At 43.4% G+C, this 72,089-nt stretch overlaps 2 protein-coding genes and 1 pseudogene across 2 annotated transcripts; 1 reads left to right on the top strand and 2 right to left on the bottom strand.

Moving 5' to 3' along the window:
* Positions 1-47,121: 47,121 nt before the first annotated feature.
* On the bottom strand, positions 47,122-49,514 carry LOC136458042 (uncharacterized; annotated as a pseudogene).
* A 1,016-nt stretch (positions 49,515-50,530) lies between these two features.
* Positions 50,531-58,578, top strand: LOC136455909 (anaphase-promoting complex subunit 5). Its single transcript, XM_066455633.1, has 20 exons — positions 50,531-50,901; positions 51,258-51,417; positions 51,532-51,647; positions 51,750-51,987; positions 52,858-52,951; positions 53,071-53,149; positions 53,256-53,341; positions 53,858-53,990; positions 54,100-54,132; positions 54,816-55,070; positions 55,426-55,503; positions 55,612-55,886; positions 56,409-56,476; positions 56,643-56,711; positions 56,837-56,942; positions 57,034-57,175; positions 57,438-57,536; positions 57,630-57,894; positions 58,041-58,108; positions 58,260-58,578. The coding sequence occupies exons 1-20, from the start codon at positions 50,677-50,679 to the stop codon at positions 58,413-58,415; spliced, it is 2,745 nt and encodes a 914-aa protein (XP_066311730.1). The 5' UTR covers positions 50,531-50,676; the 3' UTR covers positions 58,416-58,578.
* Positions 58,579-59,008: 430 nt separating this feature from the next.
* LOC136455908 (probable splicing factor 3A subunit 1) lies at positions 59,009-62,087 on the bottom strand. Its single transcript, XM_066455632.1, has 2 exons — positions 59,859-62,087; positions 59,009-59,513 (listed from the first exon to the last, which is right to left on the bottom strand). Exons 1-2 carry the CDS (start codon positions 61,962-61,964, stop codon positions 59,244-59,246), a joined length of 2,376 nt encoding a protein of 791 aa, XP_066311729.1. The 5' UTR covers positions 61,965-62,087; the 3' UTR covers positions 59,009-59,243.
* Positions 62,088-72,089: the final 10,002 nt, after the last annotated feature.

The raw sequence follows: 72,089 nt of genomic DNA, 5'->3' as shown, positions 1-72,089 counted from the left end.
TCTTCGCATTAGGGAGGTCCCTGCAATCCCCCGCGCTCGACGGCGCAGCGTGGACTAGTATGACCATGTTACGCCAGCCAACTAGGACCCTTGCAGACCTAGCTATGGGACCAATGCTCACCTATGGGCCGCCCGCAACGATGGTTGCACGAACAGAGGTGAAGCAGAGCGGCTCTCCCCAGCGACGGGCGACCTACATCGGTGGTAACCGTGTTTTCGGTGAGCCACAACATGCAATAGATAATAGAAGTGATGGGTAAGCATCAGTGATGCACCATGATCCTACCTAGTAGTGGTGGCCTAGCCAGAGATGCCCCGAGCAAGTCTGGCCTGCATGCGCGCGGCGAGCTCGATGGCGAACCACAACAACACAGCCGTGTCAGCAGCGTGGAGATGGCTATAGGGCTATGACTTGGGTGTGCATGATGAAGAGGGGTTCTAGGTGGGGCTAGTGGTGCGATCAATTCGACGCAAGATGGCGAGGTTGGAGCTAGACACGGTGAGGCGGGCTGGGCCTTAATGGCGCGGTGGTGGGAGCAAAGCTCAAAAATTGGAGCTCAGGCCTGGCCGTAATCAAGGCAGGGTGGGGCGGTTGGAGAGGGGATGTGAGGGCGGAGTTGTGGGTGCATGGAATTGATGGGAGATGACCCCTCATAGGCAGGCATATTGGTGTGGCTCGGTAGCGGTAGTAAAGAGAAGGAAAAAGAGAGAGAGACTGGGTGTGGCCGGTGACTCAATAAGGTGAGCCTTGGCGAGAACGGTTGACTCGATCGAGGGAACTACGTCCAAGCATGAGGGGACAATCATGAGTGTCCATGACCGGCCATGGCCCGTGCGCCACAGCACCATTAATGGTGTGACGACGGCGTGCATAGCCATGTGCGGACGGCACCCAACCAGGCTAGGGAGGGGGCAACATGATGCAGCGAGCAGACGCAAGTATGGGAGTGACATGATGGCAGCGGCTGCAACCGTGATTGTGTCATGATGTGTGACATGGAGGGTAGCAGTAGCATCAGCAGCAGCCGTGGTGGTAGTGGCGGTGTGTCATAGAGAAGGCCGGCGGGGCACAGCGGCCTTTGGCTGGCTACAAGTGGTGCGGCTAGAACAGCCAAGCCACGGCCAGGCCACAACTAGACCAAGGGTAGCCTCGATTGGCCGGTGTGTGGCCATGCATGCATGCGCATGACATAGCCACACAGCAACACAGAATAGCCACATGTGGTGACCACACACCTGAGCCCGGCGGCCTAAGACTGAGTACGCGCATGAATTTTAAAGCGCCCGTAAAAACTAAATGATTCAATTTGGAACCAATCCATCTTCACTACTCTAAAGAGGGCACATTAGGCTATCAATAAGAGCTACAACACAACACCCCTTCTTAACTCAATTTCACAGAATAATTTGCCAAACATAGCTTTGTCACACTGCTGCTCACCTTAGGAATTTTTCTAAGTCTTGAGCTGGATTTGTTTTCAAGTTCTATTTCTAGACTATTAGAAATACTAGCTAGTAACATTATTTTTCTACAGCAAGAGTTGCATTGTTATCAACAAAGTTTATACTTTAAACTTTATTTAAGTGTCACACACATGTTCTATAGTATTTTTGCTTAATAAAAATTGGTTTTAAACCCTACTTGATATACATGAGCTATTGCATCAACATTGATTTAACATTTTTATTGATTATTTTAGGCTACAAGAAATTTATCAACACCTTCTATCACATGCATTATTACACAAACACGATGCTCGTGACATGATTTAGCAGTTGGTTTAGGACGTAACACTGAGTGTGTTACAACTTCTTGATTTAAACATTTAAGTAAAACTCCATCGACTATTTTGTAATACAACTAATCATCTAACAAAACATACTTAGTCAATTTATATCTCCATTTTATGGTAACCTTCTATGATGGATTCTTGAGATAATCGGCTATTTTAACTCTCCAATCATTAGTCATGGTCTCACTACTTAATATTTTTTAGAGCACTCGATAGCCTAACGCATTCTGAGCTAACCGATTGGCTTCTTGATTCTATGCTCTTGGAATATGCTGAAGAGAAGTAAGGGGAAACTCCTCAAGTAACTTTCAACATTCATTATAGTATCCCTTCATAATATCATCTTTACATTCATACAGGCCGATCAATTGATTAATAACTAGCTGTGAATCTCCAAATATTTCAATTCACTCAGCCTTTACTTCCTGAAGAAGTTGAAGTCCCTTAAGAATATCTTCATATTCTGCTTGATTATTGGTGGTCATTGGTTTGGTTTGAAAGGCAAACTCAAAACTTGCCCCCCCCCGAGGTGAAATAATAACAATACCAATGCCACCACCTTACTTGCATGATGATCCATCAAAGAACAATGTCCAAGACATAGGTTCCATATAGCCGCTGCTTGGTTTATGGTGTTGAGTAATAAAATCGACCATCACTTGCCCTTTGACTGCTTTCCCATTGTCTCATTTAATATCGGCATTAACAACATGGGTTTGATCACATCATCTTTAGACACAACTGTACACTCAACCAATAATAAATAATGTTGCAATTTAGTGCAGGAGGGATATAAGCATAAGCATAACTTTTCAATAGGGGAATATCTTGTTTCTGGATCCAAAAGTCTTTTACTTAAATAGAAAACAATCTGTTTCTTTCCTTCAAACTCTTGCATCAGGGCCGATCTAATCATTTGGCTATCGGCCAACACATACAACTTAATAGGCTTGCCATGCTGAGGAGGAACCAACACAGGTGGAGATTTCATATACTCTTTTTATCTCCTCAAACACTTTTTGTTGTACGTCACCCCATTTAAATTCTTTATCATTTTTCAACTTCAACAAAGGAGAAAATGATAGAATCCTTTCTAACATATTAGACATAAACCTTATGATAAAATTAATCTTACCAAGCAGAGATTATAATTCTGTTTTATTAGTTGGAGGTACTGCCTCATCAATTGCTTTTATACTTTTTAGACCAATCTCAATTCCTCTCTCATGGACCATAAAACCCAAAAATTGTCCAGTTAACACTCCAAAGGCACACTTATTAGGATTCATCTTTAAACCATGTTTTCTTGTGCACTCCAAAGTCTCCCGCAGATCAGCCAGATATTCTTTGTACCCTTTGGATTTCACCACCACATCATCAATATAGATTTTAATAATCCTATCAATCAACTTATGAAAAATATAATTCATTGCCCTCTAATAAGTTGCACCAGCATTCTTCAATCCAAAAGTCATCACAACCCATTCAAAAAAGCTGATTGCGCCGAGGCACCGAAAGGCTATTTTTACTATGTCTTCTTCAACCATGAAAATTTGATTATAACCTACATTACCATCCATAAAACTAATTACCTTGTGCCCAGCTACTGCATCTACCAACATATCGGCTATTGGCATCGGATAACCATCCATCGATGTAGCCTTGTTCAAATATCTGAAATCAATATAGACTCTCAACTTCCCATTTTTCGTATACACAGGAACTACACTCGATTTCCACTCTAGCATATTGGCAAGGTCAGATAAATTTGGCTTCTAGTAGTCTTTTAGTCTCCTCTTAATATCATCAAGAACATTTGGACTAAATATCATTGGAGCTTATTTAAATGGCTAATATCTAGGTTTGATTGGCAACCGATGTTCAACAATTGATCGATCTAAGCTAGGCATTTCATAATATTCCCAAGTAAAACAATCTTTAAATTCCTTTAACAAATCTATCAATTCTTGTTTATACTCAGGATCCAATTTAACACTTACATACATTGGCCTAGGACAATCTCTAGGACCAATATCTATTTCTTCTAACTCATCGGCCGACATAAAGCCATGTCCTAGTTTACCATCTGTACCATCTATTGGATTATCCATTAAAACAAACTTTCAGAGCCGACTGCTCGGATCGGCTGTTGGCCTTCATCATTGATTCTAATGAAGCCTCCTTCCCATTGCTTGACAGAAAAATACTCAAAATCTTCTAGTTCCCAATACATTGGATCAGTTGTTGCTATACTCATAGAATCATCAGCATGAACTAGCTCAACATTGTCTTCATGCCACTGAATCAAGCATTGATGCATAGTTGATGGAACATAATAATTAGCATGAATCCAATTATGACCAAGGAGTAAACTATATGAACCCTTTCCATCAATAACAAAGAATGTAGTGAGCAAAGTCTTACTTCCAATTGCCAATTCAACATTTATTGCCCCTCTAGTCTTGGACGCATTACCCCCAAAATCCTTAAGCATCATGCCAGTCTCAATCAGATCTTCTAGCCCTTTACCAAGCTTGTGAAAAGTAGTATAAGGCATTAGATTAATAGAGGCACCTCCATCAACAAACATTTTACTCATCAGCTTCCCATTGATAAAACCTTTCACATATAAAGCCTTTAAATGCCGATGCTTAAGTAGTTTATCAAATATAGCTTGCTGTATCAATGTCAACTAGACTGCCATCTCTTCATACTCTGATTTATCAAAATCCGAATAGACTTCTTGATCTGCTAGAGCTTTAAATTCATATGGTAAAAGAAAAGCCATTTGAATATTAGCCGATTGTTGACCCTTATCGGCTGTTTGTTTAGCACGCCACACTTGTGGTTTACCAGATTTTTTAGCCTGTTCTGATTCTCTGCTCCTTAGGTGTTGTACTCTTCTCTTCTGACTTCTTATTAAACCTCCTGGACACCACTGTCCTTCCTGCCCAACATACTCTTCATCATATTCATCTTCATAATCGGCCCAGTTCTGATCAACACCTCACTTTGCAAGCCAGTTATGATTGCTTCTATTTTTAAGCGTTGATCCACATCATTATATTAATATTCAATTCGATCATGGATAGACCGGTGGTTGACTTTAGATTGCCTAAACTCCCAATATTGTTTGCTATATTCTGGGTAATTATTTCTACTAGGCAATCTCAAACCTTCATTCCAACAATGTCTAAAGAAAAGGCAATTCCAATATGACTCAGTATGTTCTCTTTTATATCTCTCTTCTTCTTATTGACGTTGATATTCCTTCTCTTCTAACCAGCACTGACAATCTTTCTTCTTCTACCATTGTCATTTATTCAATAGAATTTGAGATGCCACACGTGGTCTTATTGCACCATCTCTCAATGTTTCTCCCTGCTCATATCGGCTCTTTTATTGGTCATGATGCCTTTTAATTTCTCTATATTCATCAGCCGATATTTGCATCTATGGATCAACTAGTTCTAATTTCTCTTGCCCTAGCTAATGTCAAAACTTTAGTTTTCTCTTTGAACAACTTAGCATCAACCATGTTCTGATCCTTTGGGAAAGGATTATCATCAACTTTCATTTTCCAAGTTGTATCAAATTTAAGCTTCCCTTGTTGAATAGCCCTCTGAATATGCTATCAAAAAATCCTGCAATCATTAGTAGTATGAGAAGTAGTGTTATGGTACTATGGCAGAACTGCCCGAAATAACATGTCTTCGGAGGTGCTTGTCTTCCACTAGACACTAAGCACCCCTGAAAGTAAGCTATATTGGACAGTTCCATCGAGCATACCCTAAGGGAGAACTCAAACAATCCACATTTTTTAGCTAGGATCCAATAACTGAGAATGAGTTTACATCACTTAGTTCATTTCATACAATAAGAGTTCTCAGAAATACATTATTACAATACCAAGTTCAGAGTGTGGAATTTAAATAGCGGAATTGAAATAAACATCTAACGACAAGATATAAGGATCCGTCTATGCCTACCTGAAGAATCCTCCACACAACAGCCACTCCTCAAGCTATACCTACAATAGGGGTAAATAAACCCTGAGTACACAATGTACTTGCAAGACTTACTTGACTAGTGGGAATAATTTCCCGACTCTATGGATATGATAAGCTTTATGGTTTGCTGGGTTTCCTTTTTTTGTGAAAAGCATTACTAATACTGAATCCTTATGTATGTATTTTATTAGCAGTCATGATTAGTTCATTAGCTAACCATTCTATGTAAGCACCTGTTCTACTTTCAAGCAAGAGTTGAGCAATCAGATCCATTCATCCCCTTTCATCTTCTAGTTTTTACTACGGTGCTAGATCATAGGCAAGTCATACCGTATCACACTGGTGATTCACGAACCAATGTATCCTAGCTGGGTACCTCAAAACATATGCCCCGCTTGTACCCTAGGCACAAGCAAGACCAACCCACCACTCTCCTATCAAGGGGTCTAGGTCCCCATCTAAACTTGGACTCCAAGCTCCCACTACTGAGTCCCAGGACTCAATGTGGTGCTTAGACCTCCACCATCCCCATCTCCTAATCAGTTGGTCTGGAAAGAGCCAGAACTCACTGATAAGAGAATAATGAGCCTTCCCACTCCCATAAGTAAGTATGTGCTTAGGATAATAAGTTTGTGACCAGACTACCATCCATGGCAACGGCCGATCCTTAACCGACATAGATAGGAAAAATAGTGTAACCAAGCTATGCCCCGTTGGCCACTGAGACACAACCTATTACACCCACCAATACCCATACCATATCCCTGTCCGGTCTCCATTTCCTTTCACCATTTTATCATGAGAGTAATAATAATAATCACCTATTATGAGTAACGACAGGTTACTCATGCTACCGATAGCCCAAGCATAGCAGCTACTCGACCTATGCTAGTAGGACTCATAGGTAGGTTATCTATGCATGTAGTTTTAATATAAATCCTATAACGTAAATGCACATCACATATATATATCCAATGATCATTCAAAATAAGGGTTATGCATTGGGGCTTGCCTTGGGCAGGTGGGGTGTCAGCTAAGTCAGTCAGTGATAGCTCTAGGACCTCCTCCTATATGAGAACCTTCTCCTCATACTCCTCGATCACCTCCTCAAACTCCTGCTCTTTGGTGGTCATGAACTCCACCAACTCGTTCTCTACATGCATGTAATGATGATGCAACACTTAGTATTTATGCAACAACAACTCTTAAAATAAGAACACACATGCTAAGCCACTAAGCTAGCTCTAATGACTAAGGTACTAAGCTAACTATCATCTTTACCTAAGCAAAGTGTTGGGTTCAACTAGCAAACACCTAGCTTTACAATTGAAGGATATACCTTTATTTCTACTAATGATTTAATGTATATTTGAAACTAAGGAGCATTTAACAACCTTTATGTTTAGTCTATTCTAAAGCTACAAAATTACAGTGAGCACATAATAATACAATGAAACTACTGTAAATTTTTTAGGGCTAAAGCTATCACCAATTTACCACAAAAATTCCTACAATAATTCTCCTAACAATATTAAATATTTTCAAATGATTTAATAGCTCCTGATATCAACATGTATATATATGAACTAAGTACACTAACAGATAGAGCACAATTTTAGGAACTTAACAAAATTTGTTTCATAATTTTTGGATACCTACATGATTTTATATGATTTACCAAAGATCAACTCAAAAATTATATTAGAAAACTATTTGTAATTCCTCATGAAAAAGAAAAACATATTCTCTCGTGTGGCCCACTGAGACACAGCGTGTGAGCGCCAGCATGCGGTGGCCCACGGTGCGGCCCATGCGGTGCTGGCCCGCGACGGGAAACCCCACGCGCGCTGATGTTTTAGCAAAATAGACCCCACATTTCTCCCAAATTACAACTAAGAACTAACACTATTTCCTCCTATCTCAAACCTTCTCACTTAACCCCCTAGTCTTTCCCTAATTCATGCACATGCATCCCCGGTGACTCCCTGCACAATGGCGTGGCGAGTGGTGGCACTAAGCGCTTACGTCGGCCACCTAGGACCTACACGGGCCCACCTAATAGCTTGATCACCATCTTTGACCTGAGCGGCTATGCTAAGCGACGGTGTAGGGTGGCACGACTGGCTGGGGAAAGCTGTAGTGATGCACGACCATCCACGACAGTGGCGCCACTGTTCTGGTGAGCTGGGGCAGCTATAGGCCTAATTGATTAACTCGTGAGCATCAGGAGGCTACCATGGACTAGCCTGAGGTGACGGTTGGGGTGGAGGATGACGGAGGAAGGCTGGCCATGTGTGGCCAAGCCGTGCGGCCACACACTGCGGTGGCTTGGTAGTGTCAACGATGAAGGGAAGGTGGTAGCGGTTCGATTAAGGCGCACAAGGTGGAGAGGGAGTCAAGGCGATGCTAGTGGTGCAGGTGAATTGGCTCGAGAGGGATGACGGGAGAGTTGCCCACACCCACAATTGGGCGTTGCCTTATCAGTAAGGCGGCGGGGAAACTAAAAAATTGGAGCTCGACCGAGCACCATTCAAGGCAGGGTGGGGACGGGTAGCTAGGCAGCTGTGTGAAAGAGCCAACAACACAACAAATCGACTTGAGGTGATCTCTCCTTCATGAATTTAATGGTGTGGCTCGACGATAGCAGCAGAGAGAGAGAGAGAGAGAAGAGGCACTGATAGGTACGCTTGGCTCACAATTGCCTTGGTAGGACACGGTAGACCAGACCTAAGGTGGCGTCTGGGCACCCGCTACACAACAATGCGGCCAAACCACGTGCGCGCGTGGAGGTAGGTGGGGGCAGTGGCATGCATGGCCTGCCGCACCATTAAGGCAAGGCGACGACGTGGGACAGCTAGGACAGCCCACGTGCGTGCTAGGACAAGGTGAGCGGTAGCATAGCACAACATCATAGTGGCATTGGTAGCAGCAATGTGAGGCAGGGTAGCAGTGCAGGATGCGACGGCGAGGTGATGGCGCTGGTAGTGGCTTCGTCATGGCGTGGGGCAGGGCAGGCGATAGCAGCAGCAGCTCCACGCGGTGAGCTAGCGGTAGCCGAGCTATAATCAGGCCAGAGGTGGCCATGGTCGGTCGCACGCGGCTAGCGTGCATGCATGACCAACAGTAGCGATGCCAAGTGACAGAGCATAGTGATCATGCCCACACAACCAACCAGCCAAACCTATGTCGTGCATGAATTTTAAAGCGACCATAAAAACTTAACTGGTTGCTTCTAGACCTAAACCATGTTCACCATGCTCAAGATAGCATATGAGACTACCAAATCAAGCTATAACACTACACTACTCTTTAACCCAATCTCTCACCATAAATTGCTAAACATAGCAATGTCTAGCTATTGGTAGACTTGAAAATTTCTAAGTTTTTGAGCTGGATTTGTTTTTAAGTTCCGTTTCTAGACTATTAGAAATACCAGCTAGTAACATGATTTTTCTACAGCAAGTATTTCATTGTCATCTATAAAGTTTGCACTTCAAACTTTATTTAAGTGTTATATACATGTTCTGTAGTATTTTTGTTCAATAAAAATTAGTTTCAAACCCTACTTGATATGCATGAGCTATCAAATCAACTTTTGTTTAGCATTTTTATTGATCATTTTGAGTTACGGAAATTTTCTACACACTTTATCACACGCATTATCACAAAAACATGATGCTCATGACATAGTTTAGCAAGTTGTTTAAGCGGTAACACCGAGGGTGTTACAGGTACTTGCAGAACTTCTTATTCTTCAACTGATCGGGAGGTAATATAACACGATTGGCAGGCAGTTTAATCTGTCCCTTCTAAAGCAAGAAATTAAAAAGTTTGTCTACTTTTGTAACGTCAAAATCATAAATTTCTTCAAATTCTTTTCCCCAATGATTTTGAACCATTACTATCTTTTTACCCCAATTCTATTCAGCTACGGTAATTTCCTCTTCTTCTTCATCATCATCATCGACTAAATATGGATTATAAGCTTCAACGATTGCATCATTCTTCTAAAATCAGGTATCTCTATGCATATTCTAGGAATTGGCTATTAAGTGTTGCCGCTCGTTGAGCCAATTGACCTAAATTGTCAAATTCTTGCCCAAGCAGCTTTCTCTCCATGTTGACAACATTCCTTAAACGGCCAACGCAGCTAGCTGATCATCAGTCAAATTCAACGAAAAGCATAAGTTTCTTGTTTCTCGCAACCTCTGAAGGAACTCAACACCCAATTCATTAGCTCTTTGCTTTATAGTTGTCAAATCTGTGATCTTTCTTTCCCCTGTCCCTAGTATAGAAATATGTATAAAATTTCTTTTCAAGATCACTCTAATTAACAATAGAATTAACTGATAGTGATAAAAACCAAGTGAAAGCTAGTCCTGATAGGGACAAAGAGAAGAATCGAACTCGATGTGCTTCTTCAATAGAGGCTTTCACCCAACGGAGTAAGATATCGACTGACATATTCTATTATACCTGTGCTATCTTGACCAGTGAACTTAGCAAATTTTGGAAGCCTGTAGTTTGTAGGAAGAGCCACCAAATCATATCACTCTAGGATATGGACATTTGTACGAAAGGTCTGCTCTTTTGGTTTTAAACCAAACTGATTTTTCATCATTTCGGTTATTATGAGCAACAATTCATCACCATTTGAATTTGAATTTTTTGGCAATTGCTAACCCATCTGCAGATTGAAATTCTGAGTGCCTTGATATCCTAGATTTGGAATTATATTGATGGTATTATAATCTGAACCATAATGATATTCTTGTGGAATATCTATCTGTTGAGCCCTTTGCTGATTTATTATTTGAAATCTCTGATCGAAAACATTAGGATCTCTATCCCTATGAATCCTTTGAACTAATGGTACTATTTTTTGAGCCGACAGTGGTATTTAGCCTAGATGTACCAAAATTAATCATCTGATTCTGAACTTGCCCTATTGGTTGTTGCACATGCTGCACTGATGATCTAAGATTATATTGCATTTGATTAGTAGTAGCACCCTGAATTTGTTCAGAAGAATTTTTGTAACACCTCTGGTATTACGAGCTCGTTTAGCACCGAGATTTAGACCTAACAGGATTTTCGAAATGATTTTTCTCGGATTTTAAAATTAAAAAAATATTTTCTTACGTCCACGGTAGAAATCTGAAATTATATTTAAAAGCGGTGTTGTCCTTGCCACACTGTCGTTCTGGACGTTTGAGTACAGTGGTGTGTCTCCCTTGCTCTGAATAAATCCGTAATGTGAATTATTAACGTCGCATCATGTTGCCGGACCCCGTCGTCGTGTACGCGGGCTCGCTAGATATCATCGATCGAGCAGTACCGTTGTCTCATCGTGTTATTGTCTTCGTCGCAGCATCATTGCCTGCCTTCGCTATATTATGTTATCAACATCAGCAGCATGTTGAGCAGTGACTGCTGCGATTGACATGTCGTCCGCCGTACAAAAATGCAGTGGCTCACGTGAAGTTTTTAGTGCGTACATGCAGTGCTTACCACTCATCAGGCTTAGCAGTACAGACATCTAGCCTTTAGCTACTGCAATGCCTAGTATCTGTCTAGGCACATGACCGAGTTGCACCACGTTACGAGGCTAGTGGTGAACCACACAGCTCCTCGCGCTTGCTTTGTATTGTCCCTGTTCGCTCTCATCCTTGCTGAAAGGTCCTAATGGCTATAGGGGGGTGAATAGCCTATTAAAAATTTCTACAACAACACTTAACAAACCGGTTAGACAATTATGAGGTGAAGCAAGTATTGTGCTAGCCTACTAAAATAGCAAGCCACCTACCTCAATTCTAGTTTATATAGTTTCTAACCACACAATAGCTATGACACTACACTAAGTTAGTGTGCTCTCAAAAGCTAAATAAAGAGCCACACTAACTAAACTAACAAGCTCTCACAACTAGCTACACTAAAGAGTTTGACAACTAGTTTACGGTAAAGTAAAGAGAGTGAGCAATTTATTTATACCGCCGTGTCGAGGAAGGAGCCAATCAATCACAAGAATGAATACCAATAAAGACCAATCACCTTAGAATCAAATGATGAACACAATGATTTTTTACCGAGGTTCACTTGCTTGTCGGCAAGCTACTCCTCATTGTGGCGATTCACTCACTTGGAGGTTCACACGTTAATTGGCATCACACGCCAAACCCTCGATAGGATGCCGCACAACCAATACAAGATGAGGATCACATAAGCCACGAGCAATCCACTAGAGTGCCTTTTGGCTCTTCACTGGGGAAATGTCAAGAACCCCTCACAATCACCACGATTGGAGACGGAGACAATCATCACCTTCCTCTCGACGATCCTCGCTACTCCAAGCTGTCTAGGTGGCAGCAACCACCAAGAGTAATAAGCAAATCCCACAGTGAAACATGAACACCAAGTGCCTCTAGATGCAAACACTCAAGCAATGCACTTAGATTCTCTCCCAATCTCACAAAGATGATGAATCAATGATGAAGATGAGTGGGAGAGCTTTGGCTAAGCTCACAAGGTTGCTATGTCAATGCAAATGGCCAAGAGGGTGAGCTTGAGCTGGCCATGGAGCATAAATAGAAGCCCCCATAAAATAGAGCCGTTGTACCCCTTCACTAGGCACAACATAGGGTGATCGGACGATCTGATCATATCGACCGGACGCTGGACCTCAGCGTCCGGTCATGCGATGCGTGCCATGTGTCCTCTCTCTTCAAATGTTGATCGCTTGATCTCAACAGTCAAGTGATGACTGGACGCAGCAGCTCAAAGTGACCGAACACTGAACCCTAGCGTCCGGTCATTTCTAGTAAGCATCCAGAGATGACTTTTCACGACCGGACACGTTTGGTCAAGCTCGACCGGACACACCCAGCGTCTGGTCACTCAGCGACTCCTCTATCCACTGCCATGTCAGTAGGACCAAATGCACCCTATCAGCATCCAGTCACTGAGTGACCCAGGGTCTGGTCAGAGATCACCGCTGCATGCCCTCTGCTGCCACTAACCGGACGGGCCGGTCCAACCAAGACCAGCATCTGGTCACTCACAGTGACCTTCGTCTTTTCTGTCTAGGGTGCCGGTGGCACCGTCGGACTGTTCGCACTCAACGGGCGAACACTCCACCGGTGAAGTTCCTAACCCTTGCTCAAATGTTCCAACCACCAAGTGTATCACCTTATGCACATGTGTTAGCATATTTTCAAGGGTGTTAGCACTCCACTAGATCCTAAATGCATATGCAATGAGTTAGAGCATCTAGTGGCACTTTGATAACCGCATTTCGATACGAGTTTCACCCCTCTTAATAGTATGGCTATCGAACCTAAATGTGATCACACTCACTAAGTGTCTAGATCACCAAAACAAAATGGCTCCTACCATTTATACCTTTGCCTTGAGCCTTTTGTTTTTCTCTTTCTTCTTTTCAAGTCCAGGCACTTGATCATCACCATGGCATCACCATCATCATGTCATGATCTTCATTTGCTTCACCACTTTGGAATGTGCTATCTATCTCATGATCACTTGATAAACTAGGTTAGCACTTAGAGTTTCATTAATTCACCAAAACCAAACTAGAGCTTTCAATCTCCCCTTTTTGGTAATTGATGACAACCCTTTCGCAAAGATATGAATTAAAATTCAATTGAATCCATGTTACTTGCCCAAGCATATTTACCATGTGTAAAAGGATATGGACAAGTTTCATGAACCCCAAATGATAGCAATTGCTCCCCCTACATATGTGCTAAGAGTTTGGATTGAAGCTTGCACATATGCTTAGATAGGAAATATAGGAGACATTGTCTACCAAATGATGCTAAGGTATAAAAGATGGACCTTTGAAGCATGATACCAATCGAAGTGCACCATTATACCATCCTTAGCACCATGGTTAGCTCGATACCACTTGGAAACACTTGGAAATAAAATCACTAGATAAACTTATGCATGCTAGATTTTCATTTCATCATTCAAACCTATAATTAGCATACACCACACAAGCATGAATATTGAAATTTAAAACTTGTGCCATGCAAGCAAACATATGAAATGCACATTCAAATGCATCATACAAGTTCATGAGCTTGCTCCCCCTACTTGTGTGCTTAAAATTTTAATTGATCTTTTTCCTTTGTCATATCTCTCCCCTATGTCAAGTTCTCCCCCTTTGTTGTCTTTTCATAATCTTAGTACACTAATATCTTTGTTTATCTCCCCATGTACTAATATCTTTGTTTTTCTTCCCCTTTGTCATCAATGACCACAAAGGTTCAAAATGTAGATAGGTTGAGATTATCAATGTCAATCAATAGGGTGAGGAATCATATTCCTAAATTTGGTTCAAACTAGAAAATTTGCCAAAGATATTTAACTCGGTTTGATCCAAGGACAAGCTTCTTCACACCTCCAAATAAGGGTTATCTTGTACCATATTGAGTTAAACACTTAGAGCTCATTTTCTAGATCAAACACTAGGTTTACAAGCCCACAAACATGTCATATGCTACCACTAGATCAAAATAAGCATAGAAGCAATAGTGGTACCATATAATCATCAAATTCATTTGATTCTCATGAATGAGCCTATTTAATGTAAGAGATGACTAGATGCACTAAACATGTCCTTAGCAAGGATGTATGCCATGCCAATCAACTTTTACCTTGGATTGCTCGAAGGAGAGGCATGTCATATAAATGGGGGGTGCATCAACACATATTTGAGAAATCCAATATGTTCAACTCATTCCTTAGCTTGCAAAACCATTTCTCATCCAATGGCTTGGTGAATTTATTGGCAAGTTGATCTTGGGTGCCTACACTCTCAATGCAAATGTTCCCTTTTTGTTGGTGATCTCTTATGAAATGATGGCGGACATCAATTTGCTTTGTTCTTGCATGTTGAACCAGATTGTTTGTCAACTTGATTGCACTCTCATTGTCACATAGCAATGGCACTTTCATGAACTTGATTCTAATATCACTCAAAGTGGCCTTCATCCAAAGTATTTGTGCACAACAACTACCGGCGGATATGTATTCGGCTTCGGCGGTTGATAATGCAACACTATTTTGCTTCTTTGATGACCATGAGACAAGTGATCTTCCCAACAATTGACATGTGCCCGATGTGTTCTTTCTTTCAACCTTGCATCCCAGCATAATCTGAGTCAGAGTAACCAACTAGCTCAAACATTGCTCCTTTGGGATACCACAAATTAACATTTGGTGTATGCTTCAAGTACCACAATATTCTCTTTGTAGCCTTCAAATGACTTTCTCTTGGTGAGGCTTGAAATCTTGCACACATGCATACACTAAACATGACATCCTGGCCTTGATGCGGTCACATAGAGTAGGCTTCCAATCATAGACCGATATAACTTTTGATCCACCATATTTCCACTTGCATCACTATCCAAGTTGCCATTGGTTCGTATTGGTGTGCTAATGGCCTTGCTATCACTCATGCCAAACTTCTTAATCATGTCCTTGATATACTTGCCTTGACTCACAAATATACCACTCTTCAATTGCTTGATTTGAAGACCAAGGAAGTAACTTAACTCTCCTAATCATGGACATCTCAAACTCATTAGCCATCATCTTTCCAAACTCATCACAAAAGTCTTGATTGGTTGATCCAAATATGATGTCATCAAAATAGATTTGCAACACAAATAAATCTTTTCCAATCTTCTTGATGAAAAGAGTGGTGTCAACCTTGCCCATCATGAACCCTTTAGAGAGTAGGACGTCCCTCAATCTCTCATACCATGCTCTAGGTGCTTGCTTCAAACCATATAATGCCTTCTTCAACTTATACACATGGTCAGGCTTCTTATCATCTTCAAAACTGGGAGGTTGCTCAACATATACTTCTTCATTGATGTAACCATTGAGAAATGCACTCTTAACATCCATTTGATAGAGTTTGATGTTGTAGGCACAAGCATAGGCTAGCAAGATTCTAATTGCTTCCAATCTAGCAATCCAGGGCATATGTTTCTCCAAAGTTCAAGACCTTCAACTTAGTGTATAGCCTTATGCTACCAATCTTGCTTTGTTCCTTACTACTATCCCATCTTGATCTTGCTTGTTTCTAAAGACCCATTTGGTTCTAATCACATTGTGTTCCCTTTGGTCTCTCTACTAATTCCCACTACTTGATTTCTTGTGAAGTTATTCAATTCTTCATGCATAGCATTCACCCAATCAACATCCTTCAATGCTTCATCTATCTTCTTTGGTTCAATGGATGACACAAATGAGAAATGCTCACAAAATGAAGCCAATCTAGATCTTGTTTGTACACCTCTAGAAATATCACCAATTATAGTGTCCAATGGATGATCCCTTGCAATATTGGTTGGTTGGAGGATTGGAACTTGATTGCTTGCACTTGCTTGATCATTGGGTTGAGATGATGTACTAGCCACTTGATCTTGTTCATTATCATGAGATCCACTTGTACTAACTTGATTTGTATCATCTTGCACAATTGAGTTAGAGAGCACTTGCACTTGATCATCTTCATCATTATTCACCTGCATAGGGCTCAATTCACCAACATCCATGTTCTTCATGGCATTTGAAAGTTGAATGCCTTTAACATCTTTCAAGTTCTCATTCTCTACTTGTGAACCCTTGGTTTCATCAAATTCAACATCATGAACTTCCTCAAGAGTACCACTATCCAAATTCCAAACTCTATATGCTTTGCTTGTAGTGGAATAACCAAGTAGGAATCCTTCATCATATTTCTTGTCAAACTTGCCTAATCTAGTGCCTTTCTTCAAGATATAGCATTTGCAACAAAAGACCCAAAAATATGCAATGTTGGGCTTTCTACCATTCAAGAGCTCATATGGTGTCTTCTCTTTCAACGGGTGACAATAGAGGCGATTGCTACAATAGCAAGCCATGTTGATAGCTTCGGCCCAAAAAGATTGACTCACATTGTACTCACTAAGCATAGACCTTGCCATATCAATAAGTGTTCTATTTTTCCTCTCAATAAGGCCATTTGATTGTGGAGTGTACTTGGCCAAAAATTGATGTCTAATTCCAAATTCATCACACAACTCATCAATTCTAGTATTCTTGAACTCACTACCATTGTCACTTCTAACTCTCTTGATGGTTATTTCAAACTCATTGTGAATGCCCTTAACAAATGATTTGAATATTGCAAACACATCACTCTTGTCCACTAGAAAGAATACCCATGTGTATCTAGTGTAATCATCTACTATCACAAAGCCATATTTGTTACCACCAATGCTAATGTATTGTGTTGGCCCAAACAAATCCATGTGCAACAACTTAAATGCTTTACTAGTGCTCATCATGCTTTTCTTGGGATGGGTATTTCCAACTTGTTTGCTGGCTTGACAAGAGCTACAAAGCTTATCCTTTTCAAACACAACATCTTTCAAGTCTCTGACCAAGTCATGCTTAACCAATCTATTCAATTGTTTCATTCCAACATGACCAAGCCTTCTATGCCATAACCAATCCATGCTAGACTTAGTAAACAAGCATTTAGATAATTTAGCTTTACTAGCATTGAAATCAACCAAGTATAGATTCTCATATCTAAAGCCTTTGAAGATCAAGTTAGAGCCATCTACACTTATGATTTCTACATCATCTACCCCAAATATGCATTTGAATCCAAGATCATACAATTGAGCCACGGATAGCAAATTAAAGTTCAAGCTCTCTACTAGCAACACATTGGATATGCTCATGTCATTGGATATTGCAATCTTACCAAGCCCTTTGACCTTGCCTTTGCCATTATCACCAAATGTAATACTATCATAACCATCATTGCCATTGGTGTTGATTAAGTTGAACATTCTTGCATCACCGGTCATGTGTTGAGTGCACCCACTATCAAGAACCCAATGCCTTCCTCTGGCTTTGTAATTGACCTACAAAAGAAGATCAATTCTTTTTAGATACCCTAAACTTACTTGGGTCCTTGAAGGTTAGTTACTAAGCTCTTTGGTACCCAAATGGCTTTCTTCTTTGAGCCCATCCATGGCTTACCAATAAACTTAGCCTTTACACCATTTGCACCCATGGTAAGCATATAGAAAGAATCAAGCTTAATGGAGGATACATTAGCATTTTTGCTCTTGTTTTTGCATTCATGCTCTTTATGACCAACTTGCTAGCAACTAGTGCAAAACCGACCATTGTTCTTCACAAAACTAGTCTTGTGAGGAGCAAAGGCCGCCTTGCCTTTCTTGGGGGTATAGCACAATCCACCTTTGTAGAGATAAGCTCTTTGGCTACCCAAGCACATAAGCAAGCGGTCCTCACCACCATAGGCCTTAGCTAAGGTGTGAGTGAGCTTATTGACCTCCTTCTTGAGGTTCTCATTCTCAACCATTAGTGAGGCACCATAAGTGAAACCATCACTACTAGATGAGGTGGAAGTAGAAGTACTATAAGAAGGGTTAGTGGGAGCAATAATGATAGGCATAGATAATGATTCATCAATTATATCACAAGTTAAGCCTACATTACAAGTTTCAACATGCTTCTTTTTATTTTGCTCATTAAGCAAAGAGGAATGAGCTTTTTCAAGCTTCTTGTGAGCCTTGCCAAGCTTCTCATGGGCTTCCTCTAGCCTCTCATGAGTTGCTTTGAGCTCATCAAGGGATAGCTTAAGGGCTTTTACCTCCTTATTCAAGCTCTTGCATTCCCTTCTCTTAATGTCAAAGTGTTCTTTAGCATCTTCTAGCATGTCAAATAATTCATCTTTAGTAGGTTCATCATCATCACTATCACTATCATTTTCATTTTCATTGTCGTTATCATGTTCTTCATCACTTCCATCATCACAAATTTGTACCATAGTGGCCTTAGCCATGAAGCATGATGGAGTGTCGAAGAGAGAAGGCTTCTCATTGATTGCAATGCTTGCAAGTGCCTTCTTCTTGGTGGTCTTGTCATCATCACTATCATCATCATCACTTGACTGAAGCATCACTATCCCAAGTGACCACATATGAACCACCCTTCTTCTTCTTGAAGGTCATCTTGTCCTTCTTTTCTTTCTTTTCCTTCTTGTCCTTCTTCTTGTTCTTCTTGTTGTCGTCATCATTGTCGCTATTGTATGGACATTGAGCAACAAGATGATATTTGCTTCCACATTTGAAGCACCTTCTTAACTCTTCCTTGTTCTTGGATGAAGATTTCTTTCTTCTAGCACTGGTACCCTTTCTTCATCATGAACTTGCCAAATTTCTTGACAAAGAGAGTCATCTTCTCATCATCATCATCATCCCATGAGCCATCATCTTCACTTGATGTTTCTTGCCTTGCCTTGCTCTTGGATGATGTGGCTTTGAATGCCACACTCTTCTTCTTCTCATCTTTCTTCTCCTTTTCTTCCTTCTCATCATCATATCTATATGTATCATCGGTCATTATATCTCTCAACACTTGGTTTGGTGTCATGGTGTCCAAACCACTCCTCACTAGAATAGTGACCAATGTGCCAAATCTTGAAGGCAAACATCTCAAGAACTTGTGGGAGAAGTCCTTGTCCTTCACCTCTTCTCCAAGTGCTTTGAGATCATTGACAAGCACTTGAAGCCTATGGAACATCTCCGGCACACTCTCATCCTCCTTCATCTTGAAGCTTGCAAACTTCTCTTTGAGAATGTATGCCTTTGCACCCTTCATGGCTTGAGTGCCTCAAATGATTCTTCCAATTTCTTCCACACCTCATGAGCCATTTCAATATTCTTGATTTGCTCAAATGTTCTCTCATCAATTGCATCATGAATGGCACTTAGAGCAATGCCATTATTTTGGAGAAGCACTTCTTCGGCCATGGTGGGATTCTCCAGATCACCAATCTCAATTTTGGTGTCTACCACCTTCCACACTTTTCTATTGATTGACTCGATATGTGTGGTCATCTTTGATTTCCAATATGGATAATTTGTGCCATCAAATTAGGGTGGCTTCTTGGTGTTGTTGATTTGAGCCATTTTTACACCGAAGGTTGTTAAGCCTCAAATCACGGTGACCTTAGCTCAGATACCACTTGAAAGGTCCTAATGGCTAGAGGGGGGTGAATAGCCTATTAAAAATTTCTACAACAACACTTAACAAACCAGTTAAACAATTATGATGCGAAGCAAGTGTTGTGCTAGCCTACTAAAATAGCAAGCCACCTACCTCAATTCTAGTTTATATAGTTTCTAACCACACAATAGCTATGACACTACACTAAGTTAGTGTGCTCTCAAAAGCTAACTAAAGAGCCACACTAACCAAACTAACAAGCTCTCACAACTAGCTACACTAAAGAGCTTGACAACTAGTTTGCGGTAAAGTAAAGAGAGTGAGCAATTTATTTATACCGTCATGTCAAGGAAGGAGCCAATCAATCACAAGAATGAATACCAATGAAGACCAATCACCTCGGAATCAAATGATGAATACAATGATTTTTTACCGAGGTTCACTTGCTTGCCAACAAGCTACTCCTCGTTGTGGCGATTCACTCACTTGGAGGTTCACGTGCTAATTGACATCACATGCCAAACTCTTGATAGGGTGCCGCACAACCAACACAAGATGAGGATCACACAAGCCATGAGCAATCCACTAGAGTACCTTTTGTCTCTCCACCGGGAAAAGGTCAAGAACCCCTCACAATCACCACCCTCCACTCGACGATCCTCGCTTCCCCAAGCCATCTAGGTGGCGGCAACCACCAAGAGTAACAAGTGAATCCCGTAGTGAAACATGAACACCAAGTGCCTCTAGATGCAAACACTCAAGCAATGCACATGGATTCTCTCTCAATCTCACAAAGATGATGAATCAATGATGGAGATGAGTGGGAGGGCTTTGGCTAAGCTCACAAGGTTGCTATGTCAATGCAAATGGCCAAGAGGATGAGCTTCAGCCGGCCATGGGGCTTAAATAGAAGCCCCCATGAAATAGGGCTGTTGTATCCCTTCACTGGGCACAACACGGGGTGACCGGACGCTCCGATCATATCAACCAGACGTTGGACCTCAGCGTCCGGTCATGCGATACGTGCCATGTGTCCTCTCTCTTCAAATGTAGATCGCCCGATCCCAACAGTCAAGGGACGATTGGACGCAGCAGCTCAAAGTGATCGAACGCTGAACCCCAGCGTCCGGTCATTTCCAGTAGGCATCTAGAGATGATTTTTCACGACTGGACGTGTCCGGTCAAGCTCGACCGGATACACCCAGCGTCCGATCACTCGGTGACTCTGGCCACTGCCATGTCAGTAGGACCAGACGCACCCTGTCAGTGTCTGGTCATTGAGTGACCCAGTGTCCGGTCAGAGACCGCTGCTGCGCGCCCTCTGTTGCCACTAACCGGACGCGCCAGTCCAACCGAGACCAGCGTCCAGTCACTCATTGTGACCTCCGTCTTTTCTATCTAGGGTGCCGATGGCACAGTTGGACTGTCCGCACTCAATGGGCGGACACTCCACCGGTGAAGTTCCTAACCCTTGCTCAAATGTGCCAACCACCAAGTGTATCACCTTGTGCACATATGTTAGCATATTTTCAAGGGTGTTAGCACTCCACTAGATCCTAAATGCATATGCAATGAGTTAGAGCATCTAGTGGCACTTTGATAACTGCATTTCAATACGAGTTTCACCCCTCTTAATAGTATGGCTATCGAACCTAAATGTGATTACACTCACTAAGTGTCTAGATCACCAAAACAAAAATGGCTCCTACCATTTATATCTTTGCCTTGAGCCTTTTGTTTTTCTCTTTCTTCTTTTCAAGTCCAAGCACTTGATCATCACCATGGCATCACCATCATCATGTCATGATCTTCATTTGCTTCACCACTTTGGAATGTGCGACCTATCTCATGATCACTTGATAAACTAGGTTAGCACTTAGGGTTTTATCAATTCACCAAAACCAAACTAGAGCTTTCACTTGCCTACCTCAGTTGTCTGCCTTGGTGAGCAAAAACTATAAGTCATGGCGTGCCTAGGCAAGGGATAGGCTGGGTCACTTTCATGTCACTGTTGCTGCTCTCGCTCCATAGCGCTACCCTTCTTTTTCTTCCCCGCATAGCATGCCGTGTCTACAGTGTTGCCCATCACCTCTTCCTCCCCCATGCTTGTGATGCTCGTGCGCACCCTCGGCCATGTCCTGGGCCCATGTTACCACGCCGCGTCACCATAGCCGCCGTGTTCCACCACATGAGCCACCCATCCGCCCAGCGCCCAGCACGCCCATGCCCCTCAGTCTTCTCCCGGTGCCCCTCCCTCTTCCTTCCCCGTGAGCGAGCTTCTGCCTTGGCTGAGGCTGCCATCGCTGCACCACTCGCTTGCCCATGGCCGGTCGCTTCCCCTTCTTTGCATGCACGTGCAAGGCTACAGCACTGCCCTCTCTGCTCCACTGCAACTCCATGGCCACGATCGCCCGCTCTTGCTACCGAGTCGGCCGCTGCACCATGCCATAGCTCAACAATGTCCGCACGTGGCTCCACCTCTCCTCGCTTCTCCCCATGTTGTGGCTCCTCCTATTCCCTGTACTGGTGCCCCTCTCCTTTCTTCCTTGCCGCGACCATGTGTGGCCGCCGTGGTCACGCGCCCATCGTCGGTCACTGCGCGTGCAAGCTCCATGACTCGCCCCGGCCAGATGCCGCCCTCTCAAGTGCCCCTTTGCCTCGGTCCACATCATGACCAGACAAGCCCGGTCATGGCTACACGTCTCCCTGCGCCGCCAGTCGCCCGCTTCAGCGCCTACTCCGGTGCCTCCCTCCCAACGCCGTCTGCATTGGGAGCCGCTGATGCTGCCAAGCTACGTTGCCACGCGTCACCAATGCTATCGTGGAGCCATCCTATAGCATCGTCCCATGCCTCCTCTGCCCCTCTCCATGAAGAAGATGAAGTAAAGGGTATAAATCCAAGCAGAAATTTTGAAGTCCTAGTTTGGATGGGGACCTGGACACCTAGGATAGGAGGGTGATGGGTTGGTCTTGCTTGTGCCCGGGGTACAAGCGGGGCATGTGTTTTTGGGGTACCCAGCTGGGGGCATTAATTCATGAATCACCGGGAAATCTAATATGGCTTATCTATGCTTTAGCATTGTAGTAAGAACTGAAAGATGGAAGATGGAAAAATGAAATATGATTGCTTACCTCCTGCTTGAAAGTAGAACAAGTGCTTACATAGAATGGTTAGTTAATGAACCAATGCGGCTATTAATAAAAATTCAATATAAGGACGCACGCTTAGTAATACTTCCTGCAGATGCAATAAACCCACAAGCCAGATAGCCTTGCCTATCCTTGGAGTCTTTTCTTTCCTCCTATCGAGTAAGTCTTGCTAAGTACAATTGAATACTCAGGGTTTTATTCCCTCTGTTGCAGGTGACAGGTGGATGCTAGAGCTGACTCTTGTGTGTGGACTCCTCCTGGTGGGCTCAGACAGAATTCCTTTATGCTGCGATCATAGGTTTATTTATAACTCTCACCAAATGTTTTTATAAATGAAAGTTTTATAATTTGTTGTCATAGTTTATATATCAATGTTTCATTATGTCATGACTAGATATTTATTTCCGCTGTAATTCTGATCACATGTTTATATTCCGCTGTTCAATTAAATTGTTCATAACTCTGATAATATGTTTACATTCTGCTATTATAATAATAATATTATACCCTGATGTTGTATTAAAAGTGATGTAAGAAATGGTTAAGAATGTTGTAAGCTTTATTCTCTCATTTGTGATCATGATGAAAAATGTGGATTTTTGGGTTCTCCCCTAGGGTGTGCCCGATGGAACCAAGTAGTTTAGTGTTCTCCCCTGAGTGCTTAGTGTCTAATGGAAGATGAGCACTCCAGAGAAGCATTAGATTAGGCGATTCTACCACAGGTGGTATCAGAGCATAAATGAGGAAATAAAGCTTCAAAAACCTTTTCTAAACTAAAATTTGACAACAAATTCTTTTTAAAAAGTTAGGACGTCTTTATGCGAAGTTATATAAGTAGCCCTATTACTATGGTTATGTATCTAGGATAGATGTCACTCTGCTGACTTAGGTAGGTTTAATCAATTTTTCCATAGGTACACTGACTCGAGCATAGTCCGATAGTATTGACTAGCTACAGGGAGAAAACGATATGCCAAAAATCTAAGAACGATTGCCCTATATGTTGGCAACAGTGAAAGGATGTATAGGATGTGCATTCATGCATATCCTACTTGTGCATTGTAGTGCTCGTATTGCTTGCAGATACGCCATATATAGGTGTCACGTGTGTCATATTGTGCACGACTAGCTCATTTCTATTTTAGAGTTAGGTCTACACTGTGGCTTCATGCTCCACATTCGCCCATGGTTCACGCCTATCATGACCTGCGTTTTCCTCATACTCTTTTCTACACTCTTATCGGACACCTGTCCTGCAGTCGTACCAGTCAGTAATGGCATTGCACGTCACTCACCTCGAACGCGTGGAATTTGGTCGAGTCATCATAGTGATCCCATGCGGGAACCTTGGTGGACCACTCTAGGACCACTGAATGCTCCACCTTTATAAGCAGAGCCTGACTTAGCCCCTGGTACCACCACTCGGCGCACTTTAGCTCACTTAGCTTTTCCTTTTAGCAAGTTTTTCGCTTAGCCTTCCTCACTACCACTGCTAGAAATGACAGGAGCCTGGGTTTGTAGTTACTGCCTAAAAGTTGATGGTTTTCCCAGAATCCTGCATGCCACCCTGTAAAAGCTTAGAGTCAAAGATCGTCCCGAGTATGAGGGCCATGAGTATGAGGAGCATGGCACTGAGCGGTGTGAGGTTATCGTCTACACCGGGAAGAGTGAGTAGTTCCCTGACCTCACTGAAGCCTAGGGTGTGATCGCAACTAGATTTAGCTTCATCGACACCTACCAGGTTGTGGCCCACAAAGCCTTATAGTACCTTTGCCAGATCTATGAGGAGCCCATTGCCCGTACCCGCATGCAGTTCTTTCCACCTTTGGACAAGAATCGATGGGCATGGAGGGCTCGAATGGAGGCTTTGCAAGGGTAGGATGCATAAGAGGATAGTCCAATAGTGGTGCACTTTACCACGTACCTGCTTGCTCTAGATGAGTAGTATGACCGGCAAGCCTTGGAATTGAGGATCTACCTCCGACGAGCCGAGGAAGCCAAGATCTCCAACTGGATGCTCCAAGTGCAACTTGCCAAAGATCATGCTAGTACCGTAGCTGCTGAGAGCCAAGAGACTACTATGTTAGAAGCTTTGAAGGAGGCTGAAGATCGGCATGTTCATCAGCTACGTGCGGCCTATCTTATCACTAGGGCCAAGTGGAGGATGTTGGCTACTGAAAGGTAGGATGCCCTAATCTTGGAAGGGAACCCTGTCCACCTACCAGAAAGAAGGAGAACCGGTGATGCAGTATCGCCAACACCCCCACCTTCAGAAGTGTTAGAAGCAGAACTCTTGATTCCTCTCACTCAGCCATTGCCATGAGAAGATGCAGATCCATAGCCTAGGCGGTAGAAGAATCCACCGAGCCTAGGACTAAAGATGCATGATCTTGAATAGATTAGTCGCCTTGAGATTGTTGTAACCGTAGTAGTAGTGCTTTTGTTGCTGTCCTCTGGTATTGTACTCTTGATGTTGTCGTCATCCATAGTTGTTGAGATCGTCAGACCATAGGTGAATGATGTGCCATGAATGGAGAATGGATGCCTATATGATGTACCCGTATAAGACCTGTTAGAATATGCATTTTGTTATTTTGTTGTGTTTATTGCGTTCATCTACCTTAAGTTTTGTTAGACATGCTTAGAGTTTTTAAGGATGATATTAAGGGGGTTACAAGAGAAGTTGACATTCAGATGTCAGCAAACCAGTTGTGATTGGAGAACATTAGGACATTGTATCGACTAATTGTGGATGTTCCAACAAAACACTTGAATCTCTTTAAACCAAATCCGCTGTTGGATTTGAATTCCTTGTCCCTTGTTGTGAAGGGAACCCTTGTTGTTTGAATTTTCCCTTGCATTACTCCCCTTACTCTGTGGTCTATGACCCCACTGCCTTCATGGCGTGTAAGTTGGTAGTAGTTGCCTGATTAATAGCTTATGGTGCCACGACAAAACAGAGGGCTCCCTGTGGAACAACTGTTATAGGGTGATGCTGCTCGGCACGCGCTGGTATCAAGGTTGTTAACCAAGTACCTTTACCAAGTTACACTACCATACCGCTTTTGCTACAAATAATTTCCTTGGAAATATTTAGGTATTCAAACGGGAAATCCACAACGGGTTGATGCAATAGTGTTCTCTCAAGGAAAGCAAGAAAATGTGGTTTTGGAGGAAGAAAGTATGACATGGTCTTAGTCTACATGAAAGATGGATATGGACAAGGAACGAAAAGAAAAAGAAGAGTAGTAGGAAAAAGGTTAGTCGTGGATAGTCTAGAGTAATTGCAAAAGCCTGAGTGGATGTCATGTCCCCAGCCCTATGTTTAGTTGACCGCTCTATGCATGCTAAGTCATTCGCTGTGTGCCCTACGAACCCTGTCTGTATTAGGCCTTCAACACCCTGTTTTTGCGTGGCCAGTGGCATCGTGCCGCACTCATCATCCTTGTGCACTATGTGCTTTTCCTTTTCTCCCAGCATCCAGTCGGCTCTCGACCCCCACATGTTGTCCCTGTACCAAACCCCTTTTTCCCCCTCCCTTCTTTCTTCTTTTGTGAACAGGGTCGCCCACATGCCTCCCTCGTCGAGTGCTCCCTCTTATCTCCTCTCCTTTATTTCCCATCCACTGATTTGAGCAGGGAGCACACCCTAGCTGTGTTTATCTCCATGGCATGACCTGTCTGTTTATTCCATCCATGCTGTCTCCACTTCCGGTGTGTTGCGCCCCACCCCCGTTCGCCTCTATAAGATACCCTTAGTCCTTGCTCTTCTTTTTCATCCCCATTCCTCTTGCATTCGGAGTAGAGCTACAAGATCCAGTCATCATCCGAGGAACTAGGATCATTAGTCTGAGGTGATGGTGTAACTTGAGAAGAAGAAGAAGGATCTAGTTTTTGAAGAAGTTCAAGTTTCCTTTGATTAGTTGGTCTTAGGATTCACGATGTTTTACTTCTTAGTTGACTATTTTTTGATCTGTTGGTCATACACCATGTTTTAGATACTCATTATCCTATTGTTTCTCCATTGCCCTCGTCTATCTTGACTTCTAGATTAAGTCTCAGTTGTATTAGGTTGCCCTTAACCATGTATCCATAGATCCCCATGTGGTTTAGTATTTGAAGTCGTGTAATCTTCGTGTAATCCCTGAGCTACGAAATGTAATCAGCGTTTTCCCCTTTTTTGGTTCTTGCTTCGAATCTTGGGACAAGATTCTTTTTAAGGGGGTTGGTTGTAACACCTTTGGTGTTACAAGCTCGTTTAGCACCGAGATTTAGACCTAATAGGATTTTCAAAATGATTTTTCTTAGATTTTAAAATTTTAAAAAAACTAGTTTCTTGCATCCACGGTAGAAATCTGAAATTATATTTAAAAGCGCTGTTGTCCTTGCCGCACTGTCATTCTGGACATTTGAGTACAGTGGTACATCTCCCCTACTCTGAATAAATCTGTCATTCGAATTATTAACGTCGCAGTCATGTTGCCAGACCCCATCGTCGTGTATGCGGGCTTGCTAGATATCATCGATGGAGCAGTACCGCTGTCTGCCTCTGTTGTCTCATCGCGTTATTGTCTTCGTCGCAGCGTCATTGCCTACCTTCGCTATTATTATATTATCAGCATTAGCAGCATGTCGAGTGGTGACTACTGTGATTGACTGAGTCATCCACCATACAAAAACACAACAACTCATGTGAAGTTTTCAGTGCATACATGCAGCACTTACCACTCATCAGGCTTAGTAGTACAGACATCTAGCCTTTAGCTACTGCAATGCCCAGTCTCTGTCCTGGCATATGATCGAGTTGCGCCACGTATCGAGGCTAGTGGTGAACCGCATGGCTCCTCACGCTTGCTCTGTACTATCCTAGTCCGCTCTCATCCTTGTCTACCTTGGCGAGCAAAAACTACAAGTCACGCCGTGCCTAGGCAAGGGACAGGCCGGGTCACCTCTATGTTGTTGCTGCTGCGCGCACTCCGCAGCGCTGCCCTTCTTTTTCTTCCCCGCATAGCATGTCGTGTCTGCAGCGTTGCCCATCGCCTCTTCCTTCCCCCCCCCTACACGCGATGCTCGTGCGTGCCCTCAATCACGTCCTGGGCCCATGTTGCTATGCTGCGTCACCCTAGCCACCATGTTCCACCGGCGAGCCACCCCTCTGCCCGGTGCTCTGCATGCCCGAGCCCCTCGATCATCTCTCAGTGCCCCTCCTTCTTCCTTCCCCACGAGTGAGCTCCCGCCTTGGCCAAGGTCGCCATTGCTACGCCACTCACCCACTCGTGGCCGGTCCCTTCCCCTTCTTCATGCGCACGCGCAAGGCCGCAGCGCTGCCCTCTCTGCTCCACCGCAACTCCATGGCCACGACCACCTGCTCTTGCTACCAAGTCAGCCGCTGCAACACGCTCGCAGCTCAACGTGTCCGCACATGGCTCTACCTCGCCTCACTTCTCCCCGCACCACGGCTCCTCCTGTGCCCTGCACCGGTGCCCATCCCCTTCCTTCCTTGTCAGTGGCCGTGTGTGGCCGCCATGCCTGTCACATTCTGTTTGTTTGCTGAGTCACAGTGTCTTCCATAGTCATAGCACCACTGCCCCTCCCATGTGCCCACAGCCACCCAAGCCTAGAGCACCGCCATGGTCCCATGCTGGACCAAGCCGTAGCGCTGCTGTGGCCGCGCGCCCATCGCCGGCCACCGCGCACGCAAGCTCCATGACCCACCCTACCGAACACCGCCCTCTCAGCCACCCCTTCGCCTTAGTCCATGCTGTGGCTAGACAAGCTAGGTCGCGGCCATGCGCCTCCCCACGCCGCCTGTCGCTCACTTCAGCGCCTGCTCCAATGCCTCCCTCCCGACGCCGTCCGCGCTAGGAGCCATCGATGCTGCCGAGCCATGTTGTCGTGCACCACTAATGCCGCCGTGGAGCCATCCTACAGCACCATCCCATGCCTCCTCTGCTCCTCTCTATGAAGAAGATGAAGTGAAAGGTATAAATCTAAGCAAAAAATTTATACGAGGTCTTTACTGTAAAATACGTGACTCGCACGAATAGTACATGTTGAACTGCGTGTTAGTTCCAAGTAAGCTTGGGGGCCTCATCGCTTAAGTGCCACCGCTACCTTGCCCTGGTTGCATGGGCTAGTTTATTGGGCCACTGGCCTCGCCCCCGCTTGGTTCAGCCTGGTGCTGCCCACGCCTGGGCTATTCGTGCCATGGTGGGCCACATCCGTTACTACGCTGCGTGTGGGTCGGTCGTCGTCGTCCGCGCGCTGAGCCGGTTTGGCCGCCACGTTTGGGCCACAGCGTGCACGCTGGTAGGCCACCTATTTGGCTGGCTGTGTTGCGCAAGCCTGGGCCTCTTGGCCACCCACGTGGGCTGCGCTGGCCGAAGCCGACCCAGGTGCCCCCTTTTCTTTTTCTAGTTTTGTTTAAAATGGCTGCAACTTGTGAAAGCAATATAAATCTGTGTAGTTGTCTAAAAATTGTGAAACTAGTTTTGTTAGTCTCCTAGAATCATGATCTACCTATTAGTATATTTTGTTCACATAGTTTGATAATATTCTTGGAAGCTATATAATTAATTTAAGGTACTTAATATTGAAAAAATATAAACTTGTAGGAATTGTTGTGATAAATTGGTAATAGTGTTAGATCTAAATTTTTTATAGTAGGCTCCTAGCAATATTAGGTACTCATTGTAATTTTTGTAGCTCTAGAATAATTAGTTTGCTAAATAGATAATGATATCCTATTGCGAATAAATATTAAATTGATAGCATAGAATAAAGAAACAACCTTGGTTTATATAACTAAAATGGTTGTTGGAAAATAATGCCTTATCAGACAACGTGTATATGTAGCCTAAGTACGGTCATCGTTAGAACTAGCCTGTTAACTTGAGAGGCATAAATCGTATTTTACGAGTCACGATTGTAGTCAATTAATTACGTCTTTGCATTGCATCGCATTGCATATCATATAGGTACGATGATGGATCAACTAGATCAATTGAAGGATGATTGGGAATCTAAAGATGGTGTAATGGTATTCTCTCCGAGAGATGATGCAATGGGCTTTCTATTCAATTGATGGTGGATGATCTGAAGATGCAGATACTAACTTTTTAATATATATCTTACCTAGGCAAGCCCTAGTGCATAACCCCTACTTTTCTGCAGTTTAAATTATATTTGTGCATTAAGTTTTAAGGAGTTGAATGAAACCCACTTGCATATATATATATATATATATCTTTATCCTATGAGTCTTACTAGTATGACAGGATTGTGTAGATTGCTTATGCTACAGGACTCCGATAGAAGTCGAGTGATTGCCTGTCACTCGCGAGATATAGGAAATATGTTACTATATCATTATCACTTAGAAAATATAAATGGTGGAACAGAAAAATGGTGACCGGGTAGGGATATGGTTTGGGTATTGGTGGGTGTAAGAGGTTGTGTCGTCGTGGACGCGGGGCATGGCTTGGTTACACTGCTTTCCCTATCTGTGTCGGTTAAGGACCGGCCATTGTATAAGACTCTAGGCAAGTCACAAACTTATTATCCTGAGCACATACTTGGGTATGGGCGCTTGGAAGACTTGTTGCTCTCTTATCAGTGGATCTGGCTCTTTCTAGACCGACTGTTAGGGTTTTATTTTGGTGGAGGAGGTCCTTACACCGCACTGAGTCTAGGACTCAGGGGTGGGGGCTTGGAGTCCCAATTTAGATAGGGAACCTGGACACCCAGGATAGGAGGGTGATGGGTTGGTCCTACTTGTGCCTAGGGTATAAGCGGGGCATGTGTTTTTGGGGTACCCTAGCTAGGGGCATTGATTCACGGAATCGCCTAGGAAATTCGGTACAGCTTGTCTATGGTTTAGCATCGTAGTAAGAACAGAAAGATAGGAAGATGGAAAAGGGAAATCTGATTGCTTACCACCTACTTGAAAGTAGCGTAGGTGCTTACATAGAATGGTTAGTTAATGAACCAATGCAGCTATTAATAAAAATCCAATTTAAGGATGCACGCTTAGTAATGCTTCCTGCAGATGCAATAAAGCCACAAGCCAGATAGCCTTGCCTATCCTTGGAGTCTTTTCTTTCCTCCTATCGGGTAAGTCTTGTTGAGTATAATTGAGTACTCAGGGTTTTATTCCCTCTATTGCAGGTGACAGGTGGATGCTAGAGCTGACTCTTGTGTGTGGACTCCTCCTAGTGGGCTCAGAGAGGATTCCTTTACGCTACAATCATAGTTTTATTTATAACTCTTACCAAATATTTTTATAAATGAAAGTTTTATGATCTATTATCATAGTTTATATATCAATGTTTCATTATATCATGACTAGATATTTATTTCCGCTGTAATTCTGAATCACATGTTTATATTCTGCTGTTCAATTAAATTGTTCATAACTCTGATAATATGTTTACATTCTGCTATTATAATAATAAATATTGTACCTTGATGTTGTATTAAAAGTGATGTAAGAAATGGTTAAGAATGCTTGTAAGCTTTATTCTCTCATTTGTGATCCTGATGAAAAATGTGGATTTTTGGGATTCTACCCTAGGTTGTGCTTGACGGAACTGAGTAGTTTAGTGTTCTCTCCTGAGTGCTTAGTGTCTAATGAAAGACAAGCACTCCTGGGAGGCATTAGATTAGGCAATTCTGCCACAATTTTGAATTGCCTGGACATCATCACTCTTAGCTAGTGCTACTTCTTGATGGCTAGTACTAGGCTTGATTAGTCCCTTGAGTCAACGGATATGAAATATTGTAATAAGTCGGTCCAACCTGATCAAGTGGAAATCCATGAAACACCTCCTTCACGATATTGTGGAATGTATTCAAGAAAACTATATTATGATTCAGCATTGCATCATGAACAGATTTGTTGACTAGCTTCTACAAAGAAACATCTATCATTAGCTTCGTCTATATCTGACTATCCATGCATCAAAACTCTCAGCAGTAGATATTTCTGAACAACTTTATTGTTGTGGCGGAACCACCTAATCTAATGCCTCCCAGGGGTGCTTGTCTTCCATTAGACCCTAAGCACTCGAAGGAGAACACTAAATTACTCGGTTCCATCAGGCACACCCCAGAGGAGAACCCGAAAATCCACATTTTTGCCATTAGGATCACAAATAAGAGAATAAAGCTTATATCATTCTTAACCATTTCTTACATCACTTGTAGTACAACATCAGAGTATAATATTTATTATTATAATAGTGGAATATAATCATATTATCATAGTATGAACAATTTAATTGAATAGCAGAATATAAAAATGTGATCAGAATTATAGCGGAAATAAATATCTATTCATGACATGATGAAGTATTGATATGTAAGCTATGACAACTGATTATAAAGCTTTCATTTATAAAAACATTTGGTGAGAGTTATAAATAAAAACTACGATCGCAGCGTAAAGAAAATCCTCTCTTAGCCCACCAGGAGGAATCCACACCCAAGGGTCAGCTCTAGCATCCACCTATCACCTGCAACAGGGGGAATAAAACTCTAAGTACTCAATTGTACTCAGCAAGACTTACCCGATAGGAGAAAAGAAAAGACTCCAAGGATATGCAAGGCTATCTGGCTTGTGGGTTCATTGCATTAGCAGGAAGCATTACTAAATGTGCGTCCTTATATTCGGTTTTTATTAATATCCGCATTGGTTCATTAACTAACCATTCTATGTAAGCACCTGTGCTACTTTCAAGCAGGTGGTAAGCAATCAGATTTCTTTTTTCCAACTTTCATCTTCGGTTCTTACTACGATGCTAGGCATGAAACAAGCCGTACCTAGATTATCCAGGTGATTCGTGAATCAATGCCCCTAGCTGGGTACCCTAAAAACACACGCCCCGCTTGTACCCAAGGCACAAGCAGGACTAACCCATCATTCTCCTATCCTGGGTGTCTAGGTCCCGTCCAAACTGGGACTCCAAGCCCCCGCCCCTGAGTTCCGGACTCAGTGTGGTGCAAGGACCTCCTCCACCAAAATAAAACCCTAACAGTCAGTCCGGAAAGAGCTGAATCCACGACAAGAGAGCAACAAGTCTTCCAAGCTGCCCATACCCAAGTATGTGCTCAGGATAATAAGTCTGTGACTTGCTTCGATGGCTTATGCAACAACCGGTCCTTAATCGACACATGTAGGGAAAGCAGTGTAACCAAGCCATGCCCTGCATCCACAGCAACACAACCTCTTACACCCACCAATACACAAACCATATCCCTGCCCAGTCATCATTTTTTCTTTCCTCCATTTTATATATTCCAAATGATAATCATATAGTAATATATTTCCTATCTCTCGCGAGTGACAGGCAACCACTCGACTTCTATCGGAGTCCTGTAGCATAGCATTCTACACGATCCTATCATACTAGTAAGACTCATAGGATAAAGATATATGCAATTGGGTTTCATTCAATTCCTTTAAACTTAATGCACAAATATAATGTAAACTGCAGAAAGTAGGGGTTATGCACCGGGGCTTGCCTAGGTAAGAGATATTAAAAAGTTAGTATCAGCATCTTCAGATCATCCACATCATCTGAAAAGAAAACCCATTGCATCATCTCCTGGAGAGAATACCATTACACCATCTTTAGATTCCCAATCATCCTTCGATCGATCTGTTGATCCATCATCGTACCTATATGATATGCATGCGATGTAATGCAAAGATGTAATTAATCAACTGCAATCGTGACTCGTAAAATACGACATACGCCTCTCGAGTTAACAGGCTAGTTCTAACGATGACCGTACTTAGGTTACATATACACATTGTCGGATAAGGCATCATTTCCCAACAATAATTTTAGTTATATAAACCAAGGTGTTTCTTTATTTGATTCTATTGATTTAATCATTATTTGAAATAAGACATCATTATCTATTTAGCAAACTAATTATTCTAGAGCTACAAAAATTACAGTGAGTACCTAATATTTTTAGGAGCCTACTGTACCAATTTCAGATTTAACACTATAACCAATTGATCACAACAATTCCTACAAGTTTAAATTTTTATAATGTTAAATATCTTAATTTAATTATATAGATCCCAAAAAATAATATCAAACTATGTGAACAAAATCTACTAACAGGTAGCTCATGATTTTAGAGACTCAACAAAACTGGTTTTACCATTTTTGGATCCCTATACTATTTCAAATTGATTTTACAATTTTATAACCGAGACTGAATTAGCAATTGCTTTAGAACTAAAGGACCAGCAACCACCAACATAGCCCAGTGATCAAGGCAGCCCAGGTGGGGCACGGCTTGCACGGGCGGTGGCCCAGGTGGAGATAGCTACGCGCATAGTGGTTGGCCTAGCGAGACGCGGCAGTGACCGGCCGACCCAGCTGCAGGCAGCTACGGCCCAACGCAGGAGAGGCATGAGCGGCCCAGACAGGACAGCCAACTGGCCCAGGCGTGACGGCAGGCTGACCCATGCATGGGTGGCCTAGGTGAGGGCGTGGCCAGTAGCCCAAGCGCGGCCAAGACAGACCGGCCCAGCGCGTGATAAAGACAGGTCAGCACAGTCGGCCAGGGCAAGACAACAGCAGCACTTTTGTGAGGGGGCCCTTGGATTTTCTCGAAACTAATCCGCAGGACATAAGTACTATTTACACAAGTCACGTATTTGCGTAACAAACCCTGTATAAAATAATTGCTTGGATTTATACTTTTGCTTCCTCCTCAAAAACAGAGGGCAGACGGAAGCATCGGCTAGCGGCAGAAAAATGGCGTGGCCGGGCCAGGGAAGACACGGCGGCGACGGACCACCCGCCGACGAGTTGACCGGGGAGCCTACGCGACCACGCCTGGCCACGGCAAGGCCCGAGCTGGCCCCAGGCAGCCTGCTCGCGAGAGCCAAGGAGGCAGGCACGGGACTCAGGCGCGGCGACCAGCGGCTTCGGCGCGATACATGGCGTGGATCGAGGCAAAGGGGCGCGCTCACGCGCGGTGGCTATGGGACCACGAGCGCGCAGCAGTCCCAAGCAGACCGAGGGACATGGCAAGGGCGCTAACACCAGGGTACTTGGTGGCGAGGCTTGGTGCAGATGGGAATGGGGTGCGGGGCAGCATGGAGACGGAGCCCTGCAGCGGCGTCAGAGCAGTCGGCCTGGCGCTGACGGGCCAATGAGGCGTGGATGTGGCTCAGGACCACGTAGCTAGACTACGGCTCGGGCGTGCTGCGGCTGCCGTGCACTCGCGCGCGCTGTGGTGGCGGTGGAAGCAGCCACGGCAGCGTGGAGGAGCGAGGGGGAGTAGGGAGGCGCTGGTACTTCCGTGGAGGCAAGGAGTCGGCAATGAGGAGTTGCAGTCAATGTGGCCCTGGGCGGGTGCTATAGGGCAAGGGCGTAGATGGGGCAGCGCTATGACATGGAGATGTGGTGGTCACATGCGCTCGCGCGTGATGGCAAGCGACGACGCTCCTGGGCTTCTGACACGACGAGGAGACAGGACGGTACGCGTAGCGTGGCCGATGCTCGATAGAGAGATGGAGAGCGGACGGAGGCCAGGAAAAGGAGGAGCTAAGGCTGCATTGCTTGCGTGCTCTGCTATAAAGGCTCTGAGCTGCTTGTTAGGTAGAAGGAAAAAGGGAACCGAGACAAGCCAAGGCAGACAGAGGGAGGCCCTGTCCTGCTGCTTCTCTCTCCTCTCCAATCCAGCTCCCTTTTTTTTCTTCTTTTCTTTTTCTCTGTCCTTAGTCCTCTCCGAGACTCTGATCCTTCTCACTACTTGCATGTGTGTGCTTCTTTTTGGTTCCGCTTTGCTTGTGTGGTTTCCTGGTTGGAGATTCCCTACCACGTATTTGAGTCTCCTTGCACTGCACTGCATTTATCTCATCTGATCGCTAGCCAAGATCACCTTGTACGTGCGGTCTGCTGGGCCTACTGAGACTAGGGACTAGGGGATGTTGCGTATGCACTGCCTCAGAGGCATTCAAGGCAGAGAGAAGCAAAAGCACGTCAACTTGCTTGTTGGACGGAAAGAAAAACAAACAAGGCAGACACAGGCAACAGATGCATTCATGATGCCAGTAGAGCTGACACGACGAGGACAACAGAGGCAGTGCAGAGCAAACGCGAGGAAGCAAACGCACATGGCCTACTGTGCTCGTCCAGGACAGCAGCAATAACCGGCAGAGGCAGACGAGTAGAGAAAAGAAAGGGCAAGCAAGAGAGGAGAAGTCGGTCAATTTACAATGTTGTGCAGAGAGGACAGACACAAACAGGGGCAGCAGAGGCACATGGGCGGGGCTGATATTATGACTGTGAACAGTGCAGCATGTTCAATCATCAAAGGAGCTCGTTTCAGCACTTTGCTTAAGAGTCATCGTCGTAACTTATACGTACCTATATATATATACCTATATATATATATATCTAATGGTTTACTAATTTACACAAATTGTAACGTCTAGGCACAGGAAAATTTTAGCAAAGCTCGAATTTAAATTTGATTCAAACGCTATATATAGGTATATCGTTCTATTTATTAATAGATTTTATTTTATTTATAAAAGTTGTTTTTCCTGCTTAATCTACTAGAACAAACTGTTCACTATTTATTTGCCAGGATTATCGTTCAATATTTCTAAATATTTTTACGCACTAAAATTTAACCTGGACGTTGATTCGAGTCCAGAAAACTAGGTCGCACAGGATTCACTCATCGCATCAAGTACGTTTTAAATCGAAAATCCAAGAAACCCGTTTTTAAAATTTTTACTTAGGTCTAAATCGTAGTGCTAAATAAGATCATAACACCGGGGTGTTACAACCAACCTCCCTTAAAAAGAATCTCGTCCCGAGATTCGAAGCAAGAACCAAAAGAAGGAAAATGCGATTACATTTCGTAGATCAGGGATTACACGAAAGATTACACTGACTTTGAATACTAAACCACACAGAGCTTTAGAGATACATGGCTAAGAGCAATCTGATACAACCGAAACTTACTCCAGAAGTCGAGATAGACGAGGGCAATGGAGAAACAGCTGGAAGATGATTATCCAAAACATGGTGTAGCACCAACAGATCCAGAAATAGTCGACTGAGAAGTAAAACATCGTGAACCCTAAGATTGACTACCCAAAAGGGAACTTGAACTTCTTCGACTAACCGGATCCTTTCTTCTCCTTAGATTAAACTATTACCTCAGACTGACGAACCTAGCTTCACAATGTCGACTGGATCTCAGTAGCTCTATGTCGGAATGCGAGGGGAATGGGGATGAAGAAGAAAAGCAAGGACCAAGGGTATTTTATAGAGGCGAACAGAGGTGGGGCGCAACACACCAGAAGTGGATGCGGCGAGGATGGGATACACAGGCGGTGCTGTAGAGATAAGGTCAGAGACATGGTGCGCTTCCTGCGCGAGCGGTAGAGAGGGAAATAAAGGAGGGGAGAGGGGGAGGTCCGCTCAACGAGGGAGGCGTGCGGGCAACCAGGTTTACAAAAGAAGAAAGAAAGGAGAGGGAAGGGGAGGTCCGGTATGAGGGATGAGGCAGTGAGAGTCGAGAGTCGACCGGATGCTGGGAAAAGGAGAAACGCACAGTGCTCAAAGACGGCGACCTGGCGGCTTCGGCGTGATACACAGCGCGGACCGAGGCGAAGGGGCGCTGCTCGCGCGCGTTGGCTGCAGGACCATGAGCAGCGCAGTAGCCTTGAGCGGACCGAGGGGCACGGCAAGGGCGCGGACACCGGGGTACTTGGTGGCGAGGCTTGGTGTAGACGGGAACGGGGTGCGGGGCAGCGTGGAGACGGAGCCCTAGCAGCGGTGTTAGAGCAATCGGCCTAGGCGCGGATGGGCCGGCGAGGCGTGGATGTGGCTTAGGACCGCACAGTGGGACTGCGGCTCGGGTGCGCTGTGGCGGCGGTGGAAGCAGCCACGGCAGCGCGGAGGAGCGAGGGAGAGCAGGGAGGCGCTAGTACTTGCGTGGAGGCAGGGCGTCGGCGACGAGGAGCTGCGGCCGACGCGGCCCTAGGCGGGCGCTGTAGGGCAAGGGCACGGACGGGGCAGCGCTATGACATGGAGCTATGGTGGTCATGTGCGCTCGCGCGTGATGGCTAGCGACGGCGCTCCTAGGCTTCTGACGCGGCGAGGAGATAGGACGGTACGCGTAGCGTGGTTGATGCTCGACAGAGAGATGGAGAGCGGACGAAGGCATCATCGTAACTTATACGTACCTATATATGTATATATATATATAACGGTTTACTAATTTACACAATTGTAACGTCTAGGCATAGGAAAATTTCAGCAAAGCTACGAATTTAAATTTGATTCAAACGCTATATATAAGTATATTGTTCTATTTATTAATAGATTTTATTTTATTTATAAAAGTTGTTTTTCCTGCTTAATCTACTAGAACAAACCAGTTCGTTATTTATTTTCCAGGATTATCGTTCGACATTTCTAAATATTTTTACGCACTGAAATTTAACCTGGACGTTGATTCGAGTCCACAAAACTGGGTCGCACAGGATTCGCTCATCGCATCAAGTACGTTTTAAATCGAAAATCCGAGAAACCCGTTTTTAGAATTTTTACTTAGGTCTAAATCAGCGGTGCTACATAAGATCGTAACACCGGAGTGTTACAATTGTCACGTGTTTTGGTATATGACAACAATCACTTGTTTTGAAACTCCTCTATAGCTTTACCAATGACATCTTTATCCTCATCAGGTAAGTCTTCATAAGGTACCATAAGAATGTCCTTGTTGTTGTAAACCGACATAACGATTGTGGTCCCACTGGACATGCCAAAAAGTGTGTTAACTACAAAAAATATGACGATGTGATCAACACACAGCAAGCCGAAGGATCTAAGTGGAACGAGACTAGAGATCTGCTTGGATTCAACATATAACCAGTCGATTATGAAAACCCAACGACAGTACCAGTCAATTTGATCCTGCAATTGATAAGAAGAGAAAATCTTATTAGTAATTTTAGGTGGAACATGTCGGTGTTGCACCAGACAATTTCAAATGTACTGACTAGATAGCCGATTCAATAAGGCTATCGACTAAATAGTCGATATCCGGCGTATCTATGAAATAAAGATCTTTAAATCAAGGATTATTGGCTAATATTAAATGATAATGATATGAATCAAAATAACCAATGCTCATGGATCATAGCAAATTTATAATGACTGATTAATCTAGACAAAAACAAGTATAATACACCCAAATACAAAATCAGAAGATCTTTCCTTAAAATTTCAATATATATGACCAAATGGTCGATTGATGTTATTGATCGATTAGAGAATTGATAATCAGCAAAGAAGTGATATAAGAAAGCATCATCGGCTAAATAGAACATGATCGATATAAAGCGTCGAGCCGATAAGTTTAATGAAAATAGTATAACATGTGAACAAATCGACCTGTCTAATATAAATGAATCTACAAAAAGTTTGAATCTAATCTATTATCATCAACAATGAGGTTCGATCGGATCGGTACAGCTATAATAATGATAACAAACTAAAGCCAAAGAATCTATAAAACAATCTATATGTTGACAGATTCATGAAAACATGCTATATGTGTGTGAGTATAGGCAAATCGACTAAAATAGTTGATGTAGTCATAGCAACCAAACAGAGTGAATATTTTGATCATGAACAAGACCTATTTTGATCATGAACAAGACCACTAATCAATAATTTATAATGTAAAGTCTTACTAGTGAGATTCGACCGGATCGATGCAGCTATGGTACTGTCATTAGATTAGATCTCATTAACTAGTGAGTTTATTCAAGATTAAAACATGTCTTTAGATGCATACTATGTTTGATTGGAATAGAGATAAAACAGTCGATCTAGCGGAATTAAAGCCATCAATTATAAGATTTAAAGCGTGACCAGATTAAAGAATGATCAATTAAGATGATATGGTGCCGATCTATCTCTATCTCAATCGGATGATTTTTGTTATAATTAATAAATATTAATTATAACAAGATCGATAACTGGTGAATCAACCAAAAAATAGCAAGAAAAATCTTATTAATCTTAGCAGATTCGAATAACTGGTGATATTGTATTAAACAACAAGTTATTTAACACAAGATCGAAAACTTTGAACCTATATTATGATTTATAAGAGATCAATCAGCTGATGCAGCCTTACAAATAATGATATGGATCGATAACTAACTTATATTATAGCTCATAAAATATCAATCAACTGATGTAGCTTTATAAGCACAATACAAGTCATGACGGTACTCACAAGCAACCTGGAGGTCGATCAGTCGATGTAGCCATATTTGCTGAAGAACTCACCATGGTCTACAGTACTCCTACTCTTAATGCGATGGCGAAAGCCGAAAAGATTGTATTGATTGAGTGTTTGTCCTCTTGTACAACAACCAGGGTCTAATATTTATATCCGGAACCTAAATATAAATCCTACTCAAATACGACTCATTACAATTATTAGAATAAAGGAAAACTTTCTAACTTAATAATAATTTGGACCCTAATTTTTCTTATTTGTAGAGTCCAACGCATCTTCCTGGCGCTATTCAAGCATAGCTCATTGACGCCGTCTGCTGACGTCATCTATAAAATAGTCGATTCTGACATCGCATCTAAATCAGCTGATATCGATTCACATTTAATCGATTCTTTGATGACACAATCCTAGAAGCTTCGAGTTCCCGCTTCCCAAATTTTGGTATAAACAACTAGATAAGACATGCTCCAGATAATTCCGTGCCTCTATAATCATGACATATATTTCCTTTTCCTCCGCGTGATATACTAACAAAATACACTTATAGGCCTTGTTCGGCTTACCCCATATTCAGCTTGTTCGGCTTCTTTTTCAGCCAGAACAGTGTTTTTCTCTCACAACAATTCAGCTGAAATAGTGTTTTCAGCCAGTTTCAGCCAAGTTTCTGACCAGCGAACGGGGCCATAGTGGTTGCTATATGGATGCTTGAACTTTCAGTTTGATTATTTCAGCATTTTTCTAGAGAAAAATTGTCATAAATTTTGACTGCTCTATTCAGTAAATGTATAAACTATATAGTAGCTGCAGTATACCTATGCATTTTGGAGGATGACTATGAAATTAGTGTTTCTATGGTGCAGCTACGGTCCCGTTCGCTTCGCTGAAAAAATAAGCTGAAGCACGGTTCCGGCTAATTTGTCGTGAGAGAAAAATACTGTTTCGGCTGAAAAATAAACTGAAAAAGACGGATTATAAGAGAAGCGAACAGGACCGACATCTGCGCATCCAAAATTTCTGATTTTACATTTTGAATTGGCTCCAATGATGGGTTTCATGGTGCACCTAGCACCCTGAATTTCTGTAGGCTTGCAGTGATGCAGCCTGCAGGTTAGGATGGGCAACCTAGCAATGGATAGCTGCTTGTATCCTGCAAGGCAGGCGGAGCAGGCAGGAAAGTAGGTCCATAGTCAGCTCTCAATAGCAGGTATATCACATATAAATTGTGCCTTACATATCGTTGTCTTGAATTCTTAATTCTTCATATGTAGCTGGCCTACAACAGACTCACTGTGCCTTTTTCTAATATGCATATGCAAAGTTGCCGCACTATTAAATATAGTCTACTCCACCATATTAGATCAGATATAAGGAGATCCTGAATGTTCTAAAGCCTTCTTTTTATACACAATTCTATTTATATTCAATTTTCATGGGCGCATGCATCTTATCATAGTCGTATCCATCTCGGCTATTAAACATCTCCACTTAATATACATGCCAATAGTACTTTGGCTTTTTACTTAGCAAATTGTATTTTTTGGTATGGCTAAAGGACATTGAAGTGTTAGCATTTTTGTGGTGCAGGTTAGATTGTATGCTTCCTGCTCAGCCAGCTCTGAAGTAAATAAATCTAAAAGGCATCAAGACATAACCCTTTTTTTTGCTTATTATACATACCAATAGTCTTTCAAGTGTTTTACTTACGATACGTAAGCAGGCTAAAAGACGTTAAAATCTTAGAATTTGATGCTTCTTACAAGGATGTTGGAGTAGTCTGCATTGAAGCCTGGCGGCCAGCACCTTGCTTTAGCAGCCAGCCACACTGCCATGTAATAAAAAAGCAGCCGCAGCCAGCCGCAAGGAGGGCAGCCGAACGCGCTAAAAATCTAATTGCATGCTTCTTGCAAGGATGTTGGATTAGTCAATATAGACGCCTATAAGACAATTTCCTTGGTTGCAGAATGCTCTCTATGATGGATGTATCAATAATTTTTTTTGGTGATAAAGGAATTATAATGTTCCTTGCATGAAGTGGTTCAGCAACAATGTCAGTGATATTGATCAATTGATATCTTTAAATATAGATTAGATTCCAGTTGTCCTATATGTGTTTTAGGTTATGTCAGCTATCTTATGACCAGTGTTATTAATATGTGTTAAGTTTGTAATCTTCAAACATCTAGGATATACTTTATACTTTTGTTTCATATATGTCGTTATTTATAATCAATTGTACTTCTATAAAAAAAAATGTGGTGCCGGCTGCGCGCAAGGGAGTCGGATCGGAGCTGGCACCTTCGCTATGGACAGTAGACCATAGTCCTTCAGCGGTTATGCCCTCCATGATATCGCTGTCTCAGAACATTTATGTATTATCTACGTATCGTATGCTACACTTTGGCATCTTACCTTGGGAACCATGTTGACTATTGTACGTATTTTGTGCCACTTTGCGCGCAAGGGCGCGCTAATCACTAGTGGTTTGCATTCCATGAAAAATCTACCTTGTGCAATATCGATTCCGCCTATCGATTCCATAGGAATTTTAACATCCACTTACACCTCTTGCTAAAAAACCTATGCACAAAGAACGAGAAAGCCTTCTCCAGCAACTATTATATTCTAATCTTTTCTTCTTTTCAATGGACCCACTTGTCTTAGTAATGAAACAATTTTTTACCATATATATGTTCGAATATTGCGGTCTACAGAGGGCTCAATTTTTTATCCTGACAGCACACATCTTGTGTGTCCAACTCACATTCATATTTTTTTACCACAGCTTGCCAAAGGGCATCTCTTCTTCTTTCCTACGTTTCTCATTCCCACAAGATTCCACACGTATGCATGCCATAGTGAATACTAAGTTTTTTCTGTTCCTATGGTTTTTCCACCATGCGTTTCAAAGGAGGCCTTAGTCGGAACCAAATAGGGAGATAACATAAACCTTAGAGCATCTCTAAGAGTCTTTGTAAAATTCACTCTCTAAATCATTATTTGAAGAGCTATTTGAATAAAAATCGCTTTCTATATTTTCTCACTCTCTAATAGTTTTTTCTATATCAGTGTGCATAGAGAGTCATTCTCGTTTTTTACCTTTGGCTAGCGAGAAATCCAGAATAGGAGATGATTATATTAAGGGCCTGTTTGGCAGGGTTGTGGCTCTTTCAAAATCAGCTCCGGCTCCGGCTCATGTGAAGAAATGGCTTCTTCGAAGGAGCTGAGGCCGTTTTAAAAGATGTTTAGCAAAACAGCTTCTCGTGTTCTTTTTAATGTAAGAAAGATGTTAAATGTCTATAGTACCCCTACTTATTATAATATTACTACTTGATTGTATAGATAACTAGAAGGATTCCCACGTGTTGCTACGGGTATCACGAAGGAATACAGATGGATTTGATCGTTAACAACTGAGAATTAGGAGTGTATGATGTCGGTAGTGCAGGAACATGATATAATATTGATGTATTAGCATAACTCTGAAAGTAAAGTAAAACTGCACGGAAACATTTAAATTAATTAAAGTCTAAACTCTGCGTGTGTAAATTGATGCGGCTTCTTTTTTCCATCTTCTATTGAAAGCCAGGTGAGAATACGGAGGTGCAGGTGGAGGTGGATGCCATTAATTGTTGTGGGTTTTTTTTCGTCCCCTATTGAACAGTGGTCCAGATGGTGGATGATTAGGGCAGTCCCAATGGTGCATTGATGATGGTTTCTATTCTCATTAAATGATTTGCCATGTAGGCAAAACGCTGACGTGGCAACGCAATTAATGAAGAAAGAGAGCAAAAATCATAGAAATGGTTTCTTCATGAAGAAACCAGGTCTACTCTTGACCCAATGCACTAAGAAACCATGAAATCGCCATTGGGGAGAAACCACCAGTTTCTAGGGAGTCGTGTCGCACTCACTTTGGAGGAAAAGATAGAGTTGGAGAGAGAACGAGAAATATTTATTACTCATAGAAACCATGTGTTGGAAAGCAGTACTTTTTGGTGCGGGCTATACTATGTTATAGAAATACTAGTTTCTTCATTGGACTGCCCTAGGGTAAGTGCTAATGGGCATTGTGATGGTTTCTATCATCATTAAATGACTTGCCACGTAGGCAAAACGTGACCATGGCAACGTAATTAATGAGAAAGAGAACAAAAATATAGAAATGTTCTTCACGACAGAAGAAATCAGGTCTACTCTTAACCCAATGTCACCAGAAACCATGAAATCGCCATTGGGGAAACTACCAGTTTCTAGGGAGCTCGTGTCGCACTTCCATTGGAGGAAGAAGATAGAGTTGGGAGAGAGAAAGAGAAAATAATTATTACTCATAGAAACCATGGGTTAGAAAGCAGTACTTTTTTTGGTGCGGTATCCTATGTTATACAAACTACTAGTTTCTTTCATTGGGACTGCCCTTAAGGGATGTATTTGATTCCTGAGTATGATCGGATGGATCATATGAAACGATGACGTGGAGCGCTATGGAATGAGATAATTCTTTAATGGGTTTTTGCTTTATAAGAGTACTATACGATAGGATGGCAGTTCATATATAGTAATTACATAGTAATTGATCATCTTGCACCGATTAAATCATAATTTGGCCATGATCAAGTAATAAATCATATATGAAGGATTGTTTAAGCAAGAAACGAGGTAAAATCACGTAACTTTTTGGGCCAAGGCCCGTACGGCCTTCAGGCCCACTGCCCACCCTCTCCTTTTTCTAACATAACCGCATCTTCCACTCAGGAAAAAAACACATCTCCAATCCGCTCGCACAAGCCGCCGCCGCCGCCGCGTGCTGCGCTCGCTGTCTCCCACACCGCACTCGCGCTCTCCCACGCCGCCGCTCTCCCACGCTGTCGCTCTGCCCGCACAGCTCAAGTGCCCGCGTCACCGCCCGCATGCTTCGGTGAAACACCGCGCCGGCGTCAGCGTCACCTCTACCTAACCGAGCGAGGGGTCGAGGACTCGAGGGCACCAATGTATTTGCTTCCCTGGCAGTCAGGCGGAGCCGCGAGAAGCCTGGAATCGTAGCTCCTTCTCTCTAGTGCAAAAGGGCTCCGGCCCTATCGATGGCTCTTTCGGTAAAGCCATTTCTGGCAGCCGCGTTTGGCAGAGCTTAGCCGGAGCCTCTCCGAGAGCCCTACCAAACAGCCACTAAAGAAGCTGCTAGAGGGTATTCTGTCACCAAAATCTCTGAGTTGCTCTTAGCGTGAATTTCAAAAATTCCGTGAAGCTGTTTTGAATTTTTTATGTAGCCCATTTGGCAGCGAGAAAATGGTGATTCTGCCATTACGAAAACTAGGGCTTCGCAATTTTGTCATCCCGCAATTGGGATTCGCCCGTTTGCCATTCTCAAACGATACACACCCGCAAATATGCCCTGTGGAGGATTTGTTGCCAAATTAATTTTTTTTTGCTGCGACATCTTTTTCTTCCCGTTTTGCCCCTGAGCCTTATCCCTTCATTCCTTTTCATTCACCGTATCTTCACGGGAGAGAGAGCACGGAGAGAACGGGAGAGAGACGAGACGAAGACGAACAGAGGGAACTGCTCCACCGCCGCCGATGCCGCCGACGGCCGACAGCAGCCCACCTCCTCGGCCCTTTCCTTCCCAGCCACGGCCTCCGCGCTAGGCCGCCGCCGCTGTCCGCTGCCAGGCCGCTGCTGCCACCCCGACGCGTCCGCGCCAGGACGCCACCGCTGCCCCGACGCGTCCGCTCCAGGACGTCGCCGCTGCCCCGACGCCAGATATGGGTGAGGCTTCGTCTAGTTCGTCGTTCATCCCAACAGCTGCCCTTTCTCTGTATCCACTTGGCCCTAGCGGGATCCCCCTCATTCCATGCCTAGAATGTGGTGATAAAGTAGTGGAATGCAAATCCTGGAAGAACAATGGCAAAATTTTCTTTAAATGCGTAAACTACGATGAATTTGTGAGTATATAATGATCTGTTTTTGTCATATAGAAATGGATGAACAAGGTACTATGTCAAGATTTGGATAAATAGTTTGTGTTATGTATTGTCATTTCCATAGGCAGTGAAGAAATGTCCATTCTTTAGGTGGATTGATGCTTACAAGAAAGTAGTTGCAAAGAAGATTAAAGAAGACATGGAAAAGAAACGAAAAGAAGAAATGCAAGCTGCAGTAGCATACGAAGGTCATGGTGAAACTAAAGCCTTGGTCGAAATGAAGCCTAATTGCAGGATTTACGAGGAAGAGAGGATGGATCTCAAGATGGACAAGCTTATCGTTCTGGTGCAGCTGTTGGTGGTGTTGTGTTTACTAATTGCAGTCCTAGTTCTTTTAGGTGTGGTAGTGCTTATTAGCAAGTGAAGTTGTTTAGTAACTGTGTTCTAGAAGTGTGGGGTACGACTCCTGGTGGTGGTCTGTTTAGTAACTGATTTGTAGAATGTGTTGTAATGACATCTAAGTCCTATGAAATGAAGATGTTTTTCTGGAATCAACCTGTATTTTTGACTTGTTTTATCCAGAATTTTGACACAATTTTGCTTGAATTTGGACAGAATTTCAATAGAATTTGGACAGAATTTTGACACAATTTCATGATCACAATAACATTCCAGCAAAGTACATGTCCAGATAAATTCAAGATAGGTAGCATTTAAGTTACTAATAACATAGGTCCAAATAAATTAAATAAGGTCCAGATACATAGATACATGTCCAGAGATACGTTTTCATAGAGATCTCCATTCTCATGATGGAGATACATGTCCAGATATAATTTAAGTTACAATTTCATGATGGACATAACATTCCAGACCGAAACCTTCAATTGGTTTTCAGTTTTCTTGGCTTGAGTTTTTTTGGTGGGCTCCTCTTTTGCACTGTCTTGTCTGGTGAGACACCTAGCTAGCAGGTTTTGCAGTTGGCTGCAATAAAAGTAGCACTATGAGTCACTTATATGAAAGCAGTATACAAGTATAAAAGAATGAGAATTAATGTGTAGCATACCCTCTTGTAACCCTATTGGGGCTATTCTATATGATCTGGTCCCTTGTGAGCTTTGTGGGGCTGGTGAGTGTATTTGGGGCTGGTGTAGGCATTTCTTGGTCATGGAGAGAAGCATCTGGGGCCGGTACTTCAATTTCTAAAGCATGCAAATCATCTGGGGCTGGTGGTGCGATTTCTTGGTCTTGGAAAGCATTTGGGGCTGCTGGTTCAGTAGCAGTATCCTGAGATTTCTCTCCCTTCTTTACTCTCTTTGTTGGGAGTTTTGCATTCTCACCATACTTTGTTGTATTTTTTCTTGGCTTTCTTTTCCTGCAAGTTTGGACAAAAAAGTATTTAATTTAGTTAGCAAAACAAGTCATGGCAGCAAGTACATATAGTTGGGTCTTACCTTTTCTTAGTCCCATTAAGATGGCATTTGTAGCTTGTTTCACCATGGCCTAATTCTCCTACATCCCTTGCACTTTCTTTTGCCTCTAATTATTTTTTTCTTGCCCTTTTCTACCTCATTTGCAGCTTGTTTATCTGCCTCATTTGCTGCTTCCTTGGCTGCCTTCTTTCCTTTGCTACCACCACCTTCAAGGAAGCTTTTGATCTTAAGTTTTCTGTACCGTCCATTCAGTCCTCTTGTCAAGTGGTGCCCTAACCCCAAAAGGCAAATCAACATCTGGCCACTGTGTTCTATCAAGGCAATGGCTCTATAAGTCTCTTATAAGCTGCTCTGAACCTCTCAACAGAGTAATACTCATGCACAAAGTCCTCCATATGTACATTACTAGACTGTACACTTGTAATCAAAGCCAAAGCATGCTGGCAAGGCTTACCAGTATGCTGCCACTCAAGACAGGTGCACTCATGTAGAGAAGACTTAACAACATGTCTACCGCGAGTGTTTGTGGTGTCCCAAATTTCAGCTGCAACACTTCCACCATCTATAACAGTCAAGTGCCTAAGTCCTCTAGTTCTGGCTTTCAACTGTTGTATCACTGCTGGAAGGATCTTTCCAGTAAGCCTTTCTAAAATTTTTCTCCTTTTTCGCCCATAGCACCATAATCATCTCTCTGAGTTTGTCTGCAAGCTCAACAACAGGAAGGTCTTTCCAGTCCTCTGATCCAATTGTTGAACACTTCAGCAAGGTTATTAGTGATATAATCACATTTAATCTCAGGATTGAAGCCCGATCTCATCCAAAGCTTGTAATGGTGAGCCTCCATCCAAACCAACACTTGAGGACTAGCATCAATGACTGACTTGTAAAAATAATTGAAAACTGATTCTCTATAAGCTATAGCTGCAGGATACATCTTAGAGAACACATCACCACCAAATCTTTTAATGAAATTGTTCATTAGATGTCTAAAGCACTCCCTATGTTCAGCCTACGGAAACACATTCTTAACTGCATTTTCTAGACCTTTGCACACATCTGACGAAATAGCTAAAACAGTAAGATCTCCTATGGCCTTGTGCAACTGAGTCATAAACCAAGTCCAGTTATCTGTTGTCTCACCATCAATGAACCCAAAAGCAACTGGGTACATCCAGTTGTGACCATCTATACCACAAGCTTGCAGCTAAATGACCATTCCATCTACCATTAAGTGCAGTAGAGTCTATGCTAAGGTATGTCCTGCATCCTTCTAAAAAACCTTCAATGCAAGGTTTCAATGCACAAAAAAATCTATGGAAATAGAAATTGCCATCTACCTCCTTGATGCCAATCTCAATAACACTACTTGGACACCTCTTCAGGACCTCTGCCCTCCAATTGAATAGCAGCTGAAAGCTCTCTTCCCATTTGCCATACAATTCTCTTAAAGCAATTTGCCTACCTCTACAAATAGTATCATAATGAATTATACACTTGTGGTCATCCTGTAAAGTTTTTTGCAGTTCCTTAGGGCCCATAGCTGTTTTCTTCCTAAGGTGATGTATTGCCTTTGAAGCAACCCAAGCACTGGTTGGTGTGGTAGTCTTCCTCCTAGCACTTGATTCACATGTATGCTTATCAACAACCACTGTCACCTGCAACAACAAAAAAATTAGTCAAGGCAACTAATATAGAAGGGCAAAAAACATTGGCAGCCTTAAAATTATTGAAGGGAAAAAAAATTAATGGAACGCAAAATGAAAGTTAGTACCATAACGGTGCACCCATCAGGCTGTCTACGCCCAACAAGATGCCAAGGACAATCTTCTCCCCCCTTGCAACCTCCAATATATCTTTCAGGATCTGTTTTGACAACGCGTAGTTCAAACTCTTTATTTATAACAAATTGTCTCACCGCCAATCTAAACTCCTTCATGTTAGAATAAACTGTGCCAAGATCCATATTGGGCCGATTTGGATCGTGCACCACAGTCCTCTCCTCTGGTAAATAGTCATCAACTTCAATGACTGCCCCAGTTGTATCAATTTCTTCAGTCCTCTGACAAGTATCGGCGTTCTGTTGACTGCTAGCTTTATTGGCTGCCTTTCTTGCCTTATCGGCCTCCTCATCGTCAGCCCTAAACCCCAACAGCTCATACATCACCTCATCATCAACAATCTCAATTCTTCCCTCTTCATCTCGATTGTCCTCGATGCGTAGGCTATCCCAATCAACAAGAGGTGGCTGCATTTGCTGTGCAGGAGGTTCTACCAGTGCTAAGCTAAGGTCAGGCTCCCCATCGAGCCTAGTAAAGAAATAAAAAGGTGGCACAGTTAAATTACCACCACATCTACACTTGTCGAGTCTCATCTACACGCTTGGGCACACTTAGATTACCAGCAAAGCAAGAATACGTACCCTTGGAAGAGATCTGGCCAGTTCTCCATCCACCACTTGGAGCAGCACCGGCGTCGGCCGGCAGAGCCGGGACGCCTAGCTGGCTTCGGGGAAACCCAGGAGGTGCCCTGCAGTCGACCGTCGGCGGCGGCGTCGGAGGCGGCGGTGCTGGCGGCGGCGGGGATCCGTTCCCTCTCTCCCTCGCTTGACCTGGCGGCGTCGTCTGTATCCCGTGCGGAACGACCGTGAGTCTCCCGTGAATGAAGAGAAGGCCTCCGTGATGCATCAGGGAGGGGCAAAACGGGTAGGCAAGTTTGCCATGGTAAAAAAAAATTAATTTGGTAACAAATCCTCCACAGGGCATATTTGCAGGTGTATATCGTTTGAGAATGATAAACGGATGAATCTCATTTGCGGGACGGCAAAATTGCGAAGCCTAGTTTTCGTAACGGCAGAATCACCATTTTCTCTTTGGCAGCGCAGCGCGTGAAGCAGCACTAGGCGCGCCCGCCCACAGCCCGCTTCACTTCATTCCGAGCCGAGACAAGACGCGAAAAAAGAGAGGAAAAATTCAAAACCCTCGTCTTCGGCGGCGGCGGGCGGCGCCATGAGCTTGTTTGCGGGTGTCAGCGGCGGCGCGGCGGACGCGGCGTCCGGGGGCGGCACAGGAAGGGCGCTCCTGGAGCTGACGCCGCACAAGATGGCGGTGTGCCAGCTCGTGCAGGTCTTCGCGCCGCCGGCGCAGGCCGGGGGCGACGTCGTGCCGCCCTTCCCCTTCGAGTCCCTCGCCCACCACAACCGCCTCGGACTCTTCCTGTTCACGCTCACCCGGGTACGTCCTCGCGCGCTTGCTTCCTTGCCCCCCCTCGAAAATCGAGATGCTGCTGCTTGTTATGCCTGGTCTCCCCTGTGCTTGGTACGGTACCTGTATTTGGAGATGTGGAGTGAACGCTTTGGATTGGGGCATTAGGGTCTCGAGGATTTAGGCATTGGTCCCATGATTTTGTTTCCCCCCGTAGCATCTGCACTTGTGCTCAACCCTCTACCTTTAGGCTCAAGCAAAATAATCAAAACAGTGATGTGATGTCTGGTTATGTATAGATGGTCGTCACAGCGTGCACAGTCAGTCAATGTTGCACTTGATAATGTGGTAGGTACACAGGTCCTCTTAACTCAGTAATTTTGTAGTCATGCGAGGATTTTCTGGAGCCTCCACTTGAAGAATTTTTGAGGCAGCTGAAGGCAGTGGATAATTTGGCTAATGGTTGGTTCTGCGAGCAGCTGACAAGTTCTCTGTCAGCGCTCAACTCACCTGATGACTTGTTCAACTTTTTTGATAAGCTACGAGGTGAGGTTCACATGATGTGGCGATGGATGGATGTTTTTTACTTATTTATGTTTCCATCATAGAGATGCATTCAAATTGACAGCTTGCTCTGGAATGATATTTGTTTTTTGCCAGGTGTGCTCACTGCACCAGAGGGTGCGAGTGCAGAAGACGTATTTTTGGATCCGAATAGTCAACTTGGAGTTTTTCTTCGTTGCTGCATACTTGCCTTCAACTCAATGACCTTTGAGGTGCTAAGAGTAGTAAAAGGCATTTACGATGATCTTTTCATCATGTGTTGGTCCCTTTTTCTTATTTAAGATGCTGATGTTGTTCACTGAAAATTTGTGTAGGGTGTATGCCATCTGTTGGCAGATCTTGTCATGTACTGTAACTCCACTGATGCTTCATATGACTTGGCAGAAGATGAGGGCTTCAATAGTGAAATGGGCAACTTGATGGATGCAGACATAGATTCTCAAGTTGGTATATTTGACAAATTTCATCAGGGTTATGCCTCTGAGCGTCATATGGGGGAGAGTTCTTCAGCTCTAACTCGTGCACCAACGTCAACCTATGATTTTGATGATGGTATACCTGAACCCTGCCATGTTTGCTGCTTTGATTTTGATGGAAGTATTAAATATGCCAAAAAAGAAATGGTATGAAGCACAAAAAAAAATTCTGGTCAAACTCCAGAATGAAAAGAAAAGTGATGGTCACAACCTGGATGGACTATTTATCTCAGTTTTTTTCCTGACATCTAGTTAGTTTCTTCCTTTTTTGGGCTGTAATATGGATCTTGGGAAGGGCTATCCACTGCCTGAATTTGTACCGATTCTAAGAAACGGTATCTGTTTCAAGTATTTTATTTTGATTCCAAGCTTGACGAGATTACCTCCTGATTTGTTACAACTTTGGCATGAGACACTGGAGAATTGCAGGCTAGCACAGACAGTTTGCCTTGCATCTAGCTGCATTACTGTTCCATCTTACTTTTATGTCATAATTATATAATTGTTTGGCCTACAGCATTCACTGCCATTGTTTGGTCTACATCACTCACTGCCAGTGCCATGTTTCTCTCTCAAATACCATTGTACTGCTGAAGAAGTGGAGCATTTGCAGCTTATATGTTTTTTGTACAATTTTGATCTTTCGTTTTTTACTCATGCTAGTCAATCGGTATGTATTACTAAATACATTAGGGCATACTGAGTTCTGAAAGTTCCTACATATTATGGATTCTGAGGGAGGGAATTTTTGGGCAACCATACCTTTTATTTTGCAAAGGAGGCTGATTCGAGCACCAAATAGATTAGGGTAATGGTTTTTTGCTTTATAAATCAGCTTTTCTGTACTGTATGTAATATCACTGTGTAGAGTTATTTTGGTTTTATCTGGGCATCAAAGATTTTTTTGGTTGACAGTTATATTTGCATTTCCTTTTTTCTATGCTAGCTAATATTTTTAAAGCGGATGACAACCCAACCTGTCTGAGATCAAGGTGGCAATTAGAGGCATATCTTAACCAACAAGCCGATATTCTTGAGAAGTGAGTATCTGTTCCTACATTTAGTCATTAATAACTAATACTGCCACAAACTTGTTCTACTCCTTTAAAAGGACATGAAAGATAAAACATACTCTTTAGTGACAACTGTATTATTACAGGGATCCCGGCTCAGTGCCTTTGAATTCGTTTAATGCCACTATGACACAGCTTCAAACATTAGCTCCGGAGCTTCATCGTGTAAGTTATGGCACAGTGAATACACCTTAAATTTTCTAGGAGACTTTGGGGAACTATGAATGTTTCCTAATCATGTGAATTTTTGTATCCATGATTTGCTTGCCAGGTCCAATTCTTGCAGTACTTGAATGCCCTTTGCCATGATGACTATGTTGCTTCACTGGATAATCTTCACCGCTACTTTGATTACAGGTCAGCTGCACTGCCCTTACTGTATGATGGAGTATGTCTCATATTTTAACCATGTTCACTGTAGTTATGTACAAGTATGCCAGTTATAGGTACCAAATTAAGGAAGTGTTTTAATGTACTACATGGCCTTTCTGTTTGCATTTAAGAATGTTGCTCTTTCTATTTACCTCAATCTCTGTTACTTTCTGTATTAGTGTAAATTGTGATAATATAAGTTACAGGGTCCTGATATTCAGCCTGACCTTGTGCTAGTCTGCTAGATCATGAAAGCACAGGTGTGAGGTGAAACCACCGCATGACTATTCATTAGATATTGTGACTCTTTTATTTCCTACTAGTTCATTTTTCTCAATAATATTAAACATTTTAGTGGCCTTGCTAGCTAAATCCTCCAGTATTTTTCTCTTCAAGTTAAGTGTTTGTCATAATGACATGTTTTGTATGAACTTTTGTTGGAAACATATGCACCTCTTGTTAAGCATGTTCTTATTTGGTTATTCTATCTGGTTGATGCAGTGCAGGGATGCAAGGACTTTTTGGTCGTTCTGTGTCTCAGGTGCAAGATATTGTTGTTGGAAAGTATGAGAGTGCTCTGCTATGCTTAGGCAACTTGCATTGTTACTTTGGACATCCTAAGAAAGCCCTAGAGGTAGTGTAATTTATTTAGTTTTCTTGTTTTGTACTATTTGACCATCACTTTCTAGACCTACTTGTTTCATTGCACATTGTTTATGTTCTGCTTGGTTGCTTTTTACCAGGCATTTGCAGAAGCAGTCCGTGTTTCTCAAATGGTAAGTTACTGATTTGTTATCTTTTTGAAATATGATTGCATCCAATATTTGTATGACACTTGAAGTTAAGTTTGTATTGAACCACTAATGGTTTATGAGGAAGGCGTAATTTTGCTATTGCTAAGATGATTCTGGCAGAGTGTTTTGGATTTTCCTATAGTTCAGCCAGATTTTTCCTCACAAAATTATATTTTTAATCTCCATGTTTATTTTTAAATTTGCATAACAAATTTCTTTAAATAAAATTATGTCACCTGATAGCATGATAAAATATCATCAGTTTTCCAGAAATTTGACACTCCTTGTCCCCAACATGTTGTGATAGTAGCATAACTTTGAAAATACATTCCTTGTCATCGAGTTTTCAGTTTTGTCCTATCCGTTTCTTAACTTAAATGTATATTCCCACCTGTATGATTCCTGGACCTGGAATTGCCAAGGTGACCTGATGGATCTCTATAAGTTTTTAATCTAATTGCCTCTTGTGCAAGCCCCTTGGTTCATTAGATTCCAGTTTTCCTAATGTTGAGATCCCTAAAATTAGGGATACTTGGTATAAGATCTTGTGCATATTTTTGAACAAAAGTAAAGTGTATTTTATTTCCCAAAAATATTAAATGTTTACACAGATTAACAGGTGGTCTTCAATTGTGTTAACAGATTCTAGCATTTTGTTTTTTCAGAATAATGATGATTCATGCCTTGCCTATGTATTAGGAGCCATTTCCAATCTATTATCAAAGATAGGCATCTCAAACACAGTTGGAATAATCAGTTCTCCATATTCACTTGGGACCAATATTGGACTGGGCACGCCATTATCCATTCAGCAACAGTTACTTGTTCTTTTAAAGCGGTCACTCAAGAGAGCTGATGCATTGAAACTTCCAAGTTTACTATCCTTTGATCACCTTTCGCTGGCAAAATTTGATCTGAAGGTATGATATCTATCCTTTTTTCTTCTTAGTATAATGATACACAACTCTGCTGTGTGCTTGAGGGGAAAAAAAATTCTGCTACTAGTATTTGCTATTTATTACTGTTTGACATTAGGATTTAGGAAGATTTCTTTACCTAGTCATGTTCAAATTTCTCTGCTTATCCTCCCATGCAGATCTCCTGTCATAGTTATGTCAACATTTGAACATGATGCACAGTGATCATTGCATTTATATTACTGTTACTATGGCATCTGTCACTTTGATCTTGAAAAGACTAGATGTGACTTAAGAACAGACTCATGTGCTTCAACTCAGAGCATCCTTGTTTATGAACCTTTTCTTGGTTTGTCAGCATGTCCAAAGGCCACTAGTCTCTTTTGGCCCTAATGCATCTACAAAGCTTAGAACATGTCCTGCAGATGTCATTAAGGTATGCTGCATTTACTCCAAAACATTTTATGCTCATCCTTCAGAGCAGCTGTATAAGTTTGCTTCTATATTAAAGTATTCATAGTTTCTCTTGCTTCTTTTTTGGCAGAATTTAAGATTAGGTTCCCGTGTGTTGACTGACTTTGGAGCAGATGTTCTATCTACTTCAAATGATAATGGTAGTTTTAGCACTTCGTGGCTTAGGAATCTATCTGCCGCTTCTGATTCATGGCGTAGAAGTTCTAAGAACACCAAGAAATTACATATTAATGACTTCGACAATTTCCATTATCATGCACAACCAAGTCCAGTACCTGCACCAATATTGCAATTAGCTGGCTCAGCATATTTGCTGAGAGCCACCGCTTGGGAGCACTATGGGAGGTACATATCTATTTTCTGTGAATGTCAGGGTTCAGTTTTCATAGTGGTTTGTCATACCGAATTTTCCTGCTTCTACAGTGTTGTATTATGGAAAAAGGGTGGGTTAGATAAGCTCCAAACAAGTGTCTTGCAACTAAGAAAGAGCAGATACTTGATGAACAATTTAAAAGCGCTCGACTCATTGTGGGGACTGTTGATTCATATTTTATCTGGTACCAGGAATTATCAGTCTTAAGTCTATTTATATTAGAAACAACAGGGTCTGTACATCACTGTTTGTTCTATAGTTCTATCATCTATAAAAACAAGACCTTTTATGATCCTGGTGTTCTGTTGCTTTAATGCACCCCCCTTATCCTCATGTCTGTCTTGTTTACTGCCAAATTGTCAGCAATTCTTTTAGCTGCCTTTTTATCGTTGTTTTATGTCCTTATCGAATCATATCTTAAAGTGGAGTTTAAGCTCTACTGGTACCATTTCAAGAAAATTAATATTTCCATATCTTGTCAACCCTCTTCACAGTGCTCCAATGGTACGGATGAATGCTCTGGTTTATGCAACCTGCTTTGCGGACGCTGCAAGGTGGGAATGTGCTAAATACCTAAATTTAGTGTCTTTTCAATAACTTTACTGCTTTTTTATATAATTACGCTGCAACTATTCTTTAACTATTTCACACAGTTTTTAACTTTTTAAATGAAAACTCTGATGCTTTGTGAACCTGGATTTGTGATGCTATTGTATTTTCTGTTACAGTTCATTCAGAGTTATCACTAGCATATGTGAAGCTAATTCAACAACTGGCGGTGTTCAAAGGATATTCAGGTTAGTTCCTATAATGCAACCACATATGTGCCATAGCGCACAGGCTGTGTGCCTGTGTAGTGTCCCAAGAGCTCTGTATTTATTGACCTTTTCTTATGGCCTTCTGTTATGTGATTGATCTGCAGCTGCATTCTGTGCTCTAAAGCTTGCTGAAAAGAAGTTCCCATCCTCAACAAGTTTGCACATCCAGCTTCTAGGAATGCAGATTCTACATGAGCGCGCACTTCATCGGTACAAAACTGTTTCTACACTTCATTTTGTGGTTGCAGTTTTGCTTCCATAATCTAATGTGCTATTATTTGTGTAAAATTGATCTACTTAGAGGGCATCTAAAAGTCGCGCAACAAATCTGTGATGAGTTTGGGGTGTTGTCATCTTCTGTTTCTGGAGTAGACATTGAGCTAAAGACAGAATTTAGTGTACGACGTGCCCGCACTCTCCTTGCTGCCAAACAGTTTAGCCAGGTTGTGCACTGCCTTGCTTATATTTACACAAGAAGTATGCATTTCATCTTATTTGTTTACCATTCATTAAGAAAAAAATTGAAATAATGCATTTTCCTTTTACATATGCAACTTGCAAGCACATTGCATGGAAGATATCTCCCCCTTCCCTTAGGTTTTACAGGGGTCAAGGCCCTTGCTAATTCTGAGTACACTCTCCATCATACCAGTACATGAACTGACAGAATAAGATCTGTTTGACACTTGACTTTTTTTCACACAGGCCGCAGCTGTGGCCAGTTCTCTTTTCTCTACGTGCTACAAGTACAACATGCAGGTTGAGAATGCAAGTATTCTTTTATTACTTGCTGAAATACATAAAGTAAGTCATCATTTTTTTAAAACGAGAACCTGGTAAAATACTGCAATTCTGCACAGAGCAAGCTAACACTTTTTTTAATTCTAATTCTCCCAGAAATCTGACAATGCAGTCCTTGCGCTTCCTTATGCGTTAGCCAGCCAATCATTCTGCAAATCATTCAACTTGGATCTGCTTGAAGCCTCAGCTACACTTACTCTTGCTGAGTTGTGGCTGGCTCTTGGATCAAGCCATGCAAAGAAGGCACTGAGTCTTGTCTACCAGAGCCTTCCCATGATTCTTGGTCATGGTGGACTTGAGCTACGCACTCGAGCTCACATTATTTTAGCAAAGTGTCATTTATCCGATCCAAAATTCTCAGGTACTTTCAATACCTCGTGTTCCATTATGTGGATAACCTCATATTGATCTGCTCGATACATACACCTAGATGCTAAACGCTTCCCGAAACAATGGACGTGATTCTTTCTTTTGTTACTTCTTCCCTTTACTGTCTTATTATTGCAGTTCTCGAAGATCCTGAAGCTGTTCTGGATCCTCTGAACCAAGCCACTGAAGACCTGCAAGCATTAGAGGTGAGCTGAGGAACCCAGCTTGTGCTCTTTACCCCTTGTCTGACTCGCTAGATGTTGCGCTTAGAAACTGACATCCTGTGCGGCTGTGCCGCTGTGCTAATTGCATAAAGGCTTGTGACATCAGATACACTAAATCCTGTGTCATATGCAGTACCACGAGATGGCAGCAGAGGCGTACTATCTGAAGGCAATGGCATACAACCATCTCGGCAAGCTTGATGAGAGGGAGGAAGCCGCGGCTCGTTTCAAGGATCACGTCACTGCCCTTGAGAACCCGCAGAACGAAGAGGACTCGCTTGCGTACTGAGACCCAAGTACCAGGCTCCATGAAACAATTGTGAAATCAAGAGTTTTTTTTTATCATGCCATTATATTTTTTTTATAATTAGCCTACCACAACTTACTTGGGACTGAAAGGTTACGTTGTTGTTGTTGTTGATTACAATTTTTGAAGTTTCGAGATTTTCCTCTACTTGCCCCACTGTCAGAGGCTAGCGAGGGCGTAGTGGCCTTTTGGATCCGAATGGTGGCAGGCTACAATGCTATACATTGAGGCGAATGGCGTTTCGTGCCACGTGGAGGCACTGGGGGCGGACCGGCGGAGGCGGAAGGGGCTAGTGGTGGTCGGTGGAGACCTGGATTTGGGGAGCAGGGCCAGTAGCGTGAAGACGGCGGCAGCAGTGCACTCTTGAACTCAGTAGAGAACTATTCCGAGTTGCTTTTGCACCTGTCGTTAGTGAATTCAAGAGAGAATAGCAGTGTTGACAATGTGTTAGCCTCGATCACTTTGCTGAAAAAATAAGCCGTTCCAGCTAATTTACTGAGAGAGAAAAACACCGTTTCAGCTAAAAAAAACAAGCTAAAAAGTACAGATTATAAGAAACGCGATAAGGGCAGGTATCCAGTAGCAACCTCAAGTAACATACTAGGCAAAACCCCTCAGCATTTAACTGTATCAAGATATAGAGGAAAGTATGCCGCTCGCATAACACAAATGATTGCACTTAGCATACAAAAGAAAATAATATGAAAGGTACGGCAGCAAGATCCAGCAAAAAGGTTCTCTCTGACAGCTGCTGATGTATAGTTGTAAGCTTAACCTGCCACTACATTGAGAACCAAAAGACTCATTTACTCATTTCTTTCTCCCACCACGCTCCCTCAGTGTTAGATTGATCACCACTCCAGGACCCACATTGTAGTAAGCAAGAGTAAGGTTGTCTTTGAGGAAACTAGTCCTCACACTCAGCTTCTGCTTATTAGCAGGGAGCTGCAACTCTCCAGCAATCTGCTCCTTCAGACTACCAACTGTGTCTGACAGTGATTGAACAGGAATCTGCAAAACTTGGCCTCGCAAGTTCCCTTCATCGAGGTTGGGTACAGATACAGAGATGCTAGCAGGACCCTGCATGCAACAGATTATATTAGGCCCTGTTTAGATTCCAAAATTTTCCCCCCAAGGTGTCACATCGAATCTTACGGCACATGGATGGAGTACTAAATGTAGACGAAAAACAAAACTAATTGCACAGTTGGGTGAGAAATCGCGAGACGAAACTTTCGAACCTAATTAGTCCATAATTAGACACTAATTGCCAAATACAAACGAAAGTGCTACAGTAGCCAAAACCAAAAATTTTTGCCAACTAAACGCGCCCTTAGCTTGCCACATAACAAAAATACATAGAAGCATGAAAACTGAAAAGTAAGGAAGAAAGACTAAAGAAAAATGGACTCCCAGAGCCATTACCGGATGCTGAGCAAGGAACTGCTCTGCTGGGATAAGAGAAGCATCATCTGTTCTCGGCCTCTTAGGTTCCGGTTCATCAGGTGGAGGCGGTTGCTCTTCAGCAGGAGGCTGTGGAGGCAGAGGCGGTGCTGGAGGCTGAGGGATTCCAATGGGATTGACCATGGTTGGCATGTGCGATGATGGGGGCATAGCAAACGTGCGTGGTGGACCAGGCATAAACTGAGTTTGGCCAGGAGGCGGAGGAATGTTGGTCGGCATATGAACCATTTGACCTGGCATCCTAACCATCGGTGGCTGCCCAGGTATCTGCTGTGGAGGCAGATGCATGTGAGGCATCATCTGTGGAACTCCAGGCATATGAGGACCTGGGGGTGGAACAGAGTATGGTGCTGGTGGAGCGATAAAACGAGGAACATTAACAAGAGGAAGTGGCTGAGGAGGTCGGGGCAATGGCATGCCAGGTCGGACAAGTGGAGCTGGACCAGGAACATTTGAAGCATCAAACTGTTCCTCGCCACCCTGAGGCTGAGATAATGCATGAGTAGCCGTGCGACCAATGCTACCAGAATGACCATCCCAAATAACCTGCTTTGGCTGCTCATCCTTTTTCTTCTCGATTTCTGCCTTGACGGCGTTAGACACCTCCTCCTCAGTGGTCCCAAAAATATCAGGGCGAGTACGAGCAAGGCCAACAATGTTCCGTGAAATTTCATCATCAGGTGCAAGGGTAGTCTCCTTGATCTTGGCCAACATCCTCTCTTTCTGCTCCTTGTACTTAGGGTCAATGAGTGAGATGCGCATGTGTTCCTCCATCTCGCTGATGGGAATGAGCTCCCCAGTTATCGGAGAGACAACAAACTTGGTTGGGTCTCTCTCCGCAGGAATCCTCTCCTCAGGCCTCTTGTAGTTCTTGACAATCCTCATAGGTGCGTCGTCATCACCAGCCACGTTAACTTGCGCTCCTCCATCATTCTCCTCAAGCTGTGCTGCCCGCATTCCTTCCTCGACAAGTTGCATCTCCTCTTCATCCATGTCCATCTCAACCTCCTTAGCAGGTTCAGCCAAATCCATCGCTTCCTCCTCTCCCAAGTTCTCCATCCTCTTCTGGCGCTTCAACTCCTCCAGTGTAAGTGGCACAGGAAGCCCCTCGTACTCATCATCCGCAAATTCAATGGTCTCCACAACAACAAAATCATGCCAGTCTATCATTGACATTTGCATCCGTTCCTGCTCAATCTCATCCTCTGCCTGCTGCCGTGCCTGCTCCTGCGACCGATCCCACTCCAGCCGGTTCAGGCATCTCTCCAAAACCGTAGTCAGGTCCTTTGACCCCTCCATCAGCTCTTTCAGCAGTGCAGGCACCCCCTCTGCCGGCCTCAGCACCCTGGAGTAGGCATCTGTGAGCGCCGTAAAGAAGGGGAACATGCTGTGCGTGGGCCGGATGAAGTGGAACTGCATGTTGTTGCTCTCGCGCTGCGCCAGGCTCGTCAGGAAGTTCTTCCCGTTCCGCGCCACAAACTGGGCGGTCAGCTTGATGATGTCCAGCTCCTCCCCTGTGATACCCTCGGGCAGCCGCACCGTGTACAGCTCCGCCTTGGGTGGCACCAGCACCTTGGGCGGCGGTGCCATGCGGAAGGGCGCCGAGTGGTCGGCCTTCGCGTCCGCAGCGGCGCCATCTGCGGGTGCGGCGGCGGCCGACACTGGCGCTTCGGCGGGAGGCCCGTCAGTCTCGGCGCCCGAGGGGGCATCCGAGCCGGGCGGCGCAGCGGATATCTCGGAAACACGGTGCTGGTAGTAGCCGTGGTAGGGATCCGAGGGCTGGAGGAAGTTGAATTTGGCGTTGCCCTGGTTGTGGGAGATGATGCGGCGCTCGAACTCGGGCCCGTTCTTGGCGACGAAGGTAGCCGTCTTCTCGATGATGACGCGGATGTCGGGCGGAGGGTGGATGATGCCGATGGGGTTCGCATGGGTGGCCACCGTCGCCCTGCGGTCCGTCTTCGCGCCGGGTGGGGGAGGCGGCGCCTGCTGCAGCTGTTGGTCTTCGCCGCCGCCGTTGCCCTCCGGTGCGGGGAGGGTCAGGATGGTGGTGCCCATGGCGGCGGCCATGGGGGTTAGGGTTTCGGCGGGTTTAGATCGGAACGGTAGGAGGGAGAGTTCGAGTCGAGAGACCCCGCGACTCGTGGGACGGAGGCAGCGACGGGATCATGGGAGGCGGATTAGTATATTTGGGCCGGATCTTGGTTCGAGTCGGTTCGATTTCTTGTGCGATACCGACATGCTGTTACTTGATTTTTTTTTCTTTTTTTTATAAAGTGTCACCCTTTTATCAGGATAAGCTAGTAGAGCAGTTGAGCTTGAGCCTGGACATATTTGGGCTTTCCCTTTCTTCTTGTATTGTACAAAAATATAAAAATTGGAAAAACCGTTTGGGCTTTTTTCTTTACCCTGTTTTGATATTCACTTTTTCCATACGGTAATCTATATAACGAGACAAAATTTCTAGCGCTAATAATTTTTCGTCCAACCTAATCCAAAATTGGCTCGGCCTCACCATCGTCAGATAAAAAACTGTGTCCGTTTTTCTGCTGAACGTCCGTGAGGAAAACGATCGAGGGCCTCTTGTGGGCTTAAGTCACTAGGTGTATGGGCCATTTATGTTTTGCCTTTTCACTTTTTTGTTTTTGGACTGCCACACGACCTTCCACAGTAGAGATCAGAAAAAAGACGTTTAGTTCGGAGTTAACACTGCCTGCTTGCTGTTGACGATCGATGCATCGGCGATCAGCCATCGCCTGCCCACGATCGTCCGCGTCCGCGTTGCCACACCGGCGCATTGCAAGCCATGCGCCACTATCCACTTGCCAGGCACTAGCGACGGCAGCCGACGTCTTAGTCCTGTTAGATGATCTCTACCAATTAGCTCAACGATCAATTAAACTCATCTGTGTTCTGATCGTGGACACCCAATCGTTTCATGGTTGGTGGACCCCCATCGCACAGCGTCATAAAAAGAAAGGTGGAAGCCGAGGCACAAGGCACGAGGTTTATCTGAGCCGCCAGATGTCCCACCTACAGTCCATAAACTCTAACCGATCTAGAGAGGGGGTGCTGCCAGCGACGAAAAGACCGCCACCGGCCACCACCGCCTTTGCACCGTCACCAACGCGACTAAGTCTTCGCCGCCGGGCTTCCCCGCGCCACCGTCAGCAACCCCATGGCCAGCTCATCTTCTACGAAGACAGCCGATGGTTTGCACCTCCTCATCCTCTCTCTCTCTCTCACACTCAATCTATTAATCCCGTACTAGTAGATGCTCTAGGACTCGCTGTTTATTTCAAATGCAAGTACACATGCTAGATCTATGGCTAATGATTCTGTTTTATTTCTATCAATGGTATCAATCGTCTAACTAGGTGTAGATCTAGCTTATCGAGGTAGAAAATCGAATAGCAACAAGTAGAAGGAGGTGATGGATCCGATTCAGATCTAAGCAAAAGGTTCATCGAATCCTAAACCCAAATCAGGTGAAGAAAAAGAGGAAGAAAGGGTCTCGGTTTTGAAAAGGAACTCGAACCCTAACCCTAACCCGCGTAGACAGCTCGAGGAAGAAGAACAGTAGTCAAACCCTAACCCTAACTCAACCTAACCCTAACCCTAAACCCCAATTGAACAAGATCTGAGAAGAATAGAGCGAGATTCAATCAGAGAGAAGAAGGGGAAAGGAGAAGGGTTTGGGAGATGGCTCACCTCGCCATTGTCGTCTCGTCGGCGCGCGAGAAGAAGGCCGAGCCGCTGCTGCTCGTCGGGCTTGCGCGAGCTCTGGCCAAGGGCACTGTGGCTACGCCGCTCGATGGCGGCGCGCTCACCCGCTGGGGAGCGCGCACATCGACGAGGGGGCGAACAACGGCGCCATCACCTCTCGGCTCTCCCTCGGTTGCTGTCGCTCGCTGCGTTGAGAGAGGAAGGGAAGAAGAATAGAATGAGGCTAGGGTTCTGGGAGAGCGCCGGTCGTGCGGTTTTTGATCCGCCGAGGTCACCGTGTGACCGTTCGATCTACAATCGACGGCTGAGAGTTGCCGAACCAGCATTCGGTCCAGGCGGGCGGGCGCAGGGGGCGACTTTGCCGTCCCAGGCCTAGGTTGCGGCTTGGGAAGGCGCAGCGCGCGCGAGATCTGAGCAGGCTAGGCCGGATTTGACTGTGACGAGCTCAGTTTCAACGGGTTGGGCTAAATGAACAGTACAAATTGAGTTTTTGTTTTTTAAGTTTTCAGAAGAAAATTTTGATGATTTTTTTGACTAATTTAAATCTCTATCAAAGTTTGAACCAACGGGATAATTTGTTCAGAGAGTAGGTGAATGCTTCTGAAAAGTAGATAAAGAATTTTTTTCATGTTTCCGCTGTAATAGTGTAACACGTCTGGTGTTTTAAATACTAAAATATGCCATGTCATCATATGCTTTGTACATCATTCTTGTGTTAGTGAAAATTTTGATATGCATTCACTAAAACAAGTTTACTTTTATGATTATATGTGTTGACTTGTATGGATGAATCAAGTTCATAACTCTAGTACTAAATTTGAATTCCAAAACCCTAATTTCTAGCCTTTAAATTCTGCCATGGAAAACCTAATTCAAAATCTAAGCACATTTTGGGGTTAAGCCTAAAAGGAAAAGTGTAGAGCTTGTCAATATGTACAAAGTTGGTTTTTAGAGTTTTCAAAATTGTTATATAAAATTTGGAGTAATTTGAAAGGGGGTAAATTCCTAAAGTGTCCCCTTTTGATTTCAAACTTGCATTTTCAAATATAGATAGAATTTGGGTATGGTTATTAAAGTATAGTTGTAGAACTTTGAATTTGGAACAACTTTTATTTTTGGAGATTTTTGAGTTTCCATACAAATTTGAGAGTAATTTGAGAAATTGAGCGAGTGGCAATTTGGTAATTTGCTTGAACAGTTCAAGCAGGCAGACTCTCATCGTCGGTGAGCTTCTACCGGCTTCCAGGCGTGGTCGTTGCCACCTCCTACTTCGCGCTAGCATGGGGAAGTCGCTGCGTGTTGTCTCCGTGTTCATTGGCCGCGCTATAAAGCCAGAACGCCGTCGTCGTCCTCATCCGTTCCTTCCTCTGTTTTCCTCGTCACCGCCGCCCTGCTCCATCGAGCTCACGCTGTCACCACCATAACCATGTTTGCCTGGTGCACCCGTAGAGCCATCTAGCTAAGTCTCTCTCTCCCTGGAGTGCCCGGCGTAACGTCGTCTTCCTCGTCTCCGGTGAGATGGCACCGCGATCCACTCCACTGTAGACACGGAGTTCTGGTGGGCTTCTCACTTCACCGTTTATTGTTTCATGACCCTCATGATTTAGCGTTGCTCGTAGTCTTGATCGTTCATGATTTGGTAGTTTGCTTTTGCCGGAACGGAGCTTTGCCGTGAATTCACGCCGCTGCCATCGTCTCCAACGTCGACGACTTAGCTCCGACTCGCCGTAGCCGTCGTTCTCGAGCGCATCAGCTTCGGGGTGAGCCACTGATCATGTCTGTGTGATCTTTTTAACCTCTACCATGCCATAGCCACCGGACCGCGGGACGCCGATGAGTTTTGCTCTACCGTGCCGCTGCGCTCGTCGCTGCTTGCGTTGTAGAGCGTTGGGGGTTCTATTAAGGGCTCAGTTAAGTCCGTTAGGAGTTGCTGAGTACGCTAAAGACTTTTGTATCGCTGGTGAAGTTGTAGATCACCGAGCGCACATCGGCCGTGCTTCGTTGAGCCACCATCGTCGCCGGCAAGGTCGCTCCAGTGACCTAGAGCTTTAACTTATGCCACCGGTGTGTGCACAATGTCAAGGAGGTCATGTTGGTCCGAGTCCCGTCGCCGGAGACCTCACCGCCGGCGAGAATGCGCCGGTCAGAGGCTCGACGTCGCGCTGCTCTCACTGACGGGTGGGACCCCGATGTCAGTGACTGTTTGTTTGAAAATGAATTTTTCTAATTTGCATAAATAATTAAATAGTGCTATGATTTGTTTATTTTGTGTAGAATTAAATAGAGCTCCAAAAATTATGAAAATTTTTGTGTAACCTCTCTGAGGTGTAAATTTTTTAGGAAAAAATATTAAATGTTACTTTTCAGTACATTTTGAATGTGATAAAAATTGCTCAAATTAATTAAGAAATGAGTTTTCATGATTTTTCTAGGCTTGTATAGTTATCCAAAAATTATGAAAATTGTTTTTACACTTAGTTATCATGTGATGAGCCTTCACAAAAATTTTGAGCTCAATTGGAAAAAGTTGATTTATTTCATAATTTTGAATTAATTGTTAATTAATAAAAACAAATATTAACTCTTAATGACTTAGGTTTTATTTGAATTTGGGATTGAGTGATGACCTTGGGTCATAAGCATAAGATGATCCTTGGCATTTAAAGTAAGTGTTTGAGTTTATAAAAAAGGTTTAGTTAGTTTTTGGCTTGTAACTATACCGCGAAGGAAAGTTGTATTCAAGTTATTAACTTTTGCATCCATCGTCAAGCATCATGTTTATATCTCGCATCATTTTAAACATGGTATTATTACTATGTGTAGTGAACAAAAGTGAGAACATGGTAGTCAACCAAGTTGTTAAGGAAGTTAATCCACCTAGTTGAGGTCGGGTTTGATATCTGTGGAACATCTCCGGGAACGAACTTTTCCAACAATCAAGGCAAAGCCTCGGATGCATTTAAACCTACCTTGTGTTTTATAAATTTATACCGCTTTTGCTTTTTAAATATTGCATTAAGTGATTAGGAGTTGAGTGGAAACCTAATTGATGCATCACCAACCTTGTTTTTCTATATCTTGTGAGCGGGTTCTTTCTGCCTGTGTCGATTAAGAACCATCCGTTGTTGAATTGCATGAGGTGAGACTTTGTAGTACTAGCCACTTACTCCGGTAAGCCTTAACTTGGCTATTCTATTATGAGAATGGCCTACTCGTGCACTAGGAGTGGAGAGATAGTGAGAGTAGCGTGTACCCACAGTGGCAATGGGCTGGATTGGTGGAGTACTATATTCTCGGGTGGCGCAGACATGTTCTTGTTTTAGAAGATCTAAGGGTAGGTTGGTATATGTAGGTCAGGGACCTGCATATGTCGTGTGGTTGAGAATCCCCAGTTGGGTTATAATCGGTTCAAATCGTCGTTGCTCCTCAGTTATGGAGACTCAACTCACTGTTCATCATCATAGTTAATAAATAAAACTTGAGGAAGATTTGAGAAAGAGTTTGATATGAAGTTCATGATCTCAATACGGATCATGGCAGATTCATATATGATCTTGATGAGAGTTATATGTTGAAAGAAAGAATCTTGTTAGAGAGCTTTTACGCAAAAGAACTTGATTTCTTGCTAAAGCCTCACCTTGAATCCCCGAGCCTGCATTCCTGAGTTTTCTCCATTTATATGTCTGTTTAGTCTTGTTGAGTACTTTTGTACTCAGGGTTCTTTAACCTTTGTTGTAGGTGAGCCTCATGGGCAGGTCTACCTTGGACCATGCTGCATGACGGTTGTCCAAATCGAAGATGCCGAGTAAATGTGTGGCCCTTGGGCAGGGCACTTTAATTGCTGTGTTTTGTTTTATGTTACTAAGCTACTCCACTACTATGGTTTGTAATAATAATCGTACTTAGTTTGTGAAACAACTATTTTTGTAACTAAGTTATTGTAAGACTTCTGCTATTTTACTCTGATATATATTAATGAATAAACTATTATAATACTGCAATGACTCTGTAATGGATCCTGCTCGAAAGAAATCGTGGATGATTTGGGTATCCTGAGGACACCCAACAGTCAGTCTTAAGTTATCGAGAACATATGCATAGTCGTTAGAAGTCATTGGACAATGATAGGTGCATGTGGGCCCTATAATTTAAGAGGTTCTGCCACAGAATGTATCAGAGCACCATTACAAACTTTTTGTAGTATTGTTTTACAAAAACTTCAAAACAATTTGGGGCAAATAAATTTAATTGGTTACTTTGGTCCAAATTGCTTCTGACTTATCTTAATTCATTCTCGCCATTCCTTATTTGATGAAAAAGGTTTTATATGGTGGAGTAGTAATCTTATTATGCCCTATATGATAAGAACTATTGTTTATGTACCTTATGAGCTTTGATGTTTATGTTTCATAAGGACGATTCATGCATCATGATTAATCCACTTATTAATTACTTTCCCTCTTAGTTTGGGTTGAGTAGTATAAGTCCCATTCTTACTACTCTTTAGACTTTTCTCAGATTGTCTTACTATTATTAAATCTTGCTTTCTACATATGGCTCGTACCAAGGTAATGCCCCGTAAGTCCGTTGAACCCAAAGGAGTTCCTCGTCACCAACTTGCCCCTAGGAGTGATGGTGCTAGCAGTAGCAGCTTTAGGCCTGATCCCTAGGTTGAGGTACAGAGGCTTTCAGCAGAATTAGTACAGGCTACTAGAGATAGGGCCTTAGATGCCATCTAGGTGGGCAAGTTACAGGATCAATTGAGGTGTCTCACTACCGCTCATAAGAACTAGTGAGCGTATGTTAGTTCGTATGGTGGAAGGGAGAAATGAAGCTTGGCATAGAGAAGATGTAGCTAGAGCCTGAGTTCATGAGTTAGAGTTTTATGTAGAAGACTTAGAAGAATATTATACCAATCTGCATGAAGAAGTCCATAGGCTGAACAATCGCCTGAATCCAAATCATGAGCCTCAAGCAGATGCAATGGACCTAGGTGTCGTCATAGCAGATGATGATGAGCCTGAAGAGGAAGAAGAAGAGGATCTAGAAGAAGTAGTGGTGGTCAATGAAAGTGATGATGAAGGCGGAAATGTTTCTGGAATGGATACTGATCCTGAGGTTTGATGTGATTAAGGAGAAGAGTAGAGTTGTAATATAGTGAGTTCTAGTCAAGCTAGGTAGTCTTGCTTAAGTGCAGACTTGTGTATAAATAAGTAAACCCAATGTAATGTGTTTGTAGTAAGCTCTTTTAATATTTCAATAAATGCTTGTGAGTAAAGTTTGGTTTGTCATGAACAGATGCCTCGTACTTGGGCTTCAGATATTCCTGGTTCTTCGCAAGACGAGGGTGGTGTTCCTGATCCACCACCAGTTTTGCCAACTTTGGCTGATGCTATCGTAGCACTGGTCCATGTGACCGTAGATAATGCTCGGTTGCTTTGGGAGTTAGCTCAAAGCAATCAGAATATGATGCAAGGGAATCATGGTCGTAATCATCAAAGGCAAGAAGCTACATATGTTGACTTCACAGATACACGACCACCAGTATTTTCTAAGGCTGACGAACCACTTGAAGCTAATGATTGGCTTCATACCATAGAGCAGAAGTTCGACCTCATTCCATGCACTGAGTTCCAGAAGCCTGTTTTTGCTGCCCAATAGCTTAGAGGTGCAGCAGGTGCTTGGTGGGTGAACCGTGTGGCCATGCAACCAACCGGTACTCGGTTAACTTAGGCCAAGTTCCATACTGCTTTCTATGCCCATTATATTCTAGATGGAGTTATGGCCATGAAGCTTGATGAGTTTCTTGCTTTCAAGCAAGGTGATCAAACAGTCATGCAGTATGTGGGCAAGTTCAATCACCTTTCACAGTATGCACATGAGCATGTTAACACGGATGCCAAGAAGAAGTGGTTCATGTGTGGTCTTAGTACCAAACTTCAGACCATGATGAATACCTGCACAAATGTCACGTATCATGAGGCAGTTAACATTGCTATTGCTTCAGAGGAGAAATATTGGCAGCATAGGGAAATTAAGAAGAAAAAGAGCATGCCATCTGGGTCTTTTGGTGGTAATCAAAAGAGATAGAAGATAATTTATCATTCGGTGAATCACTACCGTCCTCCTTATTGCCCGCTGTAGTTCCAAGCTGGTCAACAATCAAATGTCTATCCTGCCATAACTTACTTGAACTCACAACAGACAAATGTTCCTGGTGTTCATGCTCCAACACCCTAAGGCCACAATTACCCATGTTTCAATTGTGGGAAGTCAGGTCATTTCTCTAGGGAATATTCGTATCATAAGCAGTATAATCCAAATTTTCAGAAGGCTCTGGGAAATCAACAACAGGGCAAGCTCAGGACAAGAACAACAACCAAAATGCTCAGAAGGGCAGAAATGAAAAGAAGACAGGGCGGGTTTTCTATACTCAAGCTAGGGAGATTCCATAAGGAGAACCCATGATGCTGGGTATGTTTCCTATCGCCGATCATCCTGTAGTTATGCTTTTTGATTCTGGTGCATCTCATAGATTCATCAATAGAACCTTTGTCATAAAGCATAAAATTCCAATTGGGGAAACAAAGAAGAATTTTTATATACAGTCGCCCGGGTGTAGGATCGAGATGGCGGACTAGAGGGGGGTGAATAGTCTTTTCTAAAATTAATCGCGTTGGCTAACCGAAACAAGTGCGGAATTAAAACGATCGGTCTAGCCAAGACTACACCCCTCTATCTATGTTCTCTAGCACCTTCCAAAGATACTAATCAAGCAACAAAGGTGTCGGGCTAGCTAGAGCTCATGTAACCAATTCTAGGAGCAAGGTCACACAAACCTATGCCACTAGTACTTTAAGCAACAAGGGAGCTCCTACACATGCTAGTAAGCAAAAGCACAAAGCCACCTAATGCTCACTAGCAATGCTCAATAATAAGGCAACCAATGCCAAATTAGAGAGTGCAAATACTTAGCTACACAAACTAAGCAAAGTGACTAACAGGGTTACATAAACCAAATTAACCATGCAAGGGAGCTACTTCTCCTAAGGTTCACGTGCTTGCCAACACGCTAGTCCCCTATTGTGTCGACCGCTCACTTGGTGGTTCAGCGGCTAATTGGCATCACCCGCCAAGCCCGCACATCGGGCACTACAAGAACCTACCCTGAACATAAGGGTAGCTCAATGACACGCTCAACTAGAGTTGCTCTTCGTAGCTCCCACGGGGCAGAGCACAATGCCCCTCACAAAGCTCTTCTTCGGAGCACCGCACAAGCTTCTTGCGGGCTTCGACGGAGACCACCACCAAGCCGTCTAGGAGGTGGCAACCTCCAAGAGTAACAAGCACCACTAGCTTGCAACTCGATCACCTAGTACCACTCGATGCAACCTCATGATGCAATCGCACTAGAATCGCTCTCTAACACAATCTAATGATCACTATCAAGTATATGTGAGATGGAGGGCTCCCAAGCACTACTACACAAGCCACCAAGGCTCTAGTGTGCTCAGCTATCGGCCCAAGGTTGACCATGGCTTCTATTTATAACCCCACAAACAAATAGAGCCATTACCCCTTCACTAGGCAAAAGTCAAGACGACCGGACGCTCCGGTCCGATTGACCGGAAGCTCCGGTCCGATCGACCGGACACTGAACCTCAGCGTCTAGTCGTGCGATGCATGCCATGTGTCCCCTTCTTCAAACGCTATTCACTGGATCTCAACAGTCATCTGTCGACCGGACGCTCTAGCTTGAACTAACCGAATGCAGCAACCCCAGCGTCTGGTCATTTCCAGTAAGGTACCGGACATGACCGAACATGTCCGGTCGGTCACGATCGGACGCAGCACCAGCGTTTGGTCACTTCCAGCTTCTCTGCTCTGCCTGTGTCATCACATGTCACCTTGACTGGATGCATACGCCTAGCATCCGGTCACTACGTGACCAGTGTTCGGTCCACTCTGTGAGACCCTATCTTTTTGGAACAGGGCGCCGGTGGCACCGTCGGACTATCCGCACTCTACAGGCGGACACTCCGTCGGTGGAGTTTCGAGCCTTTCTCGCCCCTATTCCATCACCGAGTTGATCCACATCAACTTCAACTTCATCTCCTTTGTAAATGTGCCAACACCACCAAGCGTACACCATCATGTGTATGTGTGTTAGCATTTTCATAATCATTTTTCAAAGGATTAGCCACTCAACTTGCCACGCCACTCAATCCTAGCGATGATGCAAAGTTAGATCACTCGAGTGGCACTAGATGACCGATATGCAAACAAGTTTGCCCCTCTTGATAGTACGGCCATCTATCCTAAACCCGGTCATCAACTTCTCTACACACCTATGACCAGTGAAATGAAATGCCCTAGGTTATACCTTTGCCTTGCGCATTCCATTCCATCTCCTCTAATGTTGATGCAACACATGCATCAACATGATCAATAATGATATGATTCACTTCA

Source organism: Miscanthus floridulus, chromosome 6 (assembly GCF_019320115.1).
Source record: "Miscanthus floridulus cultivar M001 chromosome 6, ASM1932011v1, whole genome shotgun sequence".
Classification (NCBI taxonomy): Eukaryota; Viridiplantae; Streptophyta; class Magnoliopsida; order Poales; family Poaceae; genus Miscanthus; species Miscanthus floridulus.
This window is presented reverse-complemented; position numbering and strand designations above follow the sequence as displayed.

Coding starts and splice junctions, on each gene's coding strand:
- LOC136455909 (XM_066455633.1), top strand. CDS start 50,677: ATGAGCTTGTTTGCGGGTGTCAGCGGCGGCGCGGCGGACGCGGCGTCC. Junction 51,648..51,749: donor TCAACTCAATGACCTTTGAG/GTGCTAAGAGTA, acceptor AAATTTGTGTAG/GGTGTATGCCATCTGTTGGC. Junction 57,895..58,040: donor ATCCGATCCAAAATTCTCAG/GTACTTTCAATA, acceptor TTATTATTGCAG/TTCTCGAAGATCCTGAAGCT.
- LOC136455908 (XM_066455632.1), bottom strand. CDS start 61,964: ATGGCCGCCGCCATGGGCACCACCATCCTGACCCTCCCCGCACCGGAG. Junction 59,514..59,858: donor AGTTCCTTGCTCAGCATCCG/GTAATGGCTCTG, acceptor TGTTGCATGCAG/GGTCCTGCTAGCATCTCTGT.